The following is a 72,089-nucleotide window of genomic DNA, read 5'->3' on the forward strand; positions in this document are numbered from 1 at the left end:
TGGAATCATTCATTAATATTTACCGCTTGTCTAATATGGTGCTAATACATATCAATGTAAAATTAATATATAAATTTTTTTACTTATAGCTAACTATTTCATAAATTAATGAGAAAAATATTTTTCTATCATTGCGGGCCATGTTTTTGTTTTTATTGCACTTGAAGACAATGAAGAAGGTAAATATTATTATTTTTGTCATTGTGTTCAGGAAAAAAAGAAATTGGATCACTTGGTCATAAATGGTTAAGGTTTAGAATACCCTATAGGTGTAGTGGTTGTAACTGGTACTTGGCTTAGATGATATGGTATGAAGAACCTTAACGTATGGTTATTTGAGGATTGGTAAACTAAGAGGAATATTATTCATTATTCAAACCTTTTAATTGCATCAAATGTTCACTTGATCAAATATAGAGGAAAATAACACAATAAGACTCTTTGGAAGGTTTGCAAGTTAGACCACAAGGCAATACTTGAGACAATAATGGGTAGAGTAGATCTAAATGGTTCATTGGATTGAATGTATTTACAAAAGAATTTGATATAACATTTATATTATAATATATTTTTTGGGCAAGACCAGAGGTTTTCTCAGTTTATAGTCAAACATAGTTCTTATATATGTAATATTCAATCATATTTTGATTAATATCTTGTATGTAATAAATAGGTCAGAAAAAAGAAGGAAGTAATGATTTTGTTGAATTTTTGGATTTATTTATTTGTTAAGTATAGGTCAAGTATGTTTTATCATATTTTTCACATTTGTTAAGAAAATGTGTCATTAGCATCACAGTTATAATTATTATATTTAATTTGTTGTTGTAAAATGTTTTGAACTTATTTAATATAATTACAATATGTGTAAATAGAAAATTGGTTTAGTTCAATTTTGTTTTTTTATCGGTAATGGGCCAAAGCCTAGATTAATTATTATTAGTTGTTGTAATTAATTATTATTATGTGTTAAGCTTGAATAGACTCAAACCCAAGACCTCCCATGTGAGATGTCACAAGATATTGTTGTGTTGTAAGCTCTTGCCTTGGTTCGGTTCAATCTTTTTAAGGTTTTCTTTTTATTTTTCACTAAGGATTCTTCCTAAGTTCATATAATTAAAATATAAAATATAAATTATATAAAATAAAATATTTGACAAGATTTAGACTTATTTTAAAAGAAAAACACACATTTGAATCCAAAAATCACATTATGCACATTAGTATAGAATATAATTTAATTTGATGTCTCTAATATTTATTAATCATATCTAGTATTTGTCATATTTTCAATCTATCAAGTGGATATAAATAATTCATATAGTACTTGGGGTTAAAATATCTTGTCTATTGTTTAGTATAATTATTAATTTATTAATTTAAATTTTTAATATGTGTTGTTATTTTGATTAAGTTAGTGTTTTAAAGGTTTTGTATTGAATTTTTACGAGGTATTTTTTTATATTAAGCTTATTTAAGCTCTTATTTTGGGAATCGAACACAAGATCTTCTTATTACAAAGAGAAGCAGCAATCGTTGCACTATAGGCCAATGCCTATTTTTATGAGGTATTTCACTATTAATACAACTAAAACATAAAAATCATACATTATGAAAATACAATATTTGATAAGATTTTAAATAATTAAATTAAAAAATATTGAATAATTTTTACATTATAGTTTAGATTTATTTCTCACTTTATGCTGCCGAGAAATATGTACTCATCTAAGACACCTACTTCTTTTACACATTACACATTCTTATGCACTTATCATTTGTGAAAACATGTATTGCATATTTGGAGCCATAGTTAGTCATTCAACCCTGCATTTCTACCTCCTCTACCTCACATATATATTTGAAAATAAATCATTGCACATTTTGTTACTCTCATATTAATGAAAGTAAAATATTTTTAAAATAAAATATTAAAATATTAGAAGGAAATCTTGGAATTTAGTTAATTTGAAATTGAATTTGTATTAATGTTATAGTTAAAACTAAGAGAGGGTATTAAAACATTTTATTTTTTCATTCAAAATTTTCTTTGTACAAACATATTAATAATGAATATTATGTGAGCCATGACATGTAAAGGTCAAAATTTAGAATGTGAGTCAAGAATATAAGTCTAGTTAAAAAATTGGAGCTCTAACAAGAGTCAAGTCACATGTATACTACAAGCCATGCCAAGTCAAGTCAAGTAAACCACTTGGAGTACAATAGAAGTAAAGTCAAACAATCAAAGCAAAATTTGAATTAGAGCCTTGAATATAAGTCATGTATTGCACATGTCATGCATCCATTGTTAAAAACATGATAGAATATGTAATAGAAAAATAAAGAATTATATACATTGGATTTAGAAGAGATTAATTTTATTTTTATTTTGGAGAAGCCATTATATGATAGTGTAATTTATTGATATTTTGAATAGTAAAAAAATTAGCATAAAAGAATAATTGATTTAAAAGCATATTATACCAATAGATTCCATATAATACTATAACAATTGTTTAACTCCACCCAATAAGCAACCCCTCTTCTCTAACTATTACATAAAATTTATTTTAGTGAGACACTTGGAAGTAAAAGATTCAAATTATGATAAATATGAGATATAATTTATAAATGGTAGAGACGTCAAATTTTTACAATCCATAATAATCTATACAATATAGTTTTTAAACTCAAATGTATTGACTTAAAAATATATATTTAAAAATCTTGTCAAATAGTTTATTTTATAAATTTCAAATTTTATATTTCAATTACATGAACTTTAAAATGCTTAATAAAAATACAAAACAAAATCTTAAACATATTAAACTCTACCAAATTCATAATCACATATTATTAATAAATTTAAGATAATATTAGAACAAGTGCTCTTGTGGAGTCCCTTCCTTTTGAAAAAGTAATCTAAAAGTAATAAAATTAACAGACATAAACTAAGTTGAAACTGAAATGATTTTGTAGTTTAGAGAAATACAAATATTGTTTTTTCCTAAGTAATTTTATGTATGAGATAATTAGTAGAAAACATAAGACTGACATTTAAAACATTTTTTCATAATTGTGTAAACAAAAGGGAGATTGCAAATTGATTGCATTTTCATAATCAAAAGATGAGAAATATATATATATATATACTATTTAAGTGTAAGATGAATTCATCATACCAAAAATAGTAAGATATTTTAATAGTATTTTTTATACATTTACTATGTTCTCCACACATTTTCTAGATGAAATTAAACTAGTAATTCTACTTTTGTGTAAAAGCACATTGTCCTTAATTACTGTTATAGGAGAAGTTTTAACTAGAGGCTAATGACCAGATCTATGGTCTGTGAGAGAATTGGACCATACAAGGCCCTACAACGTTTCTTATGTATAGTGTAAAATTTTTGCGCTAACATTACACCCCCAAAAAAGTGAACAACTTCCATACTATGAAAACCAACATAATCAATGTAGGAAATAGCTTCTAAATAATAAAATATCACATTAAAAATAAATACAATTATTTAAGTGTTTAAAAATCTTAAAAATAGAACACACTGTCTTTTGTTATATAGTTGCATGAACTAGAGCTAATAGTAAATTTTAGAAAATCTTCTAACAAGGAGCCCTTAGTAGGAGATTGAGAAAAATCAGGCTTAAAGCATGAAACAAATAATAATGATGATAGTACAAAAAAAAGAAGGTAGTATTAATTTTGTTAGATGATTAATTCACTATCCTAAGTAGCTTTTCTATTCCTTTGAACTTTCTACATAATAAATGATCTTTATCTTGTCTACCTTATTTTTTTTCTCTATTTTTGAATTAAGAAAACATAATAAAAGTAGTCCAATTAGAAAATGAAATTAATGTATTATAATTAATTTTAAAAATCTAACTTCTCAAACTTTAACTTGGAACATTTGATTACTTGAATAAACTAATTATTTATTAGAAAGAAACTAATGAAAATATTAGAGAAACTAATAATAATTAGTTAAAACAATTGAACCCGTCCAACTAATATATGCTATCCTTTACATTATCTGAAAAAAACAAAATATGATCCCCAAAAGCTACGGCGACCAAAAGATTAAACAAACCCATCATCACCTACTCTTCCTCTTTGGTGATGTAATCATGGCATACAACTTATTATTCAAAATATGATCAAATATTAGATCTCTCTTGAGGTGATTGCGAGAAAATGGAGTGGGTTGTTCCAGTCAAGCTCTGATCCCAAATTACCACTTTTTATCTTCTCTTTCTTCTTCTAATCGTTCCACACAGCTAATTATAATGACGCACATCCTCCTAAATAGTATATTTAAAAACTATAAAAGATAGTTAAAGTTATTTGGCAAGGGTTAAACAGAAGTATCGCTGTCTTCCACTTCCCTTTCACGGTCCCGCAGTGTTTCTAGAGACCCATGAATTTGTCGTGCATTGGCCTCGGCTATCCCTTCCAACAACTGCACAACTTGAGCCATGCTTGGCCTGGCATTCTCATCCTCCTGAATGCACAACATACTTGCCATTACTGCCCTTCTCACCTCTTCTCCATCTGCCTCTTGCGATATCCTCTCATCAACCACACCCATCAAGTTTCCCTTGTGGATTTCAGTCGCAGCCCAGGGAGGGAAGTAATACGTACTCGATTTCTCCACGGTCAAATCGACGTTCCTTCGTCCGGATATAATCTCCAGCAGCGTCATGCCATAACTATACACATCCGCCTTGGGAGTGATGGGCAGGCCAGAGATCCATTCCGGAGCCAAATACCCGCGTGTTCCTCTTGTGGTGGTCAGAACGCGGCTGAAATCTCTGCCCACCAGCTTTGCCAGCCCAAAATCAGCGATCTTTGGGCACAAGTCGCGGTCAAGGAGAATGTTTTCGGGCTTAATATCGCAGTGAATGATACGGTCTCTGCATTCCTGGTGTAGATAAACTAACCCCCGAGCACTGCCCAATGCAATCCCGAATCTGGTCTTCCAGTCCAACAGTAGCTTTCTCCCTTCTCTTTCCTTGCTGCGAAATAGAAGAGAGTTTAGAGAGCCATTGGGCATATACTCGTAAACAAGCAGCCTTTTTGAACCCTCTGCACAGAATCCCCGAAGCATGACCAGATTGACATGCTGAATGTTGCCAATGGTGCATATCTCAGCACGGAATTGCTTTTCTGCTTGTGCCGAACGCTCTAGCCTCTTTACAGCGACGTGGGTGTTGTCTGGCAGAGTTCCTTTGAAAACAGAGCCGAATGCTCCGCTCCCCAACTTATGCTTGAAATTCTTTGTTGCTAACCGCAACTCTCTGAAAGTGAACATCTTCAGGGACGTCGGAATACCATTTTCCTCCTCTTCCGTCGGCGCCTTCTTCTGACTCTTCCGCAGAATAATCCCCGCCAACATCAGAGCAACGGCAAGAGCTCCAGTCGCAGGAAGTAAAATCCGAAGCATCACGGATTTATGACTTCTTCCGCGCTTAGTTTCGGCCCCGTCTTGCAACTCAGAAGCCGCTACACGAATGAAAACTGATTGGCCGTCAGACTTGTCTCGCACATTTAACAGATCGCCAAACCACAACCGGCAAATGGGTATGGTAGAATTAGTCAAAACAAAGGCCATGCACGAGCAATTTCTGAGACACGCAAGCCGGCATCCTTGCAGGGTTTCCGTTGTGGGGAGTGATACCGCCTGATTGTCAGCCAAATAAATGTTGTTGACTTCCCGGAAACCGTCAGTTGTGGCATTTGAGGCAGAGCACTGCAACTGTCTCCGCCTGAGACAGCCGCTTGACCACCATTGTTGAGAATCCCAGGCACGAATGTCCCTGGGCCTGAACCCTTCCAGACATCTGCACGCATTGCTTGTGCCGTAGCCATTTGATGTAGCATAGGCGTTGCAGGCTGCATAGGTTCCACAGACGTTATACACGTTGCATTGATCTCTTGGTGTGAAGCCATTCAGAGTCCATCCGCCCTTTTCTCCCAGGAAGTATCTTCCTATTTCGCCGTTCTCTGCCATGACTACCCTGCTCATGATGGTGCCCGAGGGAATCAACAAACAGTACATCCGTGAAGGGGAAAGCGTTACGAACTCTAGGCCAGAATAACCGGGCATATTTCTGAACTGCCCGCCAATCCACTCTCCTGTGGACCAATACTCGTCGCTGCCGGAGAGCATCAGAAACTGCGTTTTACCGGGGGATGTATCCATTCCGTAAGAGAACGGCCCGGGGGCAGGATCCGAAGAATTCTTCCAGGAAGTTAATTTCATGCCTTTCCACATCTTCATTCCGGGCAACAATGTGTCTCCTGGATATCTGAAACTCTCCCACACGATCTCTGACCCATTCTGAGTACCCAACATGATAAAGTTACCATTCTCCAACATCACAGCGTGGGAAGCTCTCAAGCTGTTTTTCGATGACCAAATCGGTCGCCCGTTAGTCGAATCAAAGAGCCTAAGACGTCCGTCTCTTGAAAAGTTAAGGACCCCAGGAGCATTCACGAGAGGAATCTCCCTGTTAGCCACCCAAACCACCGTTTTATCGGGAATCTGGGAAAACCAGATGCCCACGTACCACTTATTTGTTCCGTTGGGACTGAAAAATCCCAGTGCGAAAGTGCCATTCTTTGAAATAAGGGTCTCCTTCCCAGCAAGGGAACCGCCCAATGGAAGGGTGTCAGCTTCCGCGGATTGGCATCTTTGCTGCAAGAAAGCCATGGCAAACACCATGTACATGGCACAGACCAACAAATTGTTCCTTATCATCTTCGAATTTCACAGGCCCTTAGTTTATACAGTTCAATATTTGGAGAAACCAATTCTTGGGCACTGATCAATTTAGTTGATTCCAATTGCTGATTTAAGCAGGCAAGAGAAGAACGTAATCGCCTCACAAATTCAAAGCCTGACCTTTTACCGGGATTCAAAAGCGTGCTTTGAAAAAAAATGTAGTGTTCGAACTGTAAAAATAGCAACGATTTAATTCTGTCGTGTTTCATCCGCCAAAAGGACATCCACCAACATGGACTGACTTCAGAAACTATCCACACAAGACCTATCAAAAGACCAGTATATAAATCCATTATGCCGGAACAAAACACACCTTGGAAAGGCCCAGTCTAAAAGCTACACCTGGAAGGAACAATGCAAGTGCGTGAAAGACTTAATTTTATTCATTAGTTCGTTTTAATAATGTAAAAGAATTTATGTCAACAGTGATGCAATAAGAATCTTGTACCTAAAAAAATGTCACATAGTAGCTAATAAAATGTCACATAGTAGCTAATACTTGTTAGTCCCTACCTTATTTATAAATAATAAGGCAGGGAACTAATGTTCTCAGATGACCATCCATTTTTTTCTCCCTATTTTAGAAGCATCATATCTTCGATATTGTAAAGTGTAATTTAATAATAACAAATTATTAGTCTCTATTTTCTAATTTTTGATTGGCTAGAACTCAATTTGCTGGTTAGAAAATGATTTTCGCAAAATAAAAATTCAAGAAAAAGAAAGAAGACATGTATGTAAGATAAGGATGCATTTACTATGCATTAAAGACCTGGGGAAAAATCTCATAAAGGAGGAAAACCTTGTTAGCCGCTTTAATAGCACAATAGAAGGACCACCGACATCAGGAACTTAAGATTGTAATTTCGATTAAAAGTTTTTTCTCATTCCAAAATGGACTGTGTATGGCAGTTACTGTGAAGCGAAGTTTGGAGCAATTGCATTGACGAGCTTTAGCATTGTGTAGGTATATGCCCTTCCTTATTTACAGTTGTAATGTCTACAAGCATATTAACTTTTCACCCAGATAGAATGGTGGATTTGGCTGCAACAAGTGTTTGTCTAATATTTTAATAGTTTAGGCAAGATTCATCAAATATCTTAGCTATTTACGCAAGTACTGCGACATTTCTTAACGCTATTTTCTGTGTCGAGCTATAGCGCCATCGAACCAGTCATAGCAGTCACTATTACAGTGATTATATGTACTATGGCATTATAGAGGATCTCATCTAGCCACTCAAGAATAATCACTAAATGTTTTTGTGGGTAGCTAGTATTATGTCGAATTGCTTCAAACATGTCAGATTTTGTTTCAGCTTTTGAGTGTTAATTGCAAAGACCACCAAAACCCCATCATGGAGTTGCATCATTTTTATTTCAACCACTTCTTCACACCAAATTTCCCACCTATAGGCATACAATGGAGAAGATAGTGAGTGCAACTGCCTTAAGATAATCTGACTTTATTGTCGATGAAATTGCAAAGTATGTAGCATTACATGTTGCATTAAATACACAACATCCATTTAAAGAAAGTGAAATGAAAATCAACAGCTAAAGTCCAGATAGGTGTCGATGTGCCCTAACCACTGAAATATAGTTTAATTGAAAGCTTAGGCCCCATAGTCTACCATCGAATTCACTAAACAACCAACAAAAATGCATTTTACTATAACTTATTGGCTATATTGCTATCTTTTCTGGGTCAAATGCCACCACTGTGAGTGCCTCTGATGAACTCTGTCTCTACTGCGAACAGATAAACTGAAACTAAACAATTGACTGGCACTAGAAGCAATGTTGTTGGGCATGCAAGATTCTTGTCGCCACCTTTATATGCATTGTGGTATGACCCTAGATGTTGGCTCTATAGGTGATGATATTCAATCCATGGGTGTGTCTGCACTCTGCTAGTCTTGGCGGCGGTATTGGTAGAGAATCTGAAACAAGAATAAATGTTTTCTGTACACGCTATGTAATGCAACCACATCTTTATCTTTAGGCGCATATATACATAAACCTCCATCTCCCAATTATAAACATGGAGTCCCTGTTTAAAGTGTCATAAAATTTTGACTATTAATTTAGTATTATCAAATTAATATTTTGTATAAACTTGCTAAAATTTCATCAAATAGGATTGAAATTCGTAAACTAATCAAACATGTCCAGTCTAAGAAAAAGAATAATTTTAGCACAATTTAGTAATTGCAACTATGAGGGGGCTGCATATTTAACTCTCTATATCCAAAGCCAACTGGCCTTGCTATGTAATTTTTTTTTTTTGGCTCCAATGCTTTAGCAATGGCCTCCTCATAGCATTGCATAATTTAATATATTTAGGGCTTTGTTTTCACTCCTCATCTTGAGTTGGGGGACATGTTAATTTGTACAATCGGCCAACTGTCTCTTTGAGCTATCCTTTATGCTCAATTCTTGAAAAACCATTATTCATGTTTTCCATGACAATCAACCTCCAATTGTTAGATGGATGCGCTATTTTTTCTTTTGAATCTATATACAGGAAAGGTCTACTGGTCTTACAGGTGCTCTTTCTTTTGGTGCACATAATTGTAGATAGTTCTCATATTAAAAGAATTTTGTTTTCCTCAAAACTAGAGTTTTCATCTCCACAGTACATAATTTCCATAGTACATAAGCAATGCTTTTAAATTCTTCCTTTGTTATAATTTTTTCTCTCTCCATATCTCTTAGAAGTTGAATTGGCTTTTTAATTTGGAGAAATGGTGAATAAATTCTTTGAATTCTTTATATGTATTTTATGGTCTAATCATGTAGAATTTTCATTCTATTACTTCACGGTTTTCGTAATCTTAAGATTTAGAATTCTTATGTATATGTTTCATTTTATAGTAACTAAAATTCATTTGCTATGTAGAACACAACATAACAACAAATTTGTCCGCAAGACTCACTATGTGGAACTACAAGTAAGGATTTCCTATTAGCCTCAAGTATTTGTTCTATATTGCATTGATTTGCATGAATGTCCTTGAGGTAAAAAAATTGCTTTCTAATTTATGCTCAAATGTTTAAAAGTGTTTTGATTTATTTTAGATTATGAAGTTATTAGATCCTCGCACACAAACTGACAAAAATAGTATTGCTCAACTGCAAATTATTGTTTGTCAAACCTACTCTTTTGGAGAACATTTGAAGAATATATAACTTTTAGAGTTTTATGCAAAATATGTGCAATATTATGAATTAGGAAACATAGAAAAAAAATTGATGCAATGCACTACTGATGTACAACAATATTGTAACAATCTTACCAAGATTAGTAGAGAAAGATAAGTGTTTATAACATTGCACTAAGTAGACAATCACCCAAAAAACTTGGTGATGGATGCAAGCAATACATCAGTCATAGATTGTAATCTGCCGACAACTAGCACAAAAACATTATCATCAACAGATAGATCTAACATTTAATGGAACCCCAACTTTGCATTAGTGAGAAGATTGGATCTGCAAATGCCCCATTCCCTTCATTTGATAAAACATGTAATACACAAGAATGCAACCTAGGAACACATCCAAAAGAACCAAAAAGATAGCCACTTGTCCACTACTACAACTATTTTTACCTCACATATCCATTTGAGAAAGCATGGAGTAAAAAATATATATAAATCAAACCTCGAAAGAGAAGATGATTTTTAAATCACTACAAACTTATCTACATTTATAAATGACACACCAATTCACCTATGCAACATCTGTGAAATGTTTCACTTCTACAAAAACATAAAGATCATTGAAAAAGCCTACATCGAGTCTTTCTTATCACTACCTCTTGAACATGAACAAAAGAAACTTAGAATAGTGCAATTTGTTCATAAATAATGTTTAAAAGCTATTTTATCTAGAAAATTTCCATACTTTGTTGTACCTTAGAGCATATGACAAAATAAGAAAATAGATGTAGTGCACATGCTAAGCTCACTAGAAGAAAGACTTGTGTCTTTACGTATTACATTTGCATAGATTTGACAAATAGGGTATAGAAGGTCACAATATGGGTTAAATGGAACAATTATCAATGTCCCTATAGATATTGATAAAGTGTAAAAGGCATTACCTAAGGAAGTAGACAACAACAAAACAGTTGTATTTAGACTGAAATGAAGATTGCAATATGAAAATGTGTATGCTCAAGGCAACGCTAGGCTTACCGACACAATGAAGCATTAAGAGCTTTACCAAAAACACCATTGTACATGAGACATAATATGCATAAATGAACAATGAGAATTACTGCTGATAAAGACAGAACAACAAATGCAACCAAATAATGATATTGAACTTGAACCAGATGATCAAAACAATCAAGTAGACAAAGAACCAATATTTGAATCACTCATCCATTGGTTCAATGACACTCAATGGATTAAAGACCTAGACACAACCATAATTGAAATTGCAACTTCTGAAGGAATTAGACCTCTTGGCATCTTCCAATATCCCAATTCAAAGGAAATGAACTTCCCAACTCTATTCTATGGCTGCCTAGGACCAACAAACATTTGCAAAAACTACAACATTCAAAAATTTCTAAATGGGAGCTAATGCATCAAGAGAATGATTTTACAACACATATAATTACCATTTTCTTCAAAGCCATGAAATTGATAATTCAACGAGTATTGTCATTGGTGTGGGTTTGCATAAGGAAAGCAAAGCTCAAAGGTACAAAATTGTTAGCAAAACAAGTCATGATCTCTCAAAACTTGAAAAAAATACTAAGATCTCCAATACAATTTAAATTGCTAAAAAATGTTCGCACCTCACTAGACTACTTGGAAAACATGAGGAAAAATATATTTGCAATGATTAGACAACTAGGACCCCCAACTTTCTTTGTCACATTAACAAGTGTGGAGCACTTTTGGCAAGCATTGATATAAGGTCCACAACAACTCTCTGACAAGCAAAACTAGAAACATATTGAAACCACAAAATATATTAATCTAGATTTTCAAATACCACAAAATCTAATATTTTGCATACGTTACTTCAATCATAGACTAAACACGTTCTGCAAAATGATGGTAACAAACACAAAGCTCTTTAGCAAAGTGTTGGACTACTTTGTAACAAAATTCTAAAATAGAGGCAATAAACATGTTCATTTTATGCTTTGTATTCAAAATGCACCAATATATGAAAAATGCAAAATTGAAGAAGTAGAAAATTTTGTTGACAAATACATCTCTTGTGATTCAACATTAATTGATGCAAACCTTAGTAAAGTGCAAATACATCATTACATAAGAACTTGTAAAACATATAGAACATCTAATTGTCAATTCAACTTCCCCTTACCACCAATGAGAGCAACACAAATATTAGAGCCCTTGACAACAATTGATTCAAACCAAAGACAGAAAGAAACAGGCCTCTTTAGGCAGCTTGAACATAAACAATACTCAAAGCAAACAATATTTGATGACTTCTTGGATGAGTTCCACTTAACTGAACATGACTATATTGTCATGCTTCAAATAACACTAACAAGAAGAGTCCTACTACTAAAAAGAGACCCGACAGATATTTGGATAAATGTATTTGCAATACAAGTGCCACCACTATGGTATGCAAACACAAATACACAGTTAATATTAGATGCCTACACTGCAACATCATATTGCTCTTCATACATGACAAAACATGATACAAAAACCTCATTAGCATTTTGTCATCTATGCAAACAATCTACTTCTACCTACAATGACAAGACACAATTCATACACAAACTTGAAAATGCAATACTAAACTACCAACAAATATCTATTCGTCAGACTATCCACATTGCCATGTCATTGGCACTGCATAGATCCTCATGAAGAACTATTTTCATGAACACTGCACCATTTGAGAGTAGAGTGTTCATGCTTAAATATCCTAAACTCCTAGCAAAAGAAGATGAAAATTCTAAAAACATAATGTTTGCTTCCATAATTGAGAAATACATAGCAAGACTGCAAGCATTAGACAATTTATCTTTGGCCGAGTATACAACATTGTACTATTACAAGGCAAACACAATACACAAAAGAAGAAAAGCACAAATCATACGTTTTGTCAAATACAATCACCATATTGACTATGAAAACTATTGCAGGGAGAAACTAATGTTTTTGTGCCATTCTAAGTAAGCAAGAACACTTTGTTATTAGGTCACAACACATGGATTGAAGCATTCAACAATAGGAAAACCAAAATAGAAAACACGAAAAAAATGTACAATGCACAAATTGACTATAGACCAAGGCAACATAGATGACACAACAAGAGACATTCACACATAAAAAATTAGTTAATAATGTTTGACTATCGCATTCACTCAATGAATCAACCAATTACAAAAGAATAATATGCTATTATGCCTGATCTAATCTAGAAAAGAAACACAAAAATAAAGCAAATTCTCCCCACGCCATTGTTCTCAGAAATTGCACATCCATTTCTACAAAGAACTGAAGAATATGAAGACAATTGAACAAAGAACTGAAGAATACGAAGACAATTGAACAAAGAACAACAAGCAATAATAAAAGACATTACTAATGAGAAAGAGACTTGCACTACATAAACCACTTCATTTGTTCCTAACCGGGGGTGCTGGAACTCACAAAATGTACACAACAAAAGTAATGTACGAAGCACTCATACGACTATATGACAAACAACTAGATAGCAACCCTCTAAAACCAAAGGGAATCATAGTTGCCTCAATACGAAAAGCTGCATTCAATGCTAGTGGATACACTACATATTCCATATTCCACCTCCCATATAACTCCTCCAAATTAACACCACTAGATGTTGATACATTGGACATCTTGAGAAAAAAAACTTGACCAACTACAACTTGTACTAATTGATGAGACATCATTGATCAGATCGACAATGTTGTACAACATCAACAAAAGATCACAAAAAATAAAATACACACCAACTTGACTATTTGTAAATATAGATATTATATTTTATGGGGACTTGTACCAAGCCCAACTTGTTTGTGACAATTGGATATTTGAAGAACCTAGAATTAACAATGAGACTATCTCATACACATTCTAGATTGACATGGTCAAATACTTTAAACTAAAAGCCATAGTAGGGCAAATAGATCACCAATTTGTATCTACTCTAATTGGATCAGAACATGTGACCAAACTAATGAAGACATATTATACATAAATGCAACATGCTATAAGCATAAACCAAATGATCCAAGGTTTCCTCATCTGCTCTAGCACAACTCAACAGTTGACGAGCATAACAAAACCATCTTAGAGTACTTGCCCACAAGACTATATCTCCTAGAAGCTATTGACCAAACAAACATAACAATTGACATCATCCCCTACCGGGTTGAGAAAACAACATTACCAATTACAATCTTTGTAAAACCAGACATTCTCGTAGAACTCATTGGAGGAAACCTTGAAACACAAGATGGTCTTGTTAATGACATTGACAGAATCTTCCAACTACATATAACACACCGCCATGACATCATTTGGATAGAATTTTATGATCCTCATGTTGGAAGAGTACACTGACAACAAATGTACAACTTATATACAGATTCCATCTCACCCTCATGGACACTAATAACAAGAATAACTAGAAAACTCAAAATAACGTCAAAAATCATCACTCACTCACATTACCCTATTCAACTTGCATGCGCAAAAGCCATTCACAGAGCACAAGGACTAACAATGGATGCAACTGTGTTTGACCATTACAAAGTCTACCAACATGGGGTAGTCTATACTGCTCTATGACGTGTAAGAGACATACAATCATTATACTTGATTCATAAACTACAACACCACAATCTAAAATTGTCCCACAAAGTAAAAGCTAAGATGCAACACCTACAAACATTAGCTTACCGGACAGTAGAATATAGTCTTTTCACTATGGTATTAGAGAAAATCATAATATGCACTCTAAACACAAGGGGCCTAGCATTACATGAACAATAAATAGCTCACGACCATGATTTGCTAGTTGCAACCATACTATGCTTGCAAGAAACTTGGACAAACAAAGTAGAACAACTTCAATTACTAAACAAATATTAAATTTATACCCTTCATATGCTATATATGGAGTAGTAACATGTTGCGACAAAAATAACACATTACAAAAAATAGAAACATTTGCAACAAGACACCTCAAATCAATAATAGTCGACATTTTGCACAATCAAATTCCTTTATGAATAAAAAATTCATACCTTGCACCAAATACACCAATCGATGACCTATTCTACCTCATAGAAAGCATCACAAATAACCTGCCAACAGATTCAAAATCGATCATTGCAGAAGACTTCAACATTGACATGTTCAAATTAGCAAAAGCACAATTGCAATTGCAATAGTTTATGAATGAGCATAGACTATTGTTCACAGTAAACATGCTAACAACACATGTTGCAAGCATGGTTGACCACATTTGGATATGCAACATCAACATTGAAACAATTGAGACCATTGTTATGGATATATTTTGGACTAATCACTATGCAGTAGCACTATATGTACAACCATAGAAAATGAACATGCAAATTCCTCTTATATTTATCATCTTCCAACTTGTAAGATCCAACTAAACATACAACTTACTAACTTTATCCTATTGATTATTTCTTGTAGACCATGAAAACCCAACATAGCCTACAACCATCAGACAATCAACAACAAATCAAGCAAAAAAAGTAAGTATACTTATAAACAATGGCAATGAATTTCACACACCTTTGAACATATACACATTAGAATCACCAAAATTCTACACAGACACATTTCTATATGTAGACAAAAGTCAAAAGTATTTGAACCTTCTACCATATTTGACATTTGCACGACAAAATTAGGAAGCATATTTGAGGGTAACATACTCATAACATATGGACCAACTTGCAAGTCAGCTTCCTAAAGCCAGCAAGGATCACCAATTGCACACAGAAATGTGATTGATAGAAATGCTCAAAAGACTATAATAGTAAACATCACCAACAAATTGATTGACAAATATTTGCATTACTTAACTCTTGGGACAAGCATCTATATCGAGAAATTCAAAATAAACAAAAAATCTAATTTTGTAAGAGGACATGCTAAATACTACTTGCAACTCACTTCATAAACTCAAACTAAGAAAATTACTACTGTATGCAAGCAACAAAAGCTAGCACTAGACACAAAAATCTAATAGCTAATACAATCACCAAATACATATCCAATAAGAACCCTGGGTGTTCTTGTCACATCTCATCAACAGACAGCAACACAGTTCCAGCTACAAATCAAAGACAGAGAGCTTCCTTTTGAAACGACAACTATAAGATACAAATTTCAAAATTAAAATTCATTTCTTGTAATTCTCTACAATTTTGAAATGTTCTAGCTACTAATAGGTTACTCATTATTGCAGCTCCGAGTCTTTCAAAACCACAACTATGTCGACAAAAGCCTATAGAATATCTATGCATCATGTACAAAACCAACACCACTACTACTCAAAAATGTTGTCCACACCAGTCCAAGAGGCTCGAAAATAATATGATTGGGCCAATCCACATTTATTGACTTCCTCAATGATCGATGCACTAAAGCAACACTGCAAAATTTGAGAGAAACAAAGCTGCAAGTAATGGACCATGCAACATACATATAACACATTGTACTATGTAGTGGACTCAAAAAATTACAAATATATTTATTGACTTTTCCTATTCACTTTTAGGTAATGGGAACACTACGAACAAAGAACTGTTAGAATCTGATAAGATTAATAACCCAGAAAACTAGTGCAAAGAATAAATATCTAAACTATGAATGCAAATGATACAAAATCAAAATAGCATCATAGAGTTAGTCTCCAAAAGAGTAATGCAAATGCTGGAAGCAAAATAACATTAAGAGGATGCAAAAACAAGATATGCAAATACAAGCCAGGTAGCATGCTTATATAGGCTAGGAAGAGGGAGGAGGTGGCAACACCAACCAATGAGGAGCAACCATCTATCGGACTAAAGATAGCAAAGTATCTTCCCAAGATAGCTAATGGATGCTCACATGTAGGAAGGTGACACCTCACAACCATTCACCTAATAAGACATGCTTTATTAACCTAAATGAGATTATTAAAAGTGTAGAAAAAACCTAGCAAAATAGGAAAAATAAAAAACTACACTAACACCCCCCCATAAGCGAAGCTTAGGTGGATGTAGAAATGGGTCTCGGCAAGTCAAGCCTGATGAGGTACCCATGTACATAAGATTTCTCAAAAGAGAGAGAAAAGAGACCCCCCCACACAAAAAAGTCAGGACTCTGAGTGAGAGGAAGAGGCCCCCCAAAAGGATGAAGCATCCCGCACCCCCAAAAAAGCTCGCAAATGAAGGAACTTGTTCTCAGTGAAGGGTTGGGTGAAGATATCAACTTGCTCGGAAGTCAGACAAAAGCGAAGGTCAATGACATGACCATGGATGAGCTCCCGGATGTAGTGCATGTGGACCTCTATGTGTTTGGTTCGCTGATGATGAACTAGATTCTGTGAGATCTGAATGGCACTCTGGTTGTCACAAAATATGACTGATGGCCATCTGATCTGGATACCAAACTCAGTGAGAAGATGTTGAAGCCAAATGGCCTCAGTGGCGGCATTTACAGCCCCCGATACTCAGCCTCAGTAGAAGACAGAGCAATAGCAGACTGCTTTTTGCTCGACCAACAAACAGAACCTGACCCAAGTGAGAAGCTAGACCCTGAAGTAGACTTGCGATCCTCAGAATCACTTGCCCAATCTGAATCTGTGTAGCCCACCAAATCAAGCTCAATACCTGCTGCGTAGTGAATCCCACAACTATGAGAACCCTGAATGTAGTGAAGGATCCGCTTGGCTGCTTTCCAATGTAACTCATGGGGCTCCTGCATGAATCGAGAGACCATGCTTATAGCATAGGAGATGTCAGGTCTTGTATGAGTCAGATAAATGAGACTCCCAACAAGTTGGCGGTACAAAGTGTCATCAACAAGTGGAGAAGAACATTGAGCCTCAAGTTTGACTCCAGAAAGGAAGGGAGTCGGAGCAGGCTTACAGTCACCCATATGAAACCTCGAGAGTAAATCTAGAGCATACTTGGATTGTGTGATGGTGATCCCAGAAGGAGACTGAAGGATCTCAATCCCGAGAAAGTAATGCAACAAGCCCAAGTCAGTCATCAAAAAACTGTCCTGAAGGGCCACTTTGACAACCTTAATGGTTGGTGAAGAACTTCCTGTGATCAACAAGTCAGCAACATACAAAACCAAAAATAGAAGTGAATCACCCTATTGCAAAATGTAGACATTAGGATTAGAATGGCACCGAGTGAACCCAACTGATAGAAGGAAGGAGTCCATCTTGGCATACCAAGCCCGAGGAGCCTGTTTGAGGCCATAGAGAGACTTTCGAAGACGACACACAAGTGAAGAATCTTGAAGGAAGCCCTGTGGCTGCTCCATGTAGATCTCCTCATGAAGGTCACCATGAAGAAAAGGACTCTTTACATCCATCTGATGTACTTCCCAATGATTAGCTGCAGCAATGGCAAGAACAATTCGAATGGAATTCATTCGGGCAACTGGCGCAAAAGTCTCAGAGTAGTCAATCCCAGAAACCTGGAAGAATCCTTTGGCGACCAAGTGAGCCTTGTGTTTGTCAACTGACCCATCTGCTGCAAATTTTGTCTGATAGATCCACTTACATCGAACAAGTTTTCTTCCTTTAGGAAGAGGGACAAGATCCCAAGTGTGGTTCCTCATCAAGGAACTATACTCTTCCTGCATAGCTGTATCCCACTCAGAAATACCAAAAGCCACATGAAAGGACTGTGGATCTGAGGCAGTAGCAATAAAGACATGTGGAGCATCCTAGAATTGTGAATGAGTTCGCCTGGTGTCTGATGGATCCCCAACCCAATCACCTGTAGACTCCAAGGTCTGTGTAGCCCAAAGTGGGTAAGAAGATGGAGAATCTGGAGGGGAATCATTAACCTCTGAATGATGACTAGGAGAGGAAGGAGGTGAGTTCTCTAAATCACTTTCTGCATCAGAAGTAGAGGTAGAAGACTGTTAAGGTGAATCTCACTCATCAAAAGATCTGTCATGTACTCTAAGTGACTCTAATGTCAAGGTAGAAAGAGTTGGAGAAGTGATAGAAAGTGAGCTTGAAGATCCCTCCTCAAACTGAACACTCCTCTCAATGAATAACTCATGTGTAGTAGGGTGGAGAAACCAATAACCCTTCACACCATCAGGATAACCTACAAATATGCAAGGTCTGCTTTGCGGATCCAAGGCCTTACGTTTCTCTGTAGGAATGTGGGCCCATGCAGGGGAGCCAAAAACTCAAAAGTGCTTAACTGATGGTTTTCGACTGCTCCAAGCTTCAAAAGGAGTAACTTCCTTCAAGGCTCGATGAGGAACACAGTTTTGGATATAACAAGCACAGTTAATGGCTTCTGCCCAATACTATGGTGCAAGAGATCTAGAGTGAATCATACAATTTGCCATTTTCTTCAAGGATCTATTCTTCCGTTCTGCAACACCATTTTGCTGAGGATTGTATGGAACTAAATGCTGTAAATCAATCCCCTCTGAAGTGCAAAATCTTTCAAACTGATGGTTGACATACTCACCACCATTATCTGTGCGCAAAACCTTGATGGCTTTCCCAGATTGCTTTTCTACAAAATTTTTGAAGTCTTGAAAATGATCAAATACCTCTGACTTTTGTTTGAGAAAGTACACCCATGTATATCGAGAAAGGTCATCAATGAATGTGAGAACATATCGGGCCCTGCTGAAAGAAGGATGTTGAAATGGACCAGCCAAATCACTGTGAACTAACTCTAGTATCTGTGAAGCTCTCCATGCCTTACTTTTGTCAAACTTTTCCTTAGGTTGCTTACCAAGAATGCAACCTTGGCAAACACCTCCTGAGAATTGAACTGAAGGCAACCCTGTGACCATGCTCTACTGGTTGAGCTGATGCAAATAGCCGAAGTTAAGATGGTCAAAACGCTCATGCCATAATTTACTCACATCATTAGAGTGAGTGAGCAAAACAGATGAAGGAGGATCAGGAACAAAGTGAGAAAACAAATAGAGCCGTGACTGATGATCTGCTCTCCCAACTGCAACTACAGAATCACTATGCAACTCACGTATCTCCACTGAATCAAGAGTGAACTCAACCCGCTTGCCTAAACCTGTGTGAGTGATTTGGTATATTGATAAGAGATTAATTGATAATGAGGGTACACAAAGAACATCATGGAATGTGCCACCCCCCACATCAACAGACCCTCTCCCACACACCTCAATAGGAGTGTCATCACCCATCAAAATAGAAGGCATAGTACATGGCTCCAAGGATGCAAGTTCTTCCTTAGATGAAGCCATGTGGTGCGAAGCACCCGAATCAAGAACCCAAGTGGATGTTCAGGAAGCAACTGCAACAAGAGCTTTGCCCTTTCCTTTCCCCTTGTTGTTTTCTTTTGCCTTGTTAGACTCTTCATTAGAACTTTGTTTGATAGACTCAGGAACACTAATATTATTCTTCTCAAGAATGTATGTCATGTGATCAATTTGTTTCTTCAAACATTTATGTTCATCATGACCGGGTCTTTTACAATAGGCACATTTAACCTTTTCTTTCTTAGGCTTATCGCCCTTAGAGGATGAGGTATCAATAGTTGCTTTTGAAGCAATTGGTATCTGATCCTTCTTTTCCTCACTATTATTTTGTTTCTCATCCTTACTATTGTTGTTACTACTTTGTCCTTTTTGTTCTTTTGTGCCTTGGTTGGTTGCTAAGGCATGTGACTTAGAGGACTTAAGAGTGCCCATCTGGATTAGCTTGTCCTATTCTCGAGTGAGATTGACAGCAAAATCATCTAGAGATGGCATGGTGAATTGAGTACCAAGTGCACCCTTAGTAGCATAGAAGGTAGAGACAAACACAGAATATTCTGAACTTAGCTTGGAGAGAATACTGAGAATCAGTTGTTCATCTTTCTTTTTAATTCCACATTGTTTTAATTGTAGCCTTAGTGATTTCAATTTGGTGAAGAAATCTTGGATTGTGTTGAAATTGCCTGGACTCAAACTAATTAATTCATTTTCCAACATATGACCCCTCATTGAATCTTGTGTGCCAAATAATGTTTCTAGCTTTGTCCATACTTCATTTGGTGTATCCAAAGACTCAATGTGAAATAGCAAGTCAGGAGAAACAGACAAACACAATGTTCCATATGCCTCATCACATTTGTTAAACCACTTAGGCTTGTCTTCATCTTTAGCAGGTTCAGTTTTAAGTCCCATAGTTATCCTATTTAATCCAACTTTCCTTAAGTGAATTATCATGCGTGATTTCCACTCAAAGTAATTGTATGGAGTTAGGATGGGCATATTTGTTTGATCCATGATGAAGAAATGCTAAAAAGAAGAGAACCCAGCCACGACAATGGCCCCCCCCCCCCCCCCCCCCCCCCCCCCCCCCCTTTTACTCAATCAAAGAACCCCCCACCCCCAAAGAAATATGATTTGGCACTTTATTTTAGTGCGTTTACAACTACCACTAGAAAGAAATACTTAGTGGTCTTGATTTCAATGCATTACAAACTCTCATGAAGAGCATATGCTAAAAGTGAAACTTGGGCACAATAATCAAAGAAAAAAATAGCACCACTGTGATCTACTCGAAAAATTATGCACTTTCAAAAAAAGAATCGCCTCGATACGAGGTCGTATGAGAAAGTTATGATCCTCCGAAGTTTTCAAAACGAGAACTGTGCACAGTCATGGCTGAGAATCTGCAATTTCTGAAGAATTCATGCATGAAAATTAAAAAGAAACTCCACTAGTGGATAGAGCACAAAAAAATAGCCAAGTTCATAATAAGAATCATCAAAATCGGAGTCCGTATGAGCAAGAACGAGACATTTGAAAACTGCATTCAAATCTGCGACTGCCAACGGAGAGGGGTATGGTTGTAGCCTTTCATGCTCGATTCTGCAACATATACAGCTTGCATGCAAAATCTAAAAGATACCCAGATGGTTTTTCGGGGCTGCAAACAAAACCCAGAAAGCATTTTCCTTGCTAATGTATAGAAGATGTTGCTGTAGTGTAAATCAAATGCCTTTAACAGTAAAAAACGGCTCCAAAAATCAAGAAACGACCCCAACAACCAAAATATGACATGCAAATGCTGAATCAGCTTCCTAAGTCCATCAATGGCATGCTGGAACCTGCAATACTGATTGAAACCTCAGAGAAAAAATATTTTTGTAAAAGCTTTTCTGATTCTCAAGATCATCCAAAGATGCAAGAGAAGAGCATACTTCATTTTTCAAAAAACTACAATAAAGTTTATTAGCACCCTCTGAATCTCTCAAATAAGGAAACTAAAATCTATTATTGCACATAGAAAAGCTCTGATACCATGTTAGAATCTGATAAGATTAATAACTCAGAAAACTAGTGCAAAGAATAAATATCTAAACTATGAATGCAAATGATACAAAATCAAAATAACATCATAGAGTTAGTTTCCAAAAGAGTAATGCAAATGCTGGAAGCAAAATAGCATTAAGAGGATGCAAAAACAAGATATGCAAATACAAGCCAAGTAGCATGCTTATATAGGCTAGGAAGAGGGAGGAGGTGGCAACGCCAACCAATGAGGAGCAACCATCTATCGGACTAAAGATAACAAAGTATCTTCCCAAGATAGCTAATGGATGCTCACATGTAGGAAGGTGACACCTCACAACCATTCACCTAATAAGACATGCTTTATTAACCTAAGCGAGATTATTAAAAGTGTAGGAAAAACCTAGCAAAATAGAAAAAATAAAAAACTACACTAACAAGAACATCCACCAAACACCATACCAACCACTATGCATAGTATGTCAACAAACAATCTCTTTATCTGTAAGCACAGGCACGTGCGAGATTCATTGCACCAACTGTGGCAAAACCATGACATTCAACTTCCAACCTTATCTCCAATGTGTCATCGAAATAGAGGATAACATTCTTGACTATTGCCTACATGGAAACCTTCTTGAAGACAACTTCCTAGAGCTTACCAAAATCCACTTCAACTAGTACACAAAATAAATGTCTACAACCATCTACATCATGCAAGATTTCAAGATTCATGACACATTCACACTTACAATTAAGTGTACATTGTCTCTTCTAGGATTCAACTCCACTATCTTCTTCACTTAGTGTTATTATTATATTACACATTATCTTGTCAAAGTCCAACTAATCAACTGCCCATTGATATTCCACATAACTCAACATTTCCACTAAGTTTTCTTATTATCTATTCTTCTCAAATCCTCTTCATCAACCATATCGATATGGATCTCTACTCAGGTAGAAACTATCTCATCAATAAGGTTTAAAATAAATGACAACATAAAATTATTCTAATTGTAGTTTCCATTATACTGATTTATATGAAGACATTAATAAACCTATTCCACTCTTAATCAACATGACCCCTAAAATATTTTTTTACCAATATATAAGTTTTACTCAAGTAATGGTGATGTTTTCACATAATGATGTTTAACATGAGAAATTTGACTAGATATACCATCAATGTTATTAACTTTAAAATAGAAAAGAACATATAAATGGGATTCCTTCTCTTCTCTTCCTAACCTAATTCAGTTAATCAGATTTTTATGCATGTTCACATCCTTTGTAAGTCCTAACCTTTAAAGGCATAGTAAAATTAAATCAATTTATTTATTTATATGAGCTTATGTTTGCACAAGTGCACATCTCTTAAGTCACTTAATTTATTTATAGAATCTTATGTTTGTACAACTGCACATCTCTTAAGTCACTTTTTAAATAAATAAGTCATTTTCTTGTTATGTTTTGGCATAAGATTACCTATTTTTGTTTGTGTGTCCTTGGATTTGAGTTGAACACATATTTTACTAGACAACCCCCACCTTGCGTTTTGATTTTTATAGAATTTTCTTTATATTTTTAAATTTTTTAAATTTAAAATATTTTATGTTTTATAAAATACAAATGATGTTTCCAAATATAAAAATATTATATAATTAACATTAAATTAAAATTAGATAAAGGTTAATCTAAATATAAAGTTAATATAGATATAAATATTAGTTTTAATATTTTATGTGTGTGCATGTGTGATATTTATAATACCAGAGTTCATCCCATAGTATAATGGTTTTGAAATCAACAAGGTTCAAATTGCAATCATGAGCTTTGTGTTGTTGATGATATAATCTGTTTGAACCTTTGCATTAACGTTGCTAGCATTCATGTCAAGTACCTTGCTTGTGCCTATACTCTAGATCCTTGTCGACTTGTGTGCTTATAGGCTTTGTTTCCTATTTGACTACTGTACTTATGGGTTTGGACTATTAATGTTCAAAGATGGGATCTCCCTTTTGTAGCCTCACTTGATTTTTGTCAAACGAAAAAAATCTCTTTTCTAGCCCTTTGATTGTAACTCATCAAAAAATGTGTATCCTCATAATATTAATTATAAATGAATTAACACATGCGTGCATCTTATTTTTTATGAGCAACTTTTCCAAAATTTGTTTCTCGTTTCTCATTGTATTATTGTTATCTTTGCCATCATATTTCATGTTTCAAGTGACATAAATATTTATACATTAGATATCACAATCAATAGGTTTTTGGTTTATTGGTGGAGTTATGGCTCTAAGAAAGCCACTTTTAATCAAGTCGTCTTGGGTGCAAGGGTCCTATATTATAAGGAATGAAATTAGAATCACGCTTCAAATAAATTTGACATAATAAATATTCCTTTGTCATTAACTCTTAATTGAAAAGATTTCAGTCTTAAATTAGTGTTCTCATATTAAATAGATAAAACTATTTTATAAAGGGTGTGGCTATCCTCACAAAATGCACCTTTGCCCAAAATTGAAAAAATAAAAAACACAACAGATTTTGTTAAATTTTTTAGCATTTTTTGTTCATGAAGTATATGTTCTGTAATAAAAAATAGCAAAACATTTGAGAAAAAATCATTGTTTTGGAAGATATGAAGGAAAAAAAAATTTATGCTTTCCAGTCTTGAGCATTGTGCCTTTTATAAATGCCCCCATTGAACTTGTGGTTGCTGTATTGCACTGAAAATAATATAGATGTACACAATTTAACACTGGCTACTAGTACATATAAATTGTCCCTTAGCCAAAACTGAACTTATGTGCTCATCAACTTTATAATCTTATTAAACTCTCACACATACAATTTATGACCTTATTAAACTCCCACACTTTCAATCTAAGCCTTTTAGGGCCCGTTTGTATACAAGCGGAATAGGCATATGTAAATTCCAAAATTTTTGAATTCCTCGTTTGGATGCACCAAAACGGAATTGGAATACGAAGTAAAAATGGAATACGCATTCCATTTTTGGCCCAAAAATGGGGTTTTGCAATTCCACCAAAATAGGTGTTATTGGAATACGTATTCCTATTCCACTTTTTTTAATTTTAGAAAACATAAATTTTGAGGTCCATGAATCCCATCAAATATTGGCTGAATCAAATGGAGAACAAGAATACGTAGTCTCATTTTCTATTCTGAAATACTTATTCCTATTCCCGCAGCCAAACAGGGCCTTAAAGAAATATCTCACCTCTAATATCAGTGATTCACAGTTCCAAACTCGAACATTATAATCATTAGAATTAAGAAAAAAAAATCGATCGGATGCTTGTTTTGTTTTCTTTCACGCACTTACATAGCTTGTTCCAGGTCAATGCTAATGTGGGTTTTCAACTGACCCTTTCCAAGGTTTATTTTGTCCCCGTATTGGCTTTTATGTGCTGGTCTATGATAAGTGTTGTGTGGATGTCCTCTTTACGAGATGATACACGGCAGAAAGTCTTTTATTAGAGATACAAAGCCTTTCAGAGCTCTACTTTGTTCCCATTTTGGCTTTTATGTTCTGGTCTTTGATAAGTCTTCTGTGGATCATGTTGAAGCCCATGGATGTTGGTGAATGTCTTTTAGCAGATGATGCACGGTAGAGAGTCTTTTCTATGTTTACAATACGTTTTTCATATCCTGAGAGTTCTATTCAAGACACGCGGTTGAATCCTCGCAAGGTCAAGCTCTGAATTTGTTAGGCGATTACGTTCTTCTCTTGCCTACTTAAATCAGCAATTGGAATCAACGCTCAGTGCCCAACAAACTTTCCCTCCAGTTCTTGAGCTGCATAAGAGAAGGACCTGTAGAATTCAATGATGACAAGGAGCTCATGTGTACTAGTGAAAACCTGCGTCATGTACTTGGCGTTTGCTATGGTTTTCGTTCAGGAGAAATGTCAATCCATGGAAGACACCCTTCCACTGGGCAGTTCTCTTGCTGGAAAGGAGACCATTATTTCAAAGAATGGAACTTTCGCGTTGGGATTTGTCAGTCCCAACGGCACAAATAAATGGTACGTGGGCATCTGGTTCTCCCAGATTCCCGATAAGACGGTGGTTTGGGTGGCTAACAGGGAGACTCCTGTTTCAAATGCTCCTGGGATCCTCAACTTTACAACAGACGGCCGTCCCAGGCTGTTCGATTAGACTAATGGGCGATCGATTTGGTCATCCAATAACAGCTTGAGAGCCTCCCGCGCTGTGATGTTGGAGAATGGTAATTTATCATGTTGGTGAAGGCAAAGAGAGACAAATAAAGAGAAATAAAACTGATTTCATTGTCTTACTGCCTTGCCCAAATGCATTACATAAGGCCTCTATTTATAGAGGGTATGAGAACTCTCTACACACAACATATTTTACACATGTTAAACTACATTAAATATAATATTAAATATGAACTGTTATTTTGTTGGTTGAGGCGGCTCATTGTCTGCAATTTATTGTGGACGGTGGATGGACGGCTGAGTTGGGCTGCTGGAACGGCAGAGTGGTTGGCTGGACGGTGTTGGATGTCTGCTTTTAATGACAAAAGTTAATATCGACTACCGCCAACAGTTGGGCGGCAACAACGGCTCGGAGATCGTGTGGGAGAGTTTCAGTTATCCAGGAGACACAGTGTTGCCCGGGATGAAGATGTGGAAAGGCATGAAACAGATTTCTTGGAAGAGTCCTCTGGATCCTGCCCCCGGCCCATTCTCCTTTGGAATGGATACATCCCCCGGTAGGACGCAGTTTCTTTTGCTCTCCGGCACAGCTCCCTACTGGTCCACGGGAGAGTGGATTGACGGGCAGTTCACAAATATGCCCTACCACCCTTTTCAACAGAATTTTACTGGACTGGAGTTCGTAAAGCTTTCACCTTCACGAATGTACTGTTTGCTGATTCCCTCTGGCGAGACGATGAGTAGGGTAGTCATGGGACAGAATGGCATAATCGGAAGATACTTTCTGGGGGACAAGGGTGAATGGACTCTGATTGGCTTCACACCCAGAGATCAATGCAACGTGTATAATGTTTGTGGAGCTTACGGAGCCTGCAACGCGTATGCAAAGTCGAATGGGCGCATCACAAGCAATTCGTACGATGCGTGCAGATGTCTGGAGGGGTTCAGGCCCAGGGACATTCGTGCCTGGGATTCTCAACAATGGTGGTCCAGCGGCTGTGTCAGGCGGAGGGAGTTGCATTGCTCTGCCTCAAATGCCACAACTGACGGTTTCCGGGAAGTCAACAACATTTATTTGGCCGATAATCAGGCGGTTTCACATCCTGAAATACAAACGCTGCAAGGATGTCGGCTTACGTGTCTCAGAAATTGCTCCTGTATGGCCTTTGTTGTGACTAATTCGACTCTACCCATTTGCCGGTTATGGTTCGGCGATCTGTTAAATGTGCGAGACACATCTAACGGCCAATCGGTTTTCATTCGCGTGGCCGCTTCTGAGTTGCAAGACAGGGCCGAAACTAAGCGCGGAAGAAGTCATAAATCCGTGATGCTTCGGATTTTACTTCCTGCGACTAGAGCTCTTGCCCTTGCTCTGATGTTGGCGGGGATTGTTCTGCGGAAGCGTCAGAAGAAGACGACGATGGAAGAGGGGGAAAATAGTATTCCAACGTCCCTCAAGGTGTTCACTTTCAGAGAGTTGCGGTTAGCAACAAAGAATTTCAAGCATAAGTTGGGGAGCGGAGCATTCGGCTCTGTTTTCAAAGGAACTCTGCCAGACAACACCCACGTCGCTGTAAAGAGGCTAGAGCGTTCGGCACAAGCAGAAAAGCAATTCCGTGCTGAGATATGCACCATTGGCAACATTCAGCATGTGAATCTAGTCATGCTTCGGGGATTCTGTGGAGAGGGTTCAAAAAGGCTGCTTGTTTACGAGTATATGCCCAATGGCTCTCTAAACTCTCTTCTATTTCGCAGCAAGGAAAGAGAAGGGGGAAAGCTACTGTTGGACTGGAAGACCAGATTAGGGATTGCATTGGGCACTGCTCGGGGATTAGTTTACCTACACCAGGAATGCAGAGACCGTATCATTCACTGCGATATTAAGCCCGAAAACATTCTCCTAGACCGCGACTTGTGCCCAAAGATCGCTGATTTTGGACTGGCAAAGCTTGTGGGCAGAGATTTAAGCCGCGTTCTGACCACCACAAGAGGAACACGCGGGTATTTGGCTCCGGAATGGATCTCTGGCCTGCCCATCACTCCCAAGGTAGATGTGTACAGTTATGGCATGACGCTGCTGGAGATTATATCTGGAGGAAGGAATGTCGATTTGACCGTGGAGAAATCGAGTACGTATTACTTCCCTACCTGGGCTGCGACTCAAAGGGAAACTTGATGGGCGTGGTTGATGAGAGGATATCGCAAGAGGTAGATGGAGAAGAGGTGAGAAGGACAGTAATGGCAAGTATGTTGTGCATTCAGGAGGATGAGAATGCCAGGCCAAGCATGGCTCAGGTTGTGCAGTTGTTGGAAGGGATAGCCCAGGCCAATGCGCAACAAATTCATGGGTCTCTAGAAACACTGCGGGACCGTGAAAGGGAAGTGGAAGACAGCGATACTTCTGTTTGACCCTTGCCGAGTAACTTAAACTACTTATAGTTTTCAAATATACTAATTAGAAGGATGTGCGTCATTATAATTAGCTGTTTGGAACGATTAGAAGAAGAAAGAGAAGATAAAAAGTGGTAATTTGGTATCAGAGCTTGACTGGAACGACCCACTCCATTTTCTCGCAATCACCTCAAGAGAGATCTGATATTTGATCATATTTTGAAAAAAAAGTTGTATGCCATGATTAGTTCACCAAAGAGGAAGTGTAGGTGATGATGGGTTTGTTTAATCTTTTGGTCACCGTAGCTTTTGGGGATCATATTTTGTTTTTTTCCAGTATAGCATATATTAGTTGGAGGGATTCAATTGTTTTTACTACTTATTAGTCCTTGTCGTAAGGCAGGAGACTAAAGTTTTCATGTCTCTTTTAGCATTAGTTGAAACTTTGAAAACTGTGCAAACTCTAGAAAAATTGCTATAAACTATGGTCTATTGACTATTTTTTATTAAAATGAACTTTCCATTTCAAAATTCTTATTTTTTTATTGGCTGCCATGCTTTTTCTCGGTGATCTTTTTGAATTTTTTTGTGAAAATTTTAGCAAAATGATCTTAGGGAGCACCTGGCAATGGAAGGCTCGACTATTGAAGAAAAATAGGGTTGGAGGCACCCAAACGTGGGAAGGTAGCACTTTGCTAGGCACAACCGTGTTATTTGTGGCATCATGCAAGTCAATATACTAAATTATACCCTTCATTCCCTTTCTATGTGTCTGACATTCAATTTCATACTTTATTATGCCCAAGGCATGTTCTTTCTGTTCATTCTCAGACAGCTTCTTTCCTGCGAGCCATCTCCATGGCCGAAAGGGATGTGTTTGTCCTGTAACAGAGAGCAAAACTCCTGCGATGGCCACAATGCTGTTTGCAATGTGCAAGATTGCTCTCTGAGTTGTTATGGTCCTCTGCTATCATGGCAAGGTGTGCTACACTTGCATATGTGACTTGCTATGGGCTTGTGTTGTCATGGCACCTACCATTTCTCCTGGGTATCCTTCGACCATCTTGAGTTTGGTCTATGAATGTTAATCTAATTTCCTTTCTCCTTGTTTATGCATGTATTGTGCTTCCTGTCAACAAGCATCTCATGCATCTCTATTACACCTTCTGGTAGCTATGTTTTCCCTGAAATTCCATTGTTGTGTATTGTACCTGACAAATAGATTCCTGGGTCGTTGTTGAAGTTGTTCCATTCCAGATGCACATGTTATCAATTTTTTATGTGGGGTTTGTGTTTCTTTGGGAAGTTGCATTTGTTTTTTCAGGGTTTGTCATGGTAGAATGTTTTAGTTTGATTTGTATACATCTGGAGATGATTGAAGGAAGCAAATTGTTATTTTTTGTTCCTATAGCCATTTCACTTGCTACAGAGTTAAATACTGTGTTTGCGTGTTGACATCATAATGAGGAAGTTTCTTTGGTATTTTGTAAAGCTTCTTCAGCCAGAGTCTTTGTACCAATAAAATTATATATTCATATATGCTTAGCTCTATATTTTTCCTTGAGTGCAACACGAGAAAACCCACTCAAAGAAAGAAAAAAATTAAGTTTTGTTGGCTTTTTATTCAATATGAAATAGGAACTGGATTGAGGTGACAAAGTCTGAAGTACAATAGGAAAAATGTTTAAGATTAATGGAAACAAGTTGTGGGTATCACTGTATTGTGATATTTCATAATATGTTATACAATATATGCACAAATGCTTTAGCTCTACAGGAAGACCTTCGATGAAAGTAGTACGAGCTTCTATCGAGTTATACCACTATATTTAATCATCATACTCTCCATAAGGTGCGATCAATGGACATTAAATCATTTTGATAGCCCTCACCTTCGAATTTTTTTACGGGATCCCCATTTTTAAATGTATTTTCATGTCATCTAAATGCCATTTTTTTTAAAGGTAGAATGATATGTTCTCATTAAATGTGTGAATATGTGAGATTTAGAACATTACATCTCACTTCAATTGAGGTTTTAGATTTTAATACAATGATGGACTTTATAGAAGTGTGGTTTGATGCTTCAGATAATATCAGACACACATATCTCACTTCTAGAATGTTTGGAGAAAGGTCTTTTCAAATGCACTACCTACTTTAGCTATTGTTCCCCTCCTCCTTGCCAATTGATATGATCAATTCATGCACAATAGTCACACCAGATTTATGTTTTTCTCATCTTCTCTGTAGATTGTGTTACTATAAAACAAAAATATATGCTTCTGTGGTTCTTTTATATATCTTCCATTCTTCTTGATCAGATTTTCATCTAAATTTTAAATTCTAAATGATTTTTTATATTATTATATTGTTATTTTCTTTTATTGTTAGAAATTAAGGGTGATTGTCATTGTGATGTGAATATTTATTTAAGGGATTAGCCCTATTTGTAGGTTTTTCAAAAATATTTATTAGATTTTTTTAATAAATATATTTTAGTATTAAAAAAAAATAAAACGAAATATGACAATTTAATCAACATTTATATAATTTGAATAGGTCAATTCTAGTGATAATAGTACAGGGTCTACAAAGAAACAATTTCATCTCTATTTTGACCCAATAAATGACAACATTTTATACATTAGCACATGGCTATTTATGATTTTCTTCTGGACAAGTTTCTAAAGTTGGCATTGATTTACTAGACCCGAGGAGCAAAATGGAGTTTGTAAGGTTCTATTGCTTAGAAAGGGCTCCATATGTATTGATACATTTACGTTTCTATCTACTTTGTCAAATACATTTACGTGTGTGACTACATCAGCATTTGGCTAATTGTTGGTGAATTGCCAATGTATATTATGAATCCTTCTACTTTATTAAGCACATTCAATGTTAACTTGTTAGAAAAAGCTAACATTATCCATCTATAGATCTCCTTCTTAATGATAAAATAGGAATTAGGTAGTCTATTCACTGAAGACAATGAATAAGGATGTCTGAAATTACCAATCAAAATTTATAGATATGTTTGCATAAAGACTTAGGTAGACAACTAGATTGGATAAAAGACACGAACACTTCCAACCACAGAAGTATAAACATGGAATTGAATATGAACATGTGATGTAGGAGCATCTTTGGTTCATGGCAATCCTATTATCTTGGCAATTTTTTTAGATATTCTTAGTAATTATTTTGGATTTCTTAATGGAGTGTTCTTACTTTCTCACTGAATGAATTGGGTTACTTTTTTTTGTGTTTCTTCACCAAGCGAGATCGGTTGTTTCTTGGTTGTTTCTTCACTGAGCAGGCTTGGGTATCTGCTTGAGTGTTCCTTTCACTAATGTTAGAAGATGAAAATCAATCATGTTGATGTCAATAGTCACTGCTAGTCTTAATGCTTTATTTGTTACTCAATTCTAACTCCATGTTTCAATGCTGCTATGCAAATTATGTATGCCATTGATATTAGAACTGGTGACACTTTCTTTTCAAAAAAGTTCCCTATATCATTCATAGGTTTAAATCATATGAGCAGGTCATCATCACTGCTTCATATTTTTAGAACCAACAATTCTTATACATGTATGAGATATTACAAATAGGTCCTGGTTCAAACTCATGTGGTCCTGGTGTTATATGTCTGTTGTCCTGCTCTGCAGGCTTCTTGCATGGCTCCTTGTGGTCAATTGATGGTAGACATAGTAATTATTTTGCTTGTTTGAATACCTCAAATAATCACATGTCGGCTTTGACATTTCTCCACTCATTGTTTGACTATTAGGCATCTTATATTTTATTTTTAATATTTTAATATGCCATCAAGCACACAAGAAGCTTTAATTAATATCTCTTCCAACATATGCATGATCTTTAACATTTCTTATAGAAACTCCCATTAGCTTTTTCACATCATTCTTCTCAGGTTAGTTTCATCTATTAATTTGATCATTGCTTTCTTTATGGGCTAACTTGTATTATATTGCTCCCAACTTCACTATTTATCGAGCTGCTTAGATATGCAATGCATGTCTTCACTATATTATCACTATTATTTAAATGTTATTGTAATTACTACAAGTTGTCCTCTATCATAAACTTGCCTAGCTTTTAGAGCATATTTCAACTAAAAATCTTGGTCTTAGTATTCTATTTAAATACTCACCATTATATTATTTAAAGTCAGTGCTTATCTTAGTACATCATTGTTTATATTATGTAATATATCACACCACTGCTGCTTTTCTATTTCTAAAACATAATACTTGTCCATTTATATGATTTTACTTTTTCATTTATCATTGTAAGTATTTTATCACTCTCACTTTCAATTGATACTGTGATTATTCTATTTATTATTCACTAGCAATCTTGTTCATGCTTGTCAAACCCTTTGACATCAATGCCAATATTTTCATCATGTTCACCAAATTTAGTTATATATCTATTTGCTTGCATAATTGTTCTTAAATTTTTATTTTAAGTTTTTCAATGTCATGACCATATCCTCTTATTAAACTTTTCCATATCCTCTTATTGAACTTTCAAATATCCAGTATCCCAATGATGTCGCGAATGTCCAACACAACCTTTAGAAGGCTCTTTATATCACCATTGTATAATGAATTGGTGTCAAGGACCAAAGGATAATAAATAATTGAACTAAGAGTTTTAAGAAGTTGAGGCCAAAGTATTTTTGGAAACGTATAGATAACCTAAAACTTAAAAAAATTAATGGCTACTTGAAATATTATTGTTTAAGTTTCTTTAAATTATTAATAAATAATCTATATTTTTGCTAATAAACTTTATTAATAAGATTTCATGAGATTTATCAATCCTAAAAATATGTAACCATATTTATGGAAAAAAAAAACATTAGACTAAGTTCATATCATTGTGGTTGGACTATTATAAGGATTAATCATTAAAAATGCTCACCATTGTAAGTCATTATTAGATGTCGTTCTTCTAGGTCGATGGTTAGGTACATATTCACTACTAATGGTAGTTGGATCTACATTAAAAAAATGAAACAAAAACTTGAATGTTCTGATTTAATTAAAAAATATTTTTACAATTTTGCATAAATATGAATAAAACAAGTATTTCAAAACTTTGTATTTGTTTTGAAATCAAATTTTCTCATTTAATTAAAATTTATTTTTCAATTTCATACATTTGATAAGTGACAAAGATATACATTTTTATATATTTGTCTAATTGGAGAAGAACTTCACAATAGTGTACCAGGCTTTCAATATGTCTATATATATATATATATATATATATATATATATATATGTATATATATGTATATATAATGTTATGTTTTCAATTAAATAAGGACTCTTACCACCTGTAGTAATAGTTAGTGCAAAATTCACAGTTATTAAATGGTCTTCTCTTTTAAGTGCCTCCCTCTCTTATTTGTTAATCAAATCAAATCTATTTCCTTAGATTAAAACTGACAAACTCATATTTTAACCTTCCCCTATTCACACAAGGCAGGGACTCAAGCTCGAATAGAGCTCTTGTTATTATTAGTTCCTCTAATAATTAGTTTATTCAAGTAATCAAATGTTCCATGCTAAAGTTTGAGAAGTTAGATTTTTAAAATCAATTATAACATGTTAATTTCATTTTCTAATTGGTCAACTTTTATTATATTTTCTTAATTCAAAAGTAGAGAAAAAAATATAAGGTGGACAAGATAAAGATCATTTGTTATGTAGAAAGTTCAAAGGAGTAGAAAAGCTGTTTAGGATAGTGAATTAATTGTCTGACAAAAGTAATACTACCTTAATTATTTTTACACTATCATTATAATTATTTCTTTCATGCTTTAAGTCTATTTTTTCTCAATCTTCGACTAAGGGCTTCTTGTTAGAAGATTTTCTAAAATTTACTATTAGCTCTAGTTCATGCAACTATATAACAAAAGATGATGTTTTCTATTTTTAGGATTCTTAAACACTTAAATAATTGTACTCTTTTTTTTTTAAAATGTGATATTTTATTATTTAGAAGCTATTTACTACACTAATTCCATTGGTTTTCATAGTATGGAAGTTGTTCACCTTTTTGGCGGTGTAATGTTAGCACAAAAATTTTACACTATACATAAGAAAAGTTGTAGGGCCTTGTATGGTTTGGTTCTCTCATAGACCATAGATGTGGTCATTAGCCTTTGGTTAAAACTTCTCCTATAACAGTGATTAAGGACAATGCGCTTTTACACAAAAGTGCAATTACTAGTTTAATTTCATCTAGAAAAGGTGTGGAGAATATAGTAAATGAATAAAAAAATACTATTAAAATATCTTACTATTTTAGCATAATGAATTCATCTTACACTTAAACAACATATACATATTTCTAGTCTTTTGATTATGAAAAATGCAATCAATTTGGCAATCTCTCTTTTGTTTACACAATTATGAAAAAATATTTTAACTATAAATCTTATGTCTTCAGCTGACTATTTTGTATATAAAATTACTTAGGAAGAAATGATATTCGTATTTCTCTAAACTACAAAATCATTTCAGTTTCAACTTAGTTTATGTTTGTTAATTTTATTACTTTTAGATTACTTTTTCAAAAGGAAGGGACTCCACAAGAGCACTTGTTCTAATATGTTCTTAAATTTATTAATAATATGTGATTATGAATTTGGTAGAGTTTAATATGTTTAAGATTTTATTTTATTTTATTTTTATTAAGAATTTTTAAGTTCATGTAATTGAAATATAAACATTGAAATTTATAAAATAAACTATTTAACAAGATCTTAAATATTTTTTTAAGTCAATGCATTTGAATTCAAAAACTATATTGTATAGATTATTGTGGATTGTAAAAATTTGACATCTCTATCATTTATAAATTATATCTTGTATTTATCATAATTTGAATCTTTTACTTCCAAGTGTCTCACTAAAATGATTTTTATGTAATAATTCGAGAAGAGGGGTTGCTAGTTGGGTGGAGTTAAACAATTGTTATAGGAATATATTGAATCTATTGGTATAATATTCTTTTAAATCAATTATTATTTTAGGCTGATTTGTTTACTATTTGAAAAATAATAATAAATTGCACTATCATATATTAGATTCTCCGAAAAAAACTTAATCTCTTTTAAATCCAATGTATACATTCTTTATTTTTTCATTACATATTCTATCATGTTTTTAACAATTGATACATGATATATCCAATACATGACTTATATTCAAGGCTCTCTTATGCTTTGATTGTTTGGCTTGACTTCTATTGATTTACTTGACTTGACTTGGCATGGCTTGTAGTACACATGTAACCTATATTCTTGTTAGAGCTCTAGGTTTCTAATTAGGCTTAACATGACTTATACTCTTAACTTGTTCCAAAATTTGATACTCTTGACTCACATTCTAAATTTTGACCTTGATATGACATGGCTCACATAATATTCATTATTAATATATTTTTACAAAGAAAATTTTGAATGATAAAATAAATTATTTTAATACCTTGCCTTAATTTTAGCTATAACATTAATACGTACTTGATTTCAAATTAACTAAATTCTAAGATTCCATTCTAATATTTTAATATTTTATTTTAAAAATATTTAACTTTCATTAATATGAGAGTGTCAAAACGTACAATGATTTCTTTGCATATATATATATATGTGTGTGCGTGTGTGTGTGAGAGAGAGAGAGAGAGAGAGAGAGAGAGAGAGAGAGAGAGAGAGAGAGAGAGAGAGAGAGAGAGAGAGAGTTGAATGACTAACTATGGCTTCAAATATACAATACATGTTTTCACAAATGATAAGTGCATAAGAATGTGTAATGTGTAAAAAAAGTTAGTGTCTTAGATGAGTACATGTTTCTTGACTACATAAAGTGGAAAATACTACTAAACTATCACTTAAAATTTACTGATTCCTTATTCATTTAAATATTTAAAATATTATCAAATCTTCTATTTCTATAGAATATGATTTTTACATTTTAGTTGCATCAATAGTGAAATCCCTCATAAAAATTCAATAGAAAACCTTAAATTTTTTTACCTTAATTAAATTAACAACACATTAAATACTAAAATCAATAAATTAATAATTATACTATAACAATAGAATGGATATTTTAACCCCAAGTACTATATGAATAATTTATATCCACTTGATAGATTGAAAATACCAAAAATACTTAGAGTTATGATTAATAAATACTAAATACATTAAGTTTTTATATTCTATACTAATTTGCATAATGTGATTTTTGGATTCAAATGTGTGTTTTTCTTTTAATATTAGTCTAAATCTTGTCAAATATTTTATTTTATCCAATTTATTCTTTTAATATTTTAATTATATGAACTTAGGCAGAATCCTTAGTAAAAAATTAAAACAAAATCTTAAAAAGATTGAACCAAACAAAGGCAAGAGCTTACAACAAAACAATAGCTTGTGACCTCTCATGCTCTCATGTGGGAGGTCTTGGGTTCAAGTCTACTCAAGCTTAACAAATAATGATAATTAAATTACATACAACCTATTACTCAAAATATTATTGAATATTAGATATACAAGAACTATTCTGGACAATAAACTAAGTGAAAGATCAATCCATCCTATCTAATTTTGAGTCATTACACCTGAACAAGGAGCAATGGTTACACTAATATGAAGCTATACTTGAACAATATATGTAGGGGCAAATGGAAAATTTGGGACAACTCATGTTGTTTCTTGGCATTTTCTTTTTTTTCTTCTAATAAATGGTAGTTACAATAGGGATGAAACATACAAGAAGAAATTTGTGTGTCTGTACTACCAAATGGAGCACAAAAGGTTTTGTTTATCAAGATGCATGTCAGTTTATTGATATTCTCTCACTTCTTGTAGTTTTTTGCAAAAGAAATGATTTTAAAATTTGGTGTAAGTTATAAAGGTAGTAGAAATAGGCAAGATGTCGCCAATTTGTAATATTTACAAGGCAAGAGTCATTCGTAGTAGTATTAAATAATGAGTGAACAATGGAAATGTTGCAAAGATATATGAAAGAGTTTTATACTCTGGTTTATCAGAGAGAGAGAGAGAGAGAGAGAGAGAGAGAGAGAGAGAGAGAGAGAGAGAGAGTTTCTAGGCAAGATCACTCTTTCTTCCTTGTCATTATATATGGATATTTTTGCATTTTGTAATTTTTTTCATAGGTGAATTTTGGTTGAATGCAAAAGTCATTTAACGACTTGACTTCAAAAATAGTCATCAATATCAGGCCTTCTCCTTCCATCTACTAATGTTAATGTTTTCTTTCTGCAATATTATGCCTTGGGATTTGTGTAAGGTTATAACTCATACTATTTTTAGTGGTATTTTCCTTCAAATCCCCAAAGATACAAGAACTATTGGTATAATTTCATGGTCTTCTTCATTCCATGAAAGGACATTTTAATTATCAAACCTTACCATAACTTACATTGGAATATTATTAGGTGGTTTGGTACTAGGGAGCTATAAAACTTTCAAGAACTTGACCAAGAGATCCGTTAACAAGTATTGAGCTTGTGTCTAGAGATGTTGGTTGTGAGAATGATATGTTGAAATCTACAAAGTAGCACTAATTTTTTAAAGTTGTTTCATCAAGATATGCATTGTACATTGTGCTCCTAGTGCTTATCACATCACTTAATTCAGTTTGATGGTTAAACATTTTTAACATTATTTGATTGTATAGTTTGACCAAATCATTAGTGAAAGAAAAATGAATCAAGCTATCAAATAGTTCCTTTTCACTTGATGTAAGTTGGATATTGATACATGTCATTAGGAACTCCCAATATTCATGCTTCGATTCGACATTTTAGATGTTTTACTATAGTTGAAAAATGTGTGTTTATGTTGTATACTCTCCTTGTTGTGAGAACATGGTTTGTAACTTCACAACTATTATGAACTTGTCTCACAATAATTTAGAAATTGAACATGATGCATAGATAAGTATTTCCATAATATAAGGCAATTGTGTACAGTCCCAAGCCACAATTATAAAGGCACCGTTAAAGAATAGATGTTGTCTATGGAGAAATGCCTCACATATCATGTTATTAATTTTTATGAATAGTTTTGGGCCTATGAAATTCATTGCATCAATGAGAATATAATTTATGTTCTTGAAATCTTCTTGGAATGTTGTCAATGTTTGTTCTTGCAAGGGTTGAATTTTTTAATAGAAAGCCTTTCCATCAAATGTGTAGTCGATGCATGTATATTGAATGTAGAAACTCAAGGCTAGTGTTAAAAGTGGACTTAATGTTATTTCATCTTTCTTTTGAGTACATTTTTATGAAAGAAATTAGATAGGATTTACCTCTATGCGTTGTTCCTTGTATAATCATGTACAATGGTTCAATAGAGGGCCATATAGTATACTGTGTAATTATCATGAGCCTTTTTTTTTTTTCTTTTTTGATGAGGTATAACCATGAATGTAAAAATTAAGTGGCTTGATTTCATCTATATTAAGAATGTACCAATTATAGTTTTCGACAATCACTCATTTTATATTTCAAATTTAATATGTCTTCTAAAATTCTAACATGTGTTTTACTAAAACATAAGAATTTATGTACATCTTAACTAATATTTGTAAAATTGAGGTTTTTAAATAAGACTAAATATTTAAATTACATTTTTAAATAAGTAAATATTTAAAAAAAATTTATGAATATCAAAGATTAGTTACATTTAACATATGTCTCAAATTATAATTTCCTTATTCAATTGAAATTTAAAGGTAAGATGTTCTATATATAGTAATGTTTACTATTAGTTTTGAACTTAATATATCAGAAGTGATAAAGTAGAAAATAAACTTCTAAAAGTAAAAGTTGAAAAAATAGTTATTTAAATTTGATATTATTAAATTTAAATTCTTAAAATAATAACATCACTACTTAAGTATCATATCAATATTGGAACTAAAATATATCTTAATCCATATAATAAGGTTAATATTTATTATATTTAACTTATATCCAACATTAAATTCCAATTTCTTGAAATAATCCATTAAAAATGTAAAAGGTATTATGTTGTATATGATAATATTTATTATTATTTTGAAATTAAATATATTAAAAATAATTAGAGTATTAAAATAATGTCTAAAAGTAAAACTTGAAGAAATAATTATTTAAATAATATTTGTTTAGTGGATTCTTTATTTTATATTAAAACAAATGCAATTTACATAAGAGAGAATAGAAGTTCATGGAGAACTACAAGGGAATAAGAACAAAATATACACTCAGAAATACAAATGAGAGAGAAGAAGAACTAATAACGTAGATAAATTATACACAATACAAGTGATGAATATAAATGCATCTAATCAAGGAAATCTTTTCTTCAAAGTTTGGATAAGAGACTGAAGACTATGAAACACATAGATTATGTAATTTCTGATTAGTGGATCTACTTGATGTTGGATGCATTAGATCTAATATGTTGTCTTGGCACTCTTCTTGGAATCCTCTTGTAGTTGAGTGGAAACAGATGTAAGACAAATAAATATTCCAAAGTAAAGTTTTAGAGTTGTGATTCTTGATGATCGTAGGAGCTATTAAATATTTCTTTATAGTAGAAGAACTATTAGAAATGTTTAGAATAATTGAGAGGGGTTGGGGGTTGGGGGGGGGGGGGGGGGGGTGAACTAGTTACTCAAGGTCCATAAGTACCATTTGAAAAATTAAACGTAAACACTCACTGTTCTACTTACTGTGATGTTTCTCGGTCTCTACTATAATGATAAAATTATTGTCTCAAACATAACATGCTTTTCTTAATGAAAACATTATCAAATGTAAAACATATAAAGCATTCAACACAGGTTTGAAACTAGGATTTTACGTGGAAATCCAATTTGGGAAAAAATACCAGCAACATGTCACCACTTTTTTACTCTTTCGAAGTGAACCATGTTAGCAACCAACCCTATTAAAGGTTTACAATACAAACTGTTAAATGTGACCTTGTTAAAGGATTTAATCACCCTATTAGGAGTGGCTTTGTTAGAGGACTTTAATCATTCAATTTATAATGTCACCTTGTCAAAGGATTTACACAGACTATTAAGTCTTTCAACTTACTATTAGGTCAACCTCTATTAAAAGGATCTCAATACAAACTATTTACAATAATTAGAAATAAAATAGTAGGTTTTGATATGTATGACTACAAATCACTCTGCAAGTTTAGATCTCTATTTGGTCCATGTGTTGATTCGTTGATAAGCTTCCCATTATCATCTCCATTTATGATTAACTTGGCAACCCTTCAAGAAATCAACCTTCTCCCTTCACCAATGCTTAACCCATCTTCTTAGATTCACTTATCAAAATCAACAACATCTATGCAAGTTATCTCCTTTAGCTTCTCATTCACTCACACACTCTTGTGTTCACTGTTGTGTGTCTTTGATCCACCTGTCTCTGTATACCTTTCTCACATATGCACCACCACACCATTTTTTCCGGCTCTATACCTCTTTAAATAGACAATTCTTGCTTTACTGATTTCCACAATCATTTGAGATCTTAGGGTTTACAATTAGGTTCAACATGATTCATTGTATCTGTCCATCTTCTTGATCATCCTCTAGAAACTTTTGTGGAATCTGTCTTTTAGCTATTGACCTAATCCTCACCTTGAATTTAATGATCCAACTCATCAATCTTATCTTCAACATGGTTTACATCTCCCAAGAAATTAACTGAGCTGGCTATATCTCACAAAATCAATAAAATCAACATCAAATCAAACCAATTAATGATTGGTAAGGTTGTTGACAAAGTCCTTTATGTCAGTCCATTATTGATTTATCTTTCATGATTATGTTCATATTCTCCTCAAGGATACCATTAAGAGGTGAGAGAGGCTATGATGATAATTAATCTTGTTTTTATTTGTTTTTTGTTTGTGGAGTGTTTCAATAAAATTTTGGGGCAAGGATGATGTAGGGTGAATGTGATAAGGACTGTCATGCATCTGACATCTGCACAAACCCATGATCTGAGACAACCTATAATGATATTGAAATATTCCTTGTCAGTTTTCTACTTGTTAATAAGAGATAGTAGTAGTATTTAGATGGTCAATATATGGGTGCCCTTATATATCTCTTTCTTTTCAATAAAGCATGATGATGAAAACTTGTGAAAATTATCTAGCAACAACTCAATACATCATCCAACTTGATAGAACAACATCATTTCTTCTAATTCATATCTCCTACATCATTCTTCTGGCTTATCCATTCTTCTCACTAACATTTCTTCTATCAATCAAATCATTCGGTCCATCATTTTGCCAAAAAAATTCAATTCTTTCTACTAGTTAGTCAAATAATTAATGATCATATATCTTATACATGATGTATCTTTTATAAAACCAAACATTGTTTCTTGTCTTATATAGGGTGTATCTTCCTTGAAACTAGACACATACTAGTCTTATACAAGATGAGTTCTTCTTGAAACCAAACATGATTCTTACTAAGAAATCTCTATTGATCAAACAATCATCATTATCTAAGTCTTCACTTCTTACTAACTATTCTTCTCTTTCATCATTTCATCAAATATTTCTCATCTTCTATTGAGAGATCATTCATCCCTTTTTGGCACAAATAATCTCTCGAGGGGGCATATAGTCCACTTGCTATCACTGGGGCAAGCTGAGGTAAAACCAAGGTGAATGGATATTTCCATTTTCTCAATCCTTGGAGGTAAAATCAAAGCTTTTAGTCTTTTATTGGTTTGATGTTTGTGTGACAAGTTTCTCTTCATTCTTCCATTTAAAAAGAACTAGAGTGTTTTGTTAATTTGCTTCTATCCTTTTTCTAGGGTTAGGAAGAGATACTATTGACTTCTTTTCAACTCCCTCAACAAGACTATTATATCCAAAAATGCATATTCCATTCCACTATTGGGTTCCATGATTCTCTCAACAAGCTAGCAGGATCATTGACTCTAACACCATTGTGATGTACCAAACCAAGGTTAAATAATCCTTGTACTTCCCCTCTCCTACATATGATGTATTTATCTACCACCCAACATACAACAATGTATTTTCTAGCCCCTAAAATCCACAACAATCCCTCTGTATCGTCAAAAGACTTCCTCTATGGGAGGTCATGCCCAACTACACCATATGGTTAGATACTATATGCAGTCAAACAACTCCATGTACATGTAAAGTTACTTCCTTCACAACCATACACCTTATGGTATAATTAATTAGAAATATGGTTTCTCTATCAAGCTTAGGATATTTGAGAATAATAGATTTCAATCTATGAAATTAGTGAATGAAATTCCTAATTAAATCAAGTGAGTACACATGAACATGCATAGAGGGCATACAAACCTAACACCATATAGTTGAAGCTCATATCTACAAGTATGTAGATGAGCGATATTGACTTCACAAATTTGACAATGAAGTAAAAGGTGAAATATTTGAATCAATATCTCCAATAGCATACCAAGGTGGATTCTAACCATCGAAAATGTGAATACAAAATAGGGAGGATCTCTCACCTTTGAAACTACAACAATGTCAAATTCCAATTGGAATACAAAAATATAAAAACATTAAACTCTATTATGATTTCTTGCAATGCAAACCATGGCCTTATAAAGAGCTCCAAGAAGTTTCTCTAAGGGATACAAATAGGTTGGCATATTTTCTTTATTATTTTATTTCTTGGGGCCCTTTTATTTATTAATTAATTAAATAGTTCCTTATTATATTATTTAAATTTTGGAACCACCTAATTAATTATCTCAACTCATTAATTTTGGGACATTACACAATACATTCTACATTCTACAAGAACTACTACAATCAAGGTCAAATATGGAATCACAAAGTAATCTAAATTATCAATGGGAGAATCTTCATGATATGTCGTCAACAATATACCAAAAGCATTTTATGGACTGCACTACGTCCCATATAACTATAGAAACATTGTAACTGAAATAATCACTATAAACCAATAGAATTGAGCACTAAAAACAACATATGAGCCATAAATAGAACATTGTACACTTTCCCTAAAGCACCAACAGATGCCAAAATATTCACATTGAATCATGCCTTGTACACAGTGAAAAATCCTATCCCACTACTGTCAACCAACAAGATATACCCAAAACTACTAACAACCAGCCAATACCACAAGTATTAGTATGGAGGTTGTCATGCCCAAAATTAGGGCAAAAACATGCCCTTTTTTTCTTAAAGATGGTTATAACTAAGTTGAACACACACGAACACATAAAGGGTTGCAAATAAGATAATGCTATGACAAAGTTTATAAGTTTCAAGTCTTTAGGTTACATGATTAGGTTACAAGTGTTTAGGGTTAAATTGGAGATTTACATTATCGATCAATGTGATAGTTGGAAGATGAAGTTAAGGTACATTTAAAAGGTTTCATTCTCATTTCTGGGTTCATACATGCTATTTAATTCAATTAAACATTTCACTATGATTCATATGTTGTTAATGAAGAAATTCATAATTAAGTTCAATAAGCCATGATGTGTTGCTATAGGAACATTCAATAACAAGTTGATAAGGTTCAATTTGTTAAACCATTATGTCATGAATTATAGGTATCCATTTAAGACAAGGAAATAACTATGTTTCAAATTGTATTTAGAATGTTTGATCTACTAGGTTAAAATTTAAAGGATTAAGTTCAAAAGTGCATAACAATGTAATATGAATTTATTTTCCTAACATTTAAAGAAACCTTACTACAAAATCAACATGTAACAATTATTATTTTTAAAATGTTATGTCGCCTCTAATTAAAAAATGAATAATTAATAAGGTGTACATATAAGGACAACACATATATAATAACTTGAAGCACCTTACAATAATTCCCTTATATAATACTTATCAACAAACTACACTAATAAAATACATATTCTAAGCATACTAATAATGAAATCATGGGAATATGTCCACATTCAAAAATAATAGAAATCTAATAGCATTCAATAACTAACAAAAATTTTACAAAACAAATTATATCCTATTCCTGAGCACCTATCCTATTCAACTACATATTAATTAATCACTATCTATAAAATCCATTTACTTAAATGCTAAATCTGATTTCTTACAATAATCCTAACATATATTAGCAACTAAAGATAAAGCCCTAACTAATAATTTATGATTAGTGTCGTAATTAATAACTCACAATAAACCTAACCCATCCCTAATTTCCTACTTACCTCTTAATCCTATCTATTGACCCATAATCAAATGCTTACTAATGAATATCTAACAATCATAAAAATAAATTACTAATACCATACTAAAACTTCTAAACTAAATTAACACCATAAAAAAATCACTATACCTAATTAACTACTAGAACTACCATAGAAATATACCTAATTACCCTACCTATACACTACCACCTACCTACTAGCCCCATCTCCACTTGGTAAGTTGTCACAAAGCCCAAAATGGGCACTCCCCCATGAACCATGGTCATTCTCAAAAGGGGATAATCCCGCGTTAGCCCAAGTGGGCGTACCAAGGAGAAGTATGCTTGGGGAAGAGTAAGGGAGTTGGCGGGACTTGAGGGCCCCACCAACTAAAAGACCATACTAATAAAGTTTGAAGCGTAAAATTAAATGCCAAACCAATATTTCCTTAAGTCTGTGGGTTTTATGTGTAGGGATTTTATGAGGAGTGGGTGAATGGTGTGGGCCCCACATGCGGTCACATCCTCTCCCACCTCATTTCTCTTTTATATTGTTATTTTATAAATTGATAAATCTTTTAAGAATTTATGAGAGTGGATTGGTTCTATAACATTTTTAAATTTCCTAATGAGTATTTTATTATTCAATAGTTACATGTGCAAGTGGTCTTTTTGAAATATTATTTTTTAATGATTGTGGATGGATTTTGTATGGGAGGAATTTATTTTTCTTGCCAAACAAATTCCAGAGACCTATAGGTCTCAATTAGGAGGGAAAAAATACACAAGTTTATTTTGCTTCCCAAATGGGTTTATGCCTCTATTCATTTCAATTTTGTTAATTCATTGAATTACTAATTTAGCTAGTGTTGAGCTGTCATTTTACATAATGCTAAACGGTAGGAATTCTTGCGAACTTCTCTCTTGAAAAGCTAACCTTGTGAATCGACTTCAAGGTTCCAAGTGATCTTGTGACCTATTGGAACCCACTCAATTGAAGATAAATGTGAATGTTCATGAGGAGGTCTTTGCTGGTTCATTTTGATTTTGGATGGAATGTAGAATCTGCACACTGTTTCAAAAATAACACTAAAAGAAAACTACATTTTTGTATTTTATGTTTTTTATGAATGCAATCTAACCATGCAGCTAGTATGAAATCCTATTCTAACAAGGGGGTTGATAAAGAAAAATAACAAGAACTTAAATCAAATAACATAAAATTGAAATCCTAACAAACATAAACTACAGAAAACAACACGTCTGCGAGTTAAGCTTTTGAAGAAATCAGTGGGTAACCAATGAAAATAGGAACAATGCTTCCTAGATTCCACTGATGCAATCATTAATGGAAAATTTCAATAACCGAATGATGTTTCACTCTTCATCAATTCACAAGGCCATGGAAAGTGTGCTCGTACAAGACAAAGAGTTATGCAAGCACAATTTGTTGATTTCTTCTCGAGCTTGATACACTAGCAAAATTTGTAAATCTGTAGCAAACACCAGAACTAAGAGATCACACAACTAGAAATAACACAATAAACCTTTGGCTCAATCACAATCTCATGAACAAAATTTACAAAATAATGACACATTTAGGCAAGAATGACTACACTCCAAATGCTAGCACCAAAAGCATAATTTTATTGCATAATAACGGTGGCCTTTGTTACATATTACAATAGGGTATTTATAAGAAATCATCTCCTCAATTTTTATGAAGAGTGAGAGATATTCTTCATGCAATCAAATGCTTTGAAACAATAAAACAAATTAATTATATACAAACTAACAATTAATCTAGTGCTTAGTAGGACTCCATCCATATTTTATTCATTAATTGGATGCATGAGCCTTTACATGTCAAAAATAAAGAAACTATGAGAGAAGAAAGAGGAGGAACGCCTTCAATCGAAGTAGGAGTGTCTAGAGGTGCCAAAATTGGAAGCTGGTCATTCACTAGGAGTGTGTCAAAGTTAAACTATTGTCAGAATGCATTCTCAATGCATGGAAAGCGCTATTTTTGGAACAAGTAGTTAACTGTTGGCACACCTCTGAATTGTGAAGTTGTGGAACTATGGACTTGCAAACCTTGACAGGGTAAAAATCTCAAAATTTTACTGAGTGTCAAAATTGAAATTCTAGCATCTAGGTTTTGTTCTTCTTCATCCCAAAGCTATGTTTGGATGTTTGCCCTTGAATTTCTCTATAATCTTAGTTATTTTGGCTGCATTCGGTAAATCTAAAGCTTCATATTTGTCTTTGACCTTCTGCCTATAATTTTCTACCTCAATTCAAATATTAGCAAAAAATTTTGAATTTGGTATCCAATTCTAACAAGGCTTCTTCTGTCTTGAAGGCTTGCCGAATATCTTCATCACTAGATGCTTCCTCAAAAGTCTTCTTAAAATTCTCTACTATTACCTCAATAGGCAATAACTTCTCTCATTCCTCATCTTCAAACATATCCAAGCATGCATCACTGTAGTGTGTCTCTACTTCCAAAATTTGCTCTTGGGCTTGGTCCTTGAGCTGATGGATCTCCTCATGTAATGATTCCATTACTTTATTGCTATCCGCTATCTTCTCTTTCTAGTCATCAATCATATCTAATTCTTCTCTTGTATATACATCAATAAAAACCCAGTACCTTTGCACCTTTATGGCTTGTAGAGTTTGCAAATACTTACTCCAGACTTGTACTTCATCCATAATCCTGAAGTCCTACTTCAAAATTGCTATGATCTTATTTACATTCTCTTGCGTAGCATGCAATAACTTCAATTTCCTTGTGATCAAGTTTCCATCTGATCTTGTGACCCACTAGAACTCACTTAGTTGAAGATAAATGTGAATATTCATGAGGAGGCCTTTGTTGGTTCATTTTGATTTTGGATGGAATGTAGAATCTGCACGTTGTTTCAAAAATAACACTAAAAGAAAACTATGTTTTTGTATTTTATGTTTTTTATGAATGCAATCTAACCATGTAGCTAGTATGAAATTCTATTCTAACAAGGGGGTTAATAAAGAAAAATAACAAGAACTTAGAGAAAATAACATAAAATTGAAATCCTAATGAACATAAACTATAGAAAACAACACGTCTGCGAGTTAAGTTTTTGAAGAAATTGGTGGGTAACCAATGAAAATAGGAGTAGCACTTCCTAGATTCCATTGATGCAATCAGCAATGGAAAATTTCAATAACTGAATGATGTTTCACTCTTCATCAAGTTACAAGGCCATGAAAAATGCGCTCATGTGAGACAAAGAGTTATGTAGGCATAATTTGGTGATTTCTTCTCGAGCTTGATACACTAGAAAAATTCATAAATCTGTAGCAAACACCAGAACTAAAAGATCCCACAACCAGAAACAATGCAATAAACCTTTCGCTCAATCACAATCTCATGAACAAAATTTACAAAAATAATGATACATTTAGGCAAGAATGACTACATTCCAAATGTTAGCACCAAAAGCATAATTTTATTGCATAATAACGGTGGCCTTTGTTACATATTACAATAGGGTATTTATAAGAAATCATCTCCTCAGTTTGTGTTAAGAGTGAGAGATATTCTTCATGCAATAAAATGCTTTTAAACAATAAAACAAATTAATCATATACAAACTAACAATTAATCTGGTGCTTAGTAGGATTCCATCCATATTTTATTCATTAATTGGATGCATGAGCCTTTACATGTCAAAAACAAAGAAATTATGAGAGAAGAAAGAGGAGGAAAGTCTTCAGTCAAAGTAGGAGTGTCTGGAGGTGCCAAAATTGGAAGCTGATCCTTCACTAGGAGTGTATCAAAATTAAACTACCGTCATAATGCATTCCTGATGCATGGAAAGTGCTATTTTTGGAACAAGTAGTTAACTGTCGGCACACCTCTGAATTGTGGAGTTGTGGAGCTGTGCACATTTAGACCTCGACAGGGTCAAAATCTCAAAATTTTATTGAGTATCAAAATTGGAATTCTAGCATCTAGGTTTTGTTCTTCTTCATCCCAAAGCTATGTTTGGATGTTTGCCCTTGAATTTATCTATAATCTTAGTTATTTTGGCCACATCCGGTAAATCTAAAGCTTCATATTTATCTTTGATCTTTTGTCTGTAATTATCTACCTCAATTCGAATATTAGCAAAAGTTTTGAGTTTGGTATCCAATTCTAACAAGGCTTCTTTTGTCTTGAAGGCTTGCTGGATATCTTCATCACTGGATGCTTCCTCAAAAGTCTTCTTAAAATTCTCTACTACTACCTCAACAGGCAATAACTTCTCTCATTCCTCATCTTTAAAAATATCCAAGCATGCATCGTTGTAGTGTGTCTCTACTTCCAAAATTTTCTCTTGGGCTTGGTCCTTGAGCTGATGGATCTCCTCATGTAATGTTTCCATTACTTTATTGCTATCTGCTATCTTCTTTTTCTAGTCATCAATCATATCTAATTCTTCTCCTGTATATACATCAATCAAAACCCAATACCTTTGCACCTTTATGGCTTGTAGAGTTTGCAAATACTTACTCCAGACCCATACTTCATCCATAACCCCGAAGTCCTACTTCAACATTATTATGATCTTATTTACGTTCTCCTATGTAGCATGCAATAACTTCAAATTCCTTGTGATGATCAGAACATGTTTCTCCTCAAAAGTTTCCTACCACTACTAAAAGGCTTTCAAAAATGGATCCAATTGTACACCTCCCCCTTCTCTAAGTATAGTGTTCAAAATTTTCTCGGGGTGCTTAGGATCTAGAGGACCAACTACTTTGGCTAGATATCCCTTTAGGATCTCAACTTGCCTTCAAAGTGTTTGGAGTTCGGCCTCATCTTGTTCCATGTTCCTAAGGACCTCTTTGACTCCCATGGTCATCATTAATTAGGCTAAATCTCATGTAGGCCTCCCCAACATAACATCCTTCAATTTCTAATCCTCAAGGCCAAGGCTTTCCACATTTGTGTCTTCAGGAGGGATAGCTACCTGTGCAAACAATTCCTGGTTCCGTGTGCTAGTGACAAATGCCAATAATGTTGCCTCATGTGATGGAGACTCACGTTTATTTAGAATCTTTGCAATGTCACAAATTTTTTCCTCTAAAGCACAAAATTGAGGCTTAGTACTCCTCATTATTTTCTTCTAGATCCATCTAGGGATTCATTTTACTAAGGTCCTAGCTCTTGATGATGAAGGGGTATGTTCTACAACTTCCTTGCCTTTGTCACTCTTGCTTGGAGTTGTCTCCTATTGGGAGGGATCTTCTTTTGTAGCCTCAGTCTTAGTAGACCCTATAGTTTGCACCTAAGTGTCTTGGGAAGGTGGTTGAAAATATTGCACCATTTGTGCCTCCTTCAACACTTCATCGGTTGCCATTTGTTCTGGTCCCTCCTCCTATGATGGTTCTTTCTAAACCTTCTCTTCTTCTAAACTCTAAGGTGGAGGATTAATTGAGCCCTTATCTACCACCATAATTTGTGGTGGATATGGGGAAGTAAGATTAGGACCCTATGTATTTGGTGGCATCTGTGTCCAGTCTTCCTATTGAGGTTCACCTATAGTGGTTTCCCTGATCTTATCCCCAATCAACTCTGTACCCATACACATAAAATCAAAATCTAACATTGTAAAAACATCATCACCCTCATAACTCTACTCATCAACCCACTGTTGTAATTCATCTTCCAAAGAAGAGAGTTCTAAGGGTTCTACTTGGGTGGATGGTGAGGTACCTGTGGCACTCTTTCTCCTTTGTAGCTCAATGGCTCTTACTAGCTAAGTTCTTCCCTATAGGGGCACTTGTTCCTCTTCCTCTTCTAATTCTTCTTCTAGAATGGTTTCGAGAATAGATGGGGAAGGCACCAATCTTTTGTTGATCCTTTGCCTCTTTTTCATCTAGATCTTAATCCTCTTCTTTGTTTCTTGGGGACATAAGGAAAAGTTAGCTCATCTTGTATGAGAGGAATAGATACTTGTGGAATCTCTCCCTCCTCTGGTTGGCTGGGCATAATGGGAGGCAATTGAGGTTCATCTTGGACTTGAGTAGCTCCAGTATCTTTGGACCCTTGTGCACTCTCTTCTTGTTTCTTGGGAGGCACCTATTCTTCAGCTTGTTTTATTTGAATTATTTGAGGGGAGGTCCTCTTCCTTTTGTTCTTTCCCTTCCTCTCTAGAGGGTGATAGTATCCAGCTGGGTGATCAAGATGGTATGCTATCTCTAGCCTGATAGGAGACTCGGCCACAAAGGTAGGAATTGTTACTTTCTTCCCTCTACCACTTTCTGGATGGGCGTGTGCATGAAAGATCACTGTATCAGGTATTGGATCAAGGGGAAAAGGTTTCTTGATCCAATCCTTCATCATTCTAATGACATACCTCACTCAATCATTAATATCATCAGCCTCCTCCCTATCAACCTCTATATTCATAATAGGTCTTTCACCTATTTTGTTTGAGTTGAACAAGGGGTTGAGTAACTCCTTTGAATCTTGTTGCCTTATCTCCTCTGGGATGTTCAACTAGAGAGCCTTCTCTACTAGATACAAAGTCATCCTACAATAATCCCTTATGTGGAAATTGTAGTCATTTGTTGTGTTCATCTAGTGATCTTCAATAGCATTCTCATGGTGAAATTCCTTTCTTTCCATACTCTCCACTCTCCCAATATTGTCAAAGTATGGCTGGGGAGAGTTGTATTCTTTGAGAGGATAATTCTCCCATTCCCACTTGAAGGATAAAATATCTTGTTTCTGTTTCACCTAGTATGGTCCAATGATCAAAGGCCATGCCCAGCAAGGTCTTCATTTTCTCTTTATCTTCTCATATGCCAACTCAGTTTTTTGGGCAATCTCCAATAGCACCAATTTGTCACTTGGATAGCTTGGGAGCTTCTTAGGATTGATGGAGGCACCAACTACCCACAAATATGTGAACATTTTGAACTGGATAGAGTAGGCTCTAAGAACTGTAATCTATGCTTTGGATTCATTAGATAACCTCTTCCCATAATCTCCCTCAATGAATCAAATGATTGCAAAAATGAATGTATCATTCATGATTCTATACTCCTTGCTCTGTGCTGAGAGCTTCTTCTTTACTAGTTGAGGGTAGACGATATATGGCCAAGCATTAGGATCTTGCATATTGCCTCTCTTGTACAAACTGGGGTAGTCAGTCACCCTCGCTACAAGTAGGTATACCATGTAAGAAGTCATATAGAACTTCTTCTTATCTTTTACTACCCCCAATTGCTCACACAAGTTTTCATTTAATGTGGTGGCCCAGTCTAATGGTATCTTTTCTCCCCTGATTGTCTCAATGAAGTTAATCATGAAAGTGCTGAGGTGACCTGCTGTAGGTAAACCCATAACCTTGCTCAAGAGAATAATGGAATAACCAATATCCTCCTTCATATATCCCTGACCCATATCCACTTTCCCTGTGATCCTTCTTGAAGGAGTCTTCTCAATGAGATAGGAGGATTGGATAATTTTGATCACCTCTTTCTGGTGTTCCTTGTACCATCTTTCCACTGCTTCATAGGAGAGGCTGATGAATTGATTTGCCCTTAGAAGGTGGAAGACCCTCTCAATGTTGTTGGGTCATAAATCTAATACAACTTCTCTTGTAACACTCTTGACCACTCTCTCTTGAGCAACAAAATGTTGAGCCAGTGTCATAATCAATTATATTGAGTACACTAATATGGGATGTGAACCTACACTACATATTCTAAGGAAGCCACCTAGATCTATATGTCCCATATCAATATCTCTGATTTCTATGAGATCATCATGGAATCTTGATTTTGACGATATGCCTTGAAACTTGAAAATGATGGGCTTGGGTGCCATTCTAGATGTGGATGCCATTTAATCTCTACACAATACAAGAACAATGCTCATTAGGTCAACGATAAAACTTGAAAAAAAATGCAAATGCCTTAAATTTCACTAATGAAAGAAAAGAAAATAAACATAAAGAACAAAATGAAATGCCCAATTTGAGCGCTTTTATTTATTTTTTAAATCTATTTTTTATCTTATTCCTATATATATGTTTATTTTATTTATATTTTTAAATTTTTTAAATATTTTTTTATTTTAATTTTTTTTGTTTAAAAAAAAGTGGGGGCCAAAAAGTGGATGTGCGCGCGCACAGCTAGAGTTTGGAAGCACAGGGCACTACTTTGGAGTGGGTGTGGCAAATTTCCCCTTGAAGGCATGCGATGCCACTTGTATTGGGTGCGCGGCACCGAGGTCTTGAGTGTGCGGTGCCCGTGTTTATTAGGCGCATAATGTCATGGTATTGGATGCACAATGCTGTTTGAAGGTGCATGGCCCTGAGGTCTTGAGTGCTCAGCATGGAGGTCTTAAGTGCATAGTGCCAAGGTCTATGGGCACACGATGCTACTTCAAAGTGTGTGGTGCCAAATGTCGATGGGTGTGTGACGCTGCATCAAAGCGTGTGACACCGAATTTTTATGGTGGGCATGCAAGAAAAGGATGCACCTTGTGTGCGGTGCTGCTAAGCTCCTCAAAACGTAATGTAAAAGAAAAATAATGAAGTGATTGTGGGGGGTAAGGGGGTTTTATAACCTCTGCCATGTGTGGGGTGCACGACACACAGGTGCGTGCGCATTTACATGATGTGGATTTTTTTTTCTTATTTTTTTTTTACATTTTTATAACTTTTTCCGTTTTCCAATTTTTTTGTCTTTTCAATTTTTTTAAAAAAAATATTTTAATTTTATTTTTTTATTTGTTTGATTTTTTCGAATTTTTCAATTTTTTTGATCTTGTGTGATTTTGATTCTAACACTTTTTTGAATCTCAAACTATGAGTTTGGGAGTCTGAAAAAAGTAGGGGGTCCCCATTCCTAGTAAGGAATGGGGCATGTATTGTGGGACCACAACAACTAGATATTGTTACCTAAGTGCTACAATCATAATGATTTTCGTAGACTTTATTAAACTAATAGTTAATCCCTTTAATCTATTGGATCTAATAGTATTGAAACTATGCAATGTATCTAATTAGAGTGTTGTCCATTCCATGAACTTAATAACTCATTAAAATTTGAAACTTGATTTTTCATTACATAATCATGAACTACATAATGGATCATTCCTTCATACTTTCATTACTAAACAAGAAGAATTCATACAATAATTTGAATAAATGATTTCAACAAATATATATTTACTATCACTTTGAGATCAATGAATTCAATGGATGTAACTATTCAAGTGTTACATCAATTTACTACAACTTTCCTCACATAATGAAACTATCATTTTCTATCAATTGATATGCATATACATCTTTAGTAAATCCAATACATTGAAACAAACCTACAATCATTCTTTTTTCTATAAGGATGCAACAATGAAAACAAGAATGTGGACACAAGTGGAGAATTCTCAAAACAAAATGTAACAAAATGAGACATCAACTCTCCTTCTTCACAATGACACCATCAAGAGATCAAAATTCCAAGTTTTCTCCAACATTTGTATCTACAAAAACCTACAAATAAGAATGAACAATACCATGGAGAGCTCACTTCCCAACCTAGGCCTCAAGGAGGCCACCCAACAAGCTAGGAGAACCAATATTGATTGGGTCACATTCAAACTCAAACTAGAATACATGAATATCACAAGAAACACCCAATCAAGGATTTCACAATGGGTTCCACCTATGAGCCGATGAAAAAGGGTGAAGGTGGAGAAACCATGAAGGAGATGCCAATGAAAAACTTCCAATATCATGCCTTCACAAGGCTCATATTCACACACATCTTCCATTAACATACTCTCCTTATCTCCCCTGAGTAACTTCAAATCCATTGGCAAGTAAAGGCCCATATACCTTGCCTTTTTTCCTCTTCTCCATGAGAAGAGACTCTACACTTCCATGAAGATCACAACTAACCTCTTCACCTCACAAGGCCACTTCTTCCTTATCCAAAGGTGAGTAATTCCTTCACACCCATGAACAATCCCTCAAGAAAATGCAAGAAAAAACAAGAAATGAATTTGAAAAATACCATCTCCCAATCCATCTTAACACAATGCAACAATACATACAAATACAAGAAATGCAAGAACAAGAACTATAAGATACTACTCTATTGCAAGAAATTAAGAAAATTCATGGAAAAGAAACCACCAACCTTACACAAATATGTAATGGAATAGAAAGTTGACAATAGCCCTATCTATTTTTGCTCCAATTCTAAACCCCAGTATCTCTAAAGATAGAGAGTGGGTGAACATCCACTAACTTCTCCAAGGGCCTCTAAAAATGCCTCCAAATACTACCCACCAACAAGAAATAACTCCTTGAGTTGACCCTAAGTCCTTTGGCCATCATACATGTCCCCTACCATTAATCTAAATTTTGGGCAAGAGTGTGGGTATGGTTAATGTCATAAGACCACTCCATATTCACAACTATTGGGAAATAGAAAGTTTGGAGGGTCCCTAAAGCTATTTGGGCCTTCTAGCAGTGCTAATTAGGTCTCCAACTCATACCCCCTACCACTTGGGCACTTAAATACCACTAAATTTGGCTCCTAGGACCACTTTTTGGCCTCTAAAAGTGACTTGAAATTTGAATTCAAAATTCTTATTTGATGGGACTTCACAAGATATCTCTATACAAGGTGGATTAACTTAGGATCCTAATTAGGTTCAATTTATACATATACATGACAAGTGTCAAGTGACACCATAAAATCACATTACGTAAAATGATTGACATTTCACTAATAATAGAATGAATTAACCTAATACATACATTCAAATTACTATTATGAATTAATGCATGATAATGAGGTTTGAATCTCTTTCTTAGATTCAACCTTGGCTTCACAGTTTGCACATAGGTTTGGTTCTTGGTTCTCTAATTAATTCCATGGTTAATTCCCTACAAATTCAATTCGAATATCATTAGTTCAAGAAAATCACACACACAAACTTAACTTGTATAATCAAATTTTACTCAAAACATTCCTAATTTCATTTCAATAATCTTTTCTTTTCTAAGAAGTATTCATATAAAACACTTGTGTAATTCAAACACTGTGATATAATTCGTCGATTTCAGTCTTCAATTTTTTGAACATAATTCATCAATTTGTGATATTGATATCAAGATTTAACTATGTAGATTTTGAGTCAAAATCATTGACCCATATATCATGAGTAGTGATTCACATATGAATCCATCTCTCATGAGAATAAATGGAACACTTAGCACTCATTGGTTCTAGGTGATGCTCATAGAGGTGAAGCATCGAGACTTCCTAGGAGGTCACCTATCCTAGTACTACTCTAGCTTGAGCGTGCTTAACTACGAAGTTCCCTCCATGATTAAACCCAGTTTGTTTGCAATCTCACTTGTAAAACCTTCACCAAGTGTTGTGCCTTATGAACCACTCATTAGAAAGCTCCTTAAGCTCATTAATTGATAAGTAGGAGGTATTTTCCATAGCAAGTCAAATTGTGGTATTGCTATTAGGATTTAACTATGTAGTTTAAAAGTCAAACTCATTGACCCATATATCATGAGTAGTGATTCACACATGAATCCATCCATCTCTCATGAGAATAAATGGAACACTTAGCACTCATTGGATCTAGGTGGTGCTAACAGAGATGAAGCACAGGGACTTCCTAGGAGGTCACCCATCCTAGTACTACTCCAGCTTGAGCATGCTTAACTATAAAGTTCCCTCCATGGTTAAACATACTCTGCTTGCAACCCCATTTGCAAAACCTTCACCAAGCATTGTGCCTTATGAACCACTCAATTGATTAACAAATTTAATCATATTTGATATGCATTAAAAGTGGAGATTTTCTTTAGCATATGAAAAAATATAAAAATTACAATATTGTTTTATTACATTAATCAACATATTTTTTCTCCACATTTTTTTTGTACTAATGGTTTATTATAGATTGAAATACAAACTAATAAAAATGCATTTGAAGCAACTCAACTTTAGATGCTTCTCAATCATTAGGTTAATGCTTCTTATGTAATGACCCAAGTTACCCCATCTCTCTCCTCATTGAAGGGTCACTCAAATTCAAGGATTGGTTGCAAATTACTAGCATTGCACTCTACCTAGTAGGGGAACCTTCATACGACTTACTAAAACACTCGTCAATTAATTTGATTACCTCTTGTAATCCCCTTATCTCATGCCAATGAAGAAGATAAAGCCAAAAATAAGTGACTAATTTAAATCCTCTTCCTAGTACTCTAAACTTCATTAATATAAAATTATTTTTATTTTTTAAAGTATATAGTATTATCTTTTATGAGTGCCAAATCATTTACTATCACTAGGGGAAATGACCTAGTAGCCACTTAGGCTAACTTCACACACCTACTGTTTCTAATATGTATGTCAAAATTTGCTGATTTTTTGAGTGAACATTTGTAGGTGATTAAAGAGCTTAAGGCTAACCTTCCACTTTCCTACATTTATAGAGCTTTCTATAGAACTCATAGAGTACAAGGTGGTCTAAAAATATCATTTTATAAAGTTCACCCAGAACTTGTTATGTTCAACACTAGTAGCCGCTAACCAAAAAAAAGTACTCTTTGTACAAATGTACCAATCATTAGTACATGTGTGATCAACTATTAGTACATGTGCTATCATTTTTTTGAGCTTCTTATGAATGGGAATTGAACTTTTTGACGTCGCAGTCATTCAAACATCCCTTTATTTATATAAATTCATTCCAAAAAAAATCTTATCTTGAATTATAAAAACCACTGCATATTATACAAAAAATTGTTCATTTATGAAATAGGTCATTGAAATCCATCCACTTCAATCTCCAATAAATGATAAAAGATACATATCCATTTAAATAAAGAAGTTTTTAAATATGTAAAATCATCATTCAATTGCCTCCACAGGTTAGGTGAGTTGGTTCGAGGTTATGGGTTAATCCCCATGATCTCGGGTTCGATTAATCTACTGGGCTTGGGTCATAGGGATACCCTCCGATATAAAAAATAAATAAATCATCATTCAATTTTAAAATTAAGTATTTTAATAAATAAAATCATTATGATTGCCTCATCTTGTGTAAAAAATTATTCCTTTTCTTTCTTGAAAAAATTATTTAAATCCTTCCACTTTAATCTAGCAAAGTCATAATTAATTTCATTTAATGGTCATAGACATAGATTGATAGGCTAAAAATCTATAAACCTATAAATATGAAATTTAACTTTATTAATAAACCATCAAAACAATTTTTTTTTTATATAATAAATAAATACATGTCATAAATTATGTTATTTTATCATATCTATATATTTTTATTTTCATTATTAAATATTTAATTTCTCAATTAGAATTCTTCTAAAAAGAATATATGATATAGAACTTGTTTCACTGATTCTAATAAATGTTTTATGTGATTTGTTATGTATTTATAAGATTTTTTAATTTATATTTTATATTAATGTTATATAATTTTTAGCAGAAGTAAATTTTCTATTTGTCTATTATTATTCATTCAATTTTTTTCCTAGGATATTATTATTAATAAAATATTTAAATGTCTAATTAGTTGACAATCAGTGCAAAGTGAAAGACATTAAAATATTCAAATTGTCATAGAAAATCATATGACAGGTACCGATGACTATCAAATTCCATTCCTGAGTCCCACTAAGCCATCCAAAGTAATAATTCCATTATTCAAGTAAGTCGACCAAAGGCACCATAGCTCTAACCTTTTTTTTTGAGTGTCGAGTTGAATGGTAGAGGGAAGGTCTTCTTTGTCTTGCATCAAATTCCTTTGGTGAAGCCTTGCTTGCCTTGCTATACAAGGACCACCAGTTTCTGTAACCCTAACTTCTCCTTGCTCATGTTATTCATCCAATGAATAATTAGATTAGCAAGAAATTTCAGGGCTTAGCTCTATTAACCACTTGTGCAGAGAAAAACAGAATAGGGGAGCAAATAATGGAAGATACTTCCGCAATGTATTCAGATCTTTGGCAAATAAGAAAAAGGGGCAAACTGCTGAAGGTTGTGTATAAGGATTTTTGTCCAACTGACATTGACAAATTAGTCGTGCATCAAGTCAAATGTCAAATTCTAGAGGTAAGACTCTCTCTCAAGAAAATAATCCATTTGGGTATGAAGTATTTTTGGTAAAAATTATTGTGGGTTTTTTCTTAAAAACGAAACTTGACTATTGATAGTCTTTGTTTTGTGCATATGAAATGGAGGGAGCTGTAGATATGCTGAACACAAAGTTGGAGCAAACAAGAAGAGAGTACAGAGAGGTTAGAGAGCAAATGAAAATAAAGAAGAAGAAAGAAACATGAAACACAACAATGAGGTTAATCCATCCATTGGTAGTATAACCAAGCATTTAAAAATTTGTGTATAGTTTCCACTTTTAGTAGGTTTTATGAAACTTCAAATGAAGCTACTAAAATTTGAAAACACAAATAACAAAATAATGCAACTTTAACCAAAACCTGTTTCTGGTGACCGAAACCTATTTAGCAGCATGAGATTTCCTGTGCAAGGTTTCTCTACTTAAAATGCCCATTGGCTAATAAATATCATAATTCCAACAATCCTAATAAGCCGCATAAAGGCACCATAGCTCTATCCTCTTCTCCACTCGTAATGAATCCCTTCTCCACTATGCCATTTCCTGTTATAAAATATGCCTTGAAGCTCTTAGATGTGTACTATTTAGAATGTTGTGTGAAGATGCCTATCCATATCCATTCCCCTCCCTACACCTCCACTTTAGATGAGTGATGTATTGAACCTTTCCCAACTACATCCAGTTGTGCCATACCTAGAGTCTTTACGACAAAACAAGCAATAAAGGTATCACCAATAGTGGGCTGGTTCATCAGCAACTTAGGCCCCTGTTTCCCTTTAGCTTGCACATTAGAGCAAGAGTCAAGGATAGAAAAAGTAGGAAAGGCCAAGGAGCTCACAAATGAGGCTACATTTATGATTGCTCAAGTACAAACTATTATTTCACCAGGCAATTTCTGCAAGTAATTTGTACATCAATATTTAAGCGAAAGCATAATAAACACAAAGATATATAGAACTCTAAATTCTTATATTTATATTACTTGAAGGATTTGAATGCAACCTTCAATAACTGATTTCCTCATTGCTATGAGATGCACCATCCTCAATCTTTCCATGAAATCCAAACTTTGTATGCACAACACCTCCCACCTTGTATATGCTTTCAACTTTTCCAATTCTTTGCAATGCACTAAACCTTCAATTTTCTAAACTTTATAGCAACCTCTTAGTTCAAATTCTTAGAGAGAAGTTAATATTGCAAAACTAGGAAGTGCAGACAAATTGGGGCACTCACTTATGATTGGTTCTTCGATCGAACTTGGTAGGCCTTCTATCTCTCTTAGATATCTATTGTCTTCAATTGTGAAAATCTTGAGGCGTGTGCAATAGCATTGTAGTGCCCACCCATAGTTTATTTTTCTATTATATTTATTGAACTCTTTTATGCCTATTTCATGGATGTGTTAGTTTCAAGGATATTATTTCATAACTGGGAGTAGAGATATATCACTGATGATTACTTAGTTGACTATATTTCATGTGTTGTTTAATTATTATGGTTGATTGTGCATTAATGATCCTTTAATGATTTGTAGTTAATAAATGTGATTTCTTTCATAGAAATGTCAAATGATGCTTCAATGATTTGATTACTTCAAATTCATAATGATGCATTATTTTATCTAGGCATTTGATATTTAAATTATAATTATTATGATACTTAACCCATACTTGCATGTGTATGGTGTGCGTGTCTATTTTATCTTTCTGTTTGTCGTGCTTGATGTGGTTAAGGGAGGGAGTCGTAGTCACCTACTAGTCGAGATCTACATGATGTACCACTCCTTGCCATTGCCTGTTTAATATATATATATATATATATATATATATATATATATATATATATATATATATATATATATATATATATATATATATGTACATGCTCATCTTTTATGCAAGATTGCAGGTACTGGCATCAACTTCCCTGAATTGCTAGGATGAGCATGCCCTATCACAATAACTCAATGGTAAGAATGGGGAGATAATGTTCAAGTCCAATCCCAACCATAGCCTAAATACTTGTCTTGCAAAGAGGACTCATAATTGACTTTCCACCCTTTTTAAAGCCTGCAAGTTTATCTTTGTCTTTGTTATTTGATTTTGAGTTTTAGTCTGTTTTGGTAATGTTGCTTTTATGTGGATTTCACTATGTGATTTATTTGGTAAATAATTTAATTATTATATATAATTTAATCATATAATATTCAGAATTATTAAATATTTAAGTATGAGAATATTTAATTAATTAAATAACTAATTAAATATGTGCTTTAATTTAAGTCTTAATTTAGAAAAATAGTTAAAGAGAAATTATAATATGATGATATTTAATTAATTATTAATTAATTATGTACTTCAATTTAAAAAAATTAATTAAAAAGTCTAATTTAAGAAGTTGGACAAAAAGAGAATTAAAATATTAAAATATCAAATATTTTTTATTATAATTATTTATTTAATAATAATTAAATTAAAGTTGCATTTAAAAAATGAGCTTTGATTATTATTATTAATTTAAATAATAAATTATGATTTAATTAGTGCTTGCACTAACTGATAAATGGAGGTAAAGAAAATATAAAAGAATATTTTAATTAAAAAGTTCTTTAAATGTGCATGAAAGAATTAAATTTAAAAGATTTGATTAAAGTTATAATTTAGGCATATTTATATTTATTTAATTTAATAATAATTTATTTAAGAGTTTTATTTTTAATGAATTCTAAATGATATTATTAATTAAATTAATAAATATTATATTAAAAACATCGCATGATTTAATAAGAGTGAGAAAGCTTTAATTTAATAAAGTTTATTTTAATTAGATTGCATAAAGTGTGTGCATGAAAATTAAAATATAGTAATTAAAGACAAAGGGTTTTTACATGATTGCATGATCAAAGCCTTGATTTGGGGGGGAAACTCTTTATTAAAAAAATTAGAGGTCATTTTTAGATACACAGGTTTTGGGAAGCAAAATTCAAAATTGGATGAAAAGAATTGTGGAAAGTTTCAAAGGGGTTGGATTTGCATGCATTCTCATAATTTAGCTGTGATTTTGAGGTAGGGTTTGAAAACCCATTGTAGAATTTTATTAAAAGTTCTGTTTACTTCATGTCTTCCTAGGTATTTGAATATTGCTTATTAATTTACTGTATTGATTGTTGAAGAAATAATTATGTGGTAAATTTTTAAAAAAATAAAAACTTATTAATTAAGAAAACATGACTGAAAAAAATTATAGAAACTTTTTGTGACTATATTCTTATAAACACCTTTCTAATATAACGAAAATTTGATTATTGAAATTTGGAAGAAAATAATAAATTGAACAGTTAAAGTTTCAACTTTAAATTTGTCTTTAGAACCATGAGATTATCATGAATTTTTTAAATATAGATAAATATTACTCTTATATCTAAAATAATTTAATTGCAAAATTTATTGGAAAAATGAAAAAAGATTAATTGAGAGGAAAACATGTTGTAACTAAACTTATGCATGCATGTGGAAAAAAATGCTAAAAATAGAAATGCATGTGAAAACTAATATGCTAAAAATAGGAAGCTAAGTATAATAGGGTTGCATGTGAAAACAAATATTCTAAAAATAGAAAACTAAGTATAGTATGCTTGCATGATTTGAGAGATCAAAGACAAGCAAAAATACTAATTGGATGTTTATTTTTAATTTTTAAAAATATAATATATTTTTTAAATTTATATATTTAAAATTAATTAACTAATTAATTAATAATAAATAAATAAATAATTTATTAATTTAAAAATTAAATAAATATTATTCGTTTAGTTTAAGTGGATGTTATCATTATTGATTCTTTAAAGTCTAATTAAACTCTTAGTTGCATATAAATAATTTAATATTTATTAATGCAAGAGGGAAGTTAATAAATAAATATTTATAATTTTATTATATTTTAAGAGAAGTTGTGGTAGAATTCACTTTATAATCATTTACTTAATAAGTATTTGACTTTATGAGAGAAATTATAAATAATTAAATTAAATATATGATTTTATCTCTAGTTGCATTATGAATTAAAAGAAAAATAAATATTAATATTAGACTTAAATAAAAGTCATATTAATATTTAAAAAAATGAAATTAATAACAATATTTAAATATAATAATATACATTTATTTTTTATCGGTATAATAATATACATTTATGTTATTAATTGAATTATTTATAATTTAAGATTATTTAAATTAATAACATGATAATATTGTATGATATCTTATATGCACAAAGAGATTGGATATTTAAATATTTATTATTTTAAATAAGTATATTAGCATAACAATTTATATTAACATGTATATTCTTACTTTATTTTTAAACACATCTTTATGACCCAAACTAAACAAGAGAAATTGGCGGAGTTAAATCATGTGGCTGAAAACTATGTGTTTTTCATGATGTTTTTTTCTTTTCTTTGTGGGTTGTTTAGTTGGCCAAGTTAGGATGTGAACTAGAGGTAGTTTTTGAGATTTATTTTATGATTATTTGACTAGATGTCATGATGAACTTTATTATTTGAATTGAGATTTATGTTTTATGAGTTTTATGCTATTGAGCAATTTTGAGAACTTGGGTTTTGAGAACCAATTTTATCTTTTGGGTTGCCTATTAAAGAATCAAATTTGATCAATATTACTTTTTGTGGTATGGGACACTATTGTGGTTTGCGAGTTTTGGTAAGGTACTCTAGGTGCATGTCTATGGGAGTGGCTTGAAATGGGGGTTGGAGCCCAAAGTGGCTACCAAGATAACTCATTGTAAGTTGTGTAACAAGTGATAACATAGTAATTAACGTATCTTACCTTACCCTTTTCCTTGAGATACATTAAAAAGACAAGTTAGAGATTTTTCCTCATCCATGCCTTGAGTGCTTGTAGAGCCTAAGAATGAGATGAAGATGATACCTTGAGAGGTAGGACTAGTTTTCTCATCGTCACAAAGGGTATTTTGGTTCCACATAGAGTCACTAGGGAGCCAAGGTCTTGAGAGACTACAAGGGTAGCTCTAGAGTTAGCTCATATGATGACACTCCATAGTATGTATCCTAAATCTTCTTCATGGTTTTTTTAATATTTGCCTCTAGTGTTGTACTTGTTGGATATTATTTTTGATGGTGTATTTATTGTGTGTTGTTACTCATTGATTGGATGTCATTTATTGTTGATAGTTGACTTTTATTAATGAATGATCAATTATTCATTGGTGGTGTTTTTATTATTGGAGTTAGTGATTGGTAGTTTACTTTTATTGATGATAGTTGTTATCTATTGGTCATTGTGCTTGTGATACTTAACATTGATTTTGAGGTGGTTGTATATTTTTGGTCTTGATATTTGCATATTGACTTGGTATATGGTGTTGGTATTGGAATGAGTTTCCTTTCAATTTTGATTATCTTTACTTCTTGAGTAGTTTGTGTTGCCCTTGAGGTAGTTTTGGCTATTAGGATTCCTCACCTAGGATTATTTCATGATTTGATTATCTGTATGTGGATTGTACAATATCTCTCCTACACAGTGGGAGTGAGACCCTAATTAGGTGACCACACAGTTGGGAGGTAGTGTATTCTTACCATTTGGGTCCCCCTCAGATTGACAGATGTTGGATGCTCCTTGATACAATAGTACCATTCTCATTCTTCATCTTATCTTGAAGACTTCTATTGATTTTATGTATCCATATATCATGTGTTTTGAGATCCTACAGGATATTGTATTGTAGATTTATATATTTATATCTATTTTCATATACCTTGTGACATATGCAGTGGATGCTATTCATTAGATGCACTTTCCTATTATTAGTTGTATTTATGCATTTACTTATATGACTATGTATGTGTTTATTTATTTTATGATTATAGACATTGTAAAAACTTATTAATAAGACTTTCTTAAATGTGACTCAACGTGAAGGAACCCTTGAGGAATTGAAATAGTATTTGTAATTTCTTATGTGTTCTTGATGTGTATGTATATATTGCTTCCGCATTATTGTTACTTTGATGTCGTTTAAACTTTTAAAAAAATTAGTTGAATAAACTTTATAACATATTAGGTTTATTTCTTTTGGGTTCCCGAGTAGGGTGTTACATTTGGTATCAAAGCTCAAGTTTCAACATTGGAAACTCTAGGCATATTGTACGCCATCACTTGAGCAACTAGTAAACTTGTAACATGATTTAAACAATAAACATTTATTAGAACCTAAATAGTTTGAACAAAAATTAGAAGCAGTGAAACTTTTGAACATGAAACTTGGAAACTCGTAAAAATTTTCTTCTTGACTTTTGATTTGTCTATGCATTATAACTTTTATGTTTTCCAATGGATTTAGAGATGTTGATCTTCTATTTGGAGGGTTTTATGGGATCTATTTCAATATTTGTTAAAAAGATGAATGGTGGGTCAATATAGTTTTTGGTTTATTATTAAACCAAAATCATATTGCTCTAAATGACTAAAAGTGTATACATAGTTAACTTATTTGTATTAGTTTCTTAAATAATCTTTTTATTTGACATGATAGTATTCTTTTACTTTTAGTTACCCTAGTCATTGTAGTAGGCTTCCAAGAGTAAGCCTAATTCTAGGGGGGTGGATGTAGTGCCCACCCATAGTTTATTTTTCTATTATATTTATTAAACTCTTTTATGCCCATTTCATGGATGTGTTAGTTTCAAGGATATTATTTCATAACTTGGACTAGAGATATATCAATGATGATTACTTAGTTGACTATATTTCATGTGTTATTTAGGGTTGATCATGCATTAATGATTCTTTAATGATTTGTAGTTAAAAATTGTGATTTCTTTTATAGAAATGTCAAATGATGCTTTAATGATCTAATTACTTCATATTCATGAGAATGCATTATTTTATCTGGGAATTTGATGTTTGAATTATAATTATTATTTTACTTACCCCATACTTGCATGTATATGGTGCATGTATCTATTTTATCTTTCTGTTTGTCATGTTTGATGCGGTTAAGGGAGGGAGTCGTAGTCACTTGCTAGTCAAGCAAAGATAACCCAAGCTGAGCAATAGAGAAAAAGGATGAGGCATGTTGAATGATGCTAGTGTCAAGAAAGCTACAGTTAGTGTTGAGCAAATCTAGTGTTGACCGAGCATTATGATTGACTGAATATTAGCATTGACCAAGCGAGATAGTTGATGCCAAGCCAAAAAGCTTTACAGTGATTGAGTAATTCAGTGATAACTAAGTGTCATAATTTTAGAGACTATCGAGTGATAACACTAATACATTAGGGGTCAATTTGCGACGTTAATTTGCGACAGCAAGAAAAGGTAATGTGGTTTTGGCTTTTTTTTTTTCAATTTTAGCTCGATGCCGTCGCAATTGAGATGAAAAGCGTTGCAATTACGATGCCAGCGGGATATAAGAGAAAAAAAAAGCCAAAAACCCTCATTTGAATGAAATCGCTCGACACAGGGTTCTTCTGAAAGGAAAGGCGCGCGCACAGGAGATCACTTCAGCAGCATTGAGAGGGGCATTGAGGTGAACTCGAGGCATTTAGAGGGTCGGGCAGAGATGCGCATCGGCAAGGTGTAAGACAAAAAAACCCATTAATCCTTTGTTCTCCATGTTTTTCAGGATCAAAAGCATGCCCATTCATTTCAGTGTCCAAATGTTTGAGCTCCTTCAAGTCTTTTAACGATTGCAGAGCAAAAGAGGCAAACAAGAGGCCTTTCAGTAGACATTTAGGGTAAACAATTGTTCTATTAAGATATGGCATATATCTATGAATATGTACAGATGAACAAACATCAATATGCATTTCACTATCACTATCTTCGCATATATGGTAACATAAACAATTTAAAACAATCCTCTAGTCATTCAGAAAACTAGTTGTAAAAGATAAGGAAAGAGCCATATTGATAGTGTCACCTAAGACCATGCTACAAGAAGAGCTTTAAACTCACAGAAAGTAGAGCAGTGCTCGTATTTTGCAGAAAACTTTGAGAAACATGTCAAAAATGAAATGATAAAATTCATTTTGACAAACTCGACCACAGTGGGAGTCGAACCCACGACCTTTTGATCCGAAGTCAAACGCGCTAATCCACTGTGCTATGCGGCCCTGTGATGATTGTTGTGGCCAAATTAGGTTTTTGTTACATTTTATGTTGACTATCATTTCAATGCCTACATAATTCTATGGGACACAATTGCTCTCAACATTTTGTAGGTATATAATGAAGCTTATATAACTACTTCTCTTCAAATAATTGTGAAAAATGAAACATCAAATTCGTTCCTAAGGCTGAAAATATAGATATTAGAAGTTGGTGACCAATAATTCTCTTTAAGATGGAGGACACATTTCTGGTTACTTAGATAATGGGAATTTTACTTTGTTGGTAATTTGAGAATCTTGGAAAACCTTAGAGATCATTAAATTCCTCCATCTTAAACATTTTTGATTAAACAAACTAGCCCCAAATCAGTACATTTCTCAATTTATAGGCACAAAATATCTATGATAGTAGGAATACACCTGAATTAGAAAGCAACTTACAGGCAAACAAATTTTAATTTCCATGAACAGGAGAGCAATCTAAATGCCAACAAATTACAGTTCTTCCACTACTTTTATTTCAACAATCCATGTGGTTGCACCATAATTGGATGCTTATCTTACAGTGATAGAAGATGTTTCTCCCTTATGTTATAACTTATCATGATCACCCCCTAGTGGACGTCGTGGTGGGAAAATGTGTTTGCGCTGTGAGGAATTATCAACATATTTTGCATTCACACTCTTCATTTCAGATACTTCAACCTTGGTACACACAGAGAAGAAAGAGGCCATAAAACTAGTTCTTAATGAATCCTTTGTTTTCCTCACATCAGCAATTGGGGCTGGTGAGCTTTTGTTGTGTTTGGCGAGAGGCTCTTGCCAATGAACTCTACGCATTCTTCTGCATGTCTTTTGCACATCCTTCTCTAGTAACATCACAAGACATTAACATTCAGTAACATCAGGTTCCAGTTTAAACGTCATAAGACATTATGGTCTTGACAATAATATGGCAATCTACATTTGACCAAAGAAAATTGCAAAATATCAACCTTTATGAGATAAATTCATTTTGGTAATTGTATTCTGGTTCACTAGGCTCAAGCTATTTGCAATTTATCTTCCCATGTCCCAAAGATGGTCATGCATTCTCATTATAACTGTTAATGTTTCTCATGAATGCCGTTTCATTTCTTGAACAAGAAACTTGTTTTCAAGTGTTTCCATTGCATGCCGAGAGCTCCATGCTGATGCCTCCCATACTTCCATGGCAGTGTGCTTGGATTTGTCAAAAAAAAGACATGCAAAATCCATGAAAATTTGTTGTTCCTCATAGTCCAATGCATCAAAGCTTATTTTATTTTGCATAGCCTTGGGTGGTAAGATCTCACTCCCGAAGCCCATTATGGTAGGATGGTAGCAACAAATTTATGACTATATATTAAAAATTTGGGATACAAGTTGGAAAATTGTTACAAGTATCCCATTACATGAGATCAAGATTCAAGTTTAAAGGTTCATATAATGAATAAAATTCAAAAATCCTTGCTCAATATTCATTAATTCAAGTATAAAAGTAATAATAGAACATTATTTTCATTGGAAATGAAAGGCCCTAAGTCCACAAAATGGCCAGTAATAAAAAATACATTTGGTTGCATGTATCTTACACAAAAATGCAGTGGTATTATATATCTGGCATAGTTATGAAAGTATGGCCCTCATTGCGAAGGTCTATAGTATCAACTTGAGGCATCCTCATTTTCAGCCTTACATTGCTAAAGGTAGGACACATTTTGGCCTTGTTCATTGTTCGACCCCAGATAGGGTCTTGAGGGGTGGATACCATCTTGAACAAGAAAATATAGATGAAAGCAATAGTAGTTGTGATAGAGAAGGTTCTAGTAATAGTGATCTAACTTTCTAGTAAGGCCCCCTCGTGATTATGTGAATGCTAGAGATAGTGCATTACAGGATAGCCTTTCGCATAACATTGGAAGTGAAGGTACATGGTCATACACAGGAAAGGAATTACCAAAATCTTCCAAGCAGGTGTTTCTAAATAAATATTTAGCTGTCCAAGAACCAGAGGAATCAAATTTGTGTTCAGAGGATGTTCCATTGGATAGGCATTGTGGCCATAGTTTTCTTGCAGAAAATCCAAAAAGTCTTGTAGATAGAAATAAAGAAGTAAAGCACCCCATGGTTCATAAGAAAAGCTCTCCTGCAAATGCAACAAAGTGACTTGCAAAAGAGATTGTTGGAGTGGGAATCCCTTGGACCCCTGATCGAGTTTTTCCCACTCCCAAAGTAAAAACAGATTCTGTAAAGAAGGCACATCTTACTCAAGGCAAACAATCTGTAAGTTCCAAATTCTTATTATTTCTACAATTTTCATTTGTTATCTTAACTGTAATGTTAACTTGAGTCATAAATTTGATAGCTACCCTATGGAGAACCTTCACCACGAGTTGTCTTGACACCAAAATTGGATGGTAAATATTCACACACAAAACAATCTCAACGTCCATCTTGTGTACCAGGTTCAACTCTAGGTATTTCTAGTCGTAGGGCCGCCCTGCCCCTACCAACAAAGCCATCAGTTTCACGGCCTACATTCATTACTAATAGTCCTCAGAATGGAACACCTAAAGTAAAAGCTATTAACAATGAATCTGTAACACCTAGGCCACGAAAATCTTCTTTAACTTCACGCTCATCAGCATCTTCATTTGGAAGAATTGAAGCACTCACTGAGAGATCAAACCTTACTCCAGAAGATGCAACTATTGAGTCACCTTATGTTTCTAAAGCTGCCACTTTGTGGTATTCTGATAGAAAAAAATATTCAGGGCTTCGAGCTATGCAGTCTCTTGATGTATCAGTTAGTGCACCCAGACTTGATAGAATTGCGAAGTACTCCATAGCCCCTTCTAAAAATTTGCTGCTCGTTGCAAAACAACATGTTAAGGGTACTCGCTTAGACATTCTTAGAGAAGAAAGTTGTCATTTGAGAGCAGAGAGTAGCCCATATGGATTGCGTCTAGAAAGGTCCACCTCATCAAGCTCAGGTTTAGGTAGGGATGATGCAAACTATGATAGAACACAGGAGAAGTGCACGATCCAGATCAATGCAAAAGCTCCTACTTCTGTTCACATGAAACCAACCTTCAATGATGTTATTCATGTAATTAGACACTGTGCTTTTCGAGTTGGTACAGATCAAGCTGAGTCAGAGAGAGGAACTGTGAGTAGTTTGTTGCAAGGAAGAACAGATGTGAATTCATTTTTAGATGCAGACAATAATGATCTAGATGTCCTGTCAGTTCCCATGGGGACAACTGTTACTGGCCATCATATTGCAGATCAACACCTTAAGACAACCTCAACCTCCAATAGAGATTCTGATTATTCTCAAAAATGAGTAAAAGGAGGAATAGATCTAAAATCATATCAACAAAGAGAAGAAGCTCTTAAAGGCTTGCTAGAGCTTAGTGCACAATTACTCCAACAGCAGAGACTAGAAGAACTTGGCATAGTTTTGAGGCGTTTTGGACGTGGTAAAGTCTCCTGAAGAGAAACAACCATTTGGTTGACAAAAAGCTTGAAAGGAGCAATGAGTGATGTTCACTACATGGGTTGAGAAATATAGATATTTCAACATGGCACTTGTTTATATATGTTTTGCATCTAGTTTTTTGATGTGTAAATATTACTTGGCCCTCAATTTGGCTCCAAGTGGAATATTTCCTCTTTATATCCGACTTACACTGTCTCATCTATAGCATCTTTTTGCAGATAGATGGATGATGTCTGTTTGTCCATATAGGATCTAATTTTTGGGTAGTCGCTGATGGTGTTGCTGTATGCTTTTTGGTCGATGGTTGGTCTGACCACTTTCTTTAACTATGGGTTTGCTTGATGGAAACAACCCAATTGTTGAGAAAATTTGGGGATAACCTAGTCGCTTCTTTTTTCAAGGTGATCTGAGTTGGTTATTGCTTTAGTTCACCCTGAGGAATGTTGGTAGGAGGCACAACAACCCTGCATTGTCCTATGGATGATTCTCTTGTTGGCTTTGTATGGTTGCAACGGGTTTTATAATATAGCAAGTTTATAATTTTGTCTTGAGCTACATGGTTATATATTTGCAATATCATTTTTTTCTACAAGAGCAGCAAAGATGCCAAAAGAATTGAAGTCAAATTCCTGAGTTGTGTGCCATAACCATAATACAGTGCGGTTTTTGGAAGGGCATGCAAGCTCGCAGTATCATATTCTGTGTAATGGAATAAAATGCAACATATTCTTTTGGAAACAGTGGTCAATTTGCAATAGACCAGACTGCAAGTGCATTGTTATATCATGTAATTCCAATCAAAATTTTAATAGTCCAGCACATTGATAAAGTTAATTGTAATAGGCCAGCTCATTTCAAGAGTTAATTGTAATTCTCTCTTTTTAAAAGAGCCTATAACATTATTGATCATGGCATTATATTTTATGTAAATGAAAGTTTGTAGTGGTTTCCTACTATCTACCATAGTAGTAAAAATCTTCTT

The 72,089-nt window shown here is 33.8% G+C and overlaps 1 protein-coding gene, 1 non-coding gene and 3 pseudogenes across 3 annotated transcripts; 3 read left to right on the plus strand and 2 right to left on the minus strand.

Moving 5' to 3' along the window:
* Window positions 1-4,015: 4,015 nt before the first annotated feature.
* LOC149557846 (G-type lectin S-receptor-like serine/threonine-protein kinase At2g19130 pseudogene) lies at window positions 4,016-7,286 on the minus strand (annotated as a pseudogene). Its single transcript, XR_016364927.1, has one exon. The product of XR_016364927.1 is annotated as a G-type lectin S-receptor-like serine/threonine-protein kinase At2g19130 pseudogene (transcript).
* Window positions 7,287-26,014: 18,728 nt separating this feature from the next.
* On the plus strand, window positions 26,015-26,786 carry LOC149557847 (S-locus-specific glycoprotein S6-like). The gene has a single exon (XM_089786068.1). It carries the CDS (start codon window positions 26,200-26,202, stop codon window positions 26,530-26,532), a length of 333 nt encoding a protein of 110 aa, XP_089642194.1. The 5' UTR covers window positions 26,015-26,199; the 3' UTR covers window positions 26,533-26,786.
* On the plus strand, window positions 26,649-29,298 carry LOC149557848 (G-type lectin S-receptor-like serine/threonine-protein kinase At2g19130 pseudogene; annotated as a pseudogene).
* Window positions 29,299-67,513: 38,215 nt separating this feature from the next.
* TRNAR-UCG (transfer RNA arginine (anticodon UCG)) lies at window positions 67,514-67,587 on the minus strand. Its single transcript has one exon. It is a non-coding gene; the product is annotated as a tRNA-Arg (tRNA).
* Window positions 67,588-69,241: 1,654 nt separating this feature from the next.
* On the plus strand, window positions 69,242-71,170 carry LOC149557850 (serine/threonine-protein kinase Nek2-like; annotated as a pseudogene).
* The last annotated feature ends 919 nt before the right edge of the window (window positions 71,171-72,089 follow it).

This window comes from Cupressus sempervirens, chromosome 5 (assembly GCF_028749045.1).
Source record: "Cupressus sempervirens isolate cs-2001-9-10 chromosome 5, ASM2874904v1, whole genome shotgun sequence".
In the NCBI taxonomy this organism is placed as follows: domain Eukaryota; kingdom Viridiplantae; phylum Streptophyta; class Pinopsida; order Cupressales; family Cupressaceae; genus Cupressus; species Cupressus sempervirens.

Coding starts and splice junctions, on each gene's coding strand:
- LOC149557847 (XM_089786068.1), top strand. CDS start 26,200: ATGATGACAAGGAGCTCATGTGTACTAGTGAAAACCTGCGTCATGTAC.